Below are 72,089 nucleotides of genomic sequence, written 5' to 3'. Positions count from 1 at the left end.
TATCTGCATGAATTTCGTGAACATTGTCTTTTATTTTTCCTGGAATGTAACAGATGTAAAATTTTATTTGTGTATGTTTTAAAGAATATATGAAACTATAAACAAATGCCTGATAACTGTTGTTTGACAGGGGCATAACAAGGCAATGAACATAGACGACAGATGCACAGGACTGTGCTGGTGCTTTCCAGGGAACTAGCAAGGCAACAAATAGAACAGAGAGAGATATGCAGGACCTTGCTTCTGTTTGATAGGGACATAGCAAGGCGATGAACATAGAAGAGAGACATACAAGGTTGTACTGGTGTTTGACAGGCTCATCGTAAGGCAATGAACATAGAAGCGAGATGTACAGGGGTGTGATGCTGCTTGACAGAGTAAAGGCAATTATCAATTGCTTTATTAACCTTCCTCAAATTTGCTTCAAAATGCACCATTTGGCCACTCTTTTTTCAAACTTTTCACGGTGGGAGAACCCCCCAGAGCCCCCTGTAGGTTGTTCGGGCTCCAACAAATATTTTATGCCCCACCACTTTCAAATGTCACCAGACGCCACTGACTGATACAGATTATGACTGCAACATGGAAAACAGATCAGGGCACCTCCACGACCTCAGCACCATTACAGGTGATACTTACACATGGTAGACCTAGACAGGCTGACACTTGTCTATATAATATTCTGTTGCAGGCACGAAGCCCACAATTGACAGAACTCAGGGAATGGTCCATGAAAGCCTGGAGAGATTTGTTCAACTCCTCAACAGATTTGTTGCTGAAACGGCAACCTGGGCCTTTGTGGACTTGCCTCCAAAGAAGCGAGGTGCCCACATTTGGAGTCTCAACAAGCAGAATCGAGGGGTGATGCTGTGCTGAAATTAAAAAATGTGCCTTTACGAGCAGATAAATCAAATATTGCACCCATCCCACCTCGAGGTCACCTCTTCTACTTAGTCAAGCTGTAAAATCTTGGTGACGGGGCAACATATATAACAGTTTGTTCTGGCATGATGACTAGTGCCTTTTGATTTCCTTTTTGGGGTATTTAGAAAACTTCCATATTAAGGTCTATATTTTGCTGCTCAATTTAGGTGGTACTATATAATGGATGTCAGGTCATATCACATAAGGGTGGTTTCTTATATACCTTAGCCTGGTCTAGTTGTAGCACACCAACTTGAGGGCTGGTTCCTACTCGATAGATTAAGGTTGTTTAATACTCTTCCAATCTAACATGTCCCCTAACCCCTCATGGTTAAGATCCCAATCAACAGACGGTGTTGTCTGATCATCCTTGTGCCTTTCCATGCCACCCCATAAAGATGCCAATCCCTTGACAAGTTTGTGCACTGGGGGCATATTTACAGCAAAATGTCAGAGCATAGAGTTGCGACAAATTTGGCAGAGCCGCGCTCTGACATTTCCAAAATGAAGGGAGGTGCCGTATTTACAACAATACTGCGTACCCCTGTATTTTCCCTAGTGCTGGTGCTAAAATTAGCTGCCTAGCGCCAACCGGGAACCATTGCACCATAATGCAAGAGTTCCTGCATTGCAGGGGGTGATTGTTTATGTGCAGGAAGGTCTACCTTACTGCACATAAACAGTTCATAATGGTGATTTTTTTACTTCAATGTGTGCTGCAGAATGCAGCGCAAATAGAAGTAGCAAGTCATCATTATTTAATGATTGTTTATGTGCAGGAAGGGACATCTTCCGGCACATAAACAATAATTAATGACATTTTGCTCTTTCTAGAATGCTGCACACATAGAGAAAGCAAAAACGAGGAGAAATAAAAGTATAAAAGTATTTCTCCTTGTTTTGCCCTTCTAACGCCTGCTCTTGCATGGCATTCGTTTTTGCCGCTGCCTCAGATTTACACATCCTTGTTAATCTGGAGCAGAATCAAAAAGCAATGGGTGTTGCGGTGGAACTCCCACAGCAACACCCATTGTGCACCCCTTTCAAGCTAAGCGATGCATGTAAAGGGTCAATGTTTACATGGCAGTGTTAAGTCACAAAAAGTGGCTAAACGCCGCTTTGTAAATATGGAGAAGGGCATAGCACCGCCAAAGCCTCCCTAAAAGAGTCGTTCTGATGGCGCTATCACCTTGTAAATATACCGCAAGGTTTGAGCTCTTGGAAACATTTTCATCCAATCCATCATATTCCGTTTGGCATCCTTGGTCTGCACTGGACAGTGGTTGAAGGCATTAAGGCTATTTGAACCTGCCTCCTCATCATCAGGTTTGCCACTTTTAGTTGAGTCCTTCATGAACTCTGTGGAGTTTTTCAGTGCGGCCTGCCTTGGTCACAGGACCTTGCCCTGAAGTGTTATCAGTGGAATCTTTACCTGAGCCATGTGTTTTCTGGAGATGTCTTAGGGCGGCCTCCACAGCCTGCTGAACTGACTGCTGGACCAATGCATGCAGTGCTTGGGCAAAGCAAAGGTAACATAGGTCACAAGGTCCTCCAGCAGGCTTAATTCATCAATACTGTCAAAAACAGTAAGAGGTTTCTTCTTCACATAGGCCTCCTCAAAACTATATTCATCTCTTGAGTTTGTACTATGTTATGTTTTGTTAAAGGTACTTATTAAGCGCGTGTTCACCAAGAGGTTACATGGCGCTGAGGACAAAGGGGAGGCGGTATTGACAGGGCAGGACATTGTCTTACGCGTAAGCTTGAGAAAACAACAAGCTCTTGAGGAATTTTCTAAACTGGGCATTAGGGGACGTAGACCTCAGTTCTATGGGGAGAGAGTTCCAGAAGTGAGGGGCCAGGACCGCAAATCTAAGACCCCCGTGTTTCTTGCGTTTAAAAGCTGGAGTGGTCAGTAGGTTCAGGTAAGAGAAGCGCAGCTCCCGGGAGGGGATATAGCGCTGAATCCTCGAAGAAACAAAGACAGGACCAACGCCAGCAAGTGCTTTAAAAATAGTGCAACCCAACTTGAAGTTACAGCGCTTGGCCAGACTCTTCATTAGGGGGCTAACATGATGGTGTTTGGGTTGACGCTAGATTAGCCTGGCCGCTTGGTTTTGTACCAGCTGCAGGCGACGTAATAACTACTACTGATAACTAGTCAGGATATGTATCCTAGTGGGCATTTATAAGCCGACACTACTTGTAGTGTCTTCCATAGCCCTGGAGCATACAGATGAATTATGCTACACAGGAGCTGCAGCTAAATATGACTTTATTCCTTAGCATACACTCACGCTGCGCATTACTTCATACTTCATACTTCCCATTAACCATACCCTAATACCTCCCCACATATTAGATAGTTCCTGTTCAGAGTCCGCACAAAACCACAAGGGTCCTAGTGAATATGACATCAATATGCTACACTACTCTCTAAATGTAATGGTGATTGAAGGAGGGTTCTTATCTAATGTCAATTTAAAGTGCTATTGATGACAGTGTTAATCCCCTAAGGATTTTATTGCTCCTCAACTGGACTGGCCCAACAATTATAGCTTTAATTTCAATGTAAATAGTAATGCTTATTAGGCTTAACAATGAAAACGAGACAAGAATTTAAAATAAAACAATGATGGCTTATTCAGTTCAAAACAGAGGGTAAAAGTTAAGGATTAGACTCAGTAAATTGGTCATTTAACTCAAATAGTAGCATGATGCTCGGAATGAAACGCAGAAAATAAGCAGAGTCAGATATAGTTTAGCTCTAAGGAATAAATCAAAGTTATAAATACAAGGTCAGTCTGACATGGTGTCTCCTCCTAAAGATCAAGGAAAGTGAGCCCATAACAATCAAGAATAGGCTTCATTTATAATACAAAATACAATAAAACTCATACATGAATAAAACTGTATAGGTGTGCCACAATTTGGACCAGTCAGGTTAAAGAAAGAAAAACACATTTTCTGAAATTAGTTTTTTCCGCACTATCCCACAGATTCACATAATGTAGTTCCCACAAAATATGTACGCAAAAAATGGCTTCTGCCCTTCATCAGATTGTGAGAGACCAGATTAACTAGGTCTGTACTACCGTTGTGTTTTAGGACAGATGATAAACTAATGTTGTATTCCAAAGCCTCGCTTTTGTGATCTATTTGCCCGTGATTGGAAGAGCAGGTCGCCATCGCCAGAAACGGACCCAGAGGGCGATGATCAGACTAAACTGTATAGTAGATGCCACACCACATCTGCACCAACAGTCTCCTCCTTTGCAGCATGAGCACAACCTACATGAATTGCCTGGGAACGCATTGTTACCTAGTCGAATATTTTTAGGTCAGTGTGGAAGTATTTGTATTCTTGTTAGTTTTTGCATCAATTCGTGCTGCGGTTATTGCCGCACCAAGATTATAACCCGTTCTAACGAAATGGATTTCACTAAATAACACCGAAACTGTTAGTACAAATACAAATACATACTATACAAAGACAAAGTCTCACGAGAAGCCACTGTTGTCCTAATAGGTGAGTTCTTGAAACAATTCACTCTTAGTGGAACGTTGTGCTACAGATCTTTAAAGAAAAGATACATTGTTTTGTACTTGGGAAAATTGACATTACATCTCAAACATTGTTTTCGAGGTTTCTTGTATATGAATCGTGTGTGTACAGAGTGAGACAAACATTAAAAGAGGACTCTGCTGCAAGATGACTGCGACCAGTTGGCATTTTGAAATTGATGCCTACATTAACTAATGTTAGCATAAGCACATTTCCCTCGACATAATGTCGTTATTTTAACTACACGTTAATTTTCTTTTATCACGTTAACACTACTGTACATTTAAATATAAATCCCTATCGCAGGATAAAATGCCATAATTCCAATTTACCTGGAAAGTCAAAAAGAGACGTTAAGAAACAAAGGGCCCGATGTAGGTGGCCAATACCGGTCGGAAACGGCCGAATTCGGCCGTTTCCGACCGGTATTTGGCCTTTTGAGATGTAGGGGACCTTTTTTTCTCCGATTCGGTATTTTACTGATTCGGTAAAATTACCGAATCGGAAAAATACCGAATCGGTAAGTTTACCGATTTTAAAAAATCGGGATGTAGGTGAGACTACTTTCAGTCCCACAGGCCCTTCAGATTCGGTATTTTAACACCCAATCCAATTGGGTGTTAAAATATCGAATCCAGGTGTGCATGCACATGTGTGCATGCACACCTATGCCATGTGACAGACAGACATGCCCTTAGGGCATGTCTGTGTGCCACATGGCACACAAGCCAGTATTGGGGGTGCTAGAGGGTGTCAAAGTGACACCCCCTGCACCCTTGCAGAAATCGGTAATTACCGAATCGGTAAATACCAATTCGGTAATGCACATTGATTCCTATGGGCTTCAAGGCCCATAGGAATCAATGGGGGATACCGATTCGGTATTTACAGAATCTGTAAATACCGAATCTTACAGATTCGGTATTTACCGATTCTGAAATACCCACATCTCCCCCCCTCCAATTTACCACTTCTTAAATACCGAATCGGTATGATTCGGTATTTAAGAAGTGGTAAATTGGAGTTTACCTACATCGGGCCCAAAGACCCTGGCCTGAGGGACTGAAGGACCTGGGACGCTGCAGGAGGGTGGCCGGGACGGAGCTGGCCACGCATATCCCGAGTTAGAAGTTCCTCGGTGTATCACCGGGGTATATTTGGGCGACAGGCAGTGGCGGTGCGTCCATTGGGGGCGTTGGGGCGTTGCCCCACTAGCCATGGACGCACCTGCCAACAACAACATGATGGCATGCATAATTTATAAAAAGTCAGGAACGGGATAATATCTGAGCAGCGCGCTACCATCTCCGGCCGGGAGAAGCCCGACAGAATCGGGCAGCGCATACGGGAGTGGGCCAGTGGGCCGTGCAGGGGGCGGTGCAAGCAGAATAGCGTTGGCCAGTAACTGCGAGCGGGCCAGTCAAAATAATAAGGACTCATCATGGATTTCACATGCGCAGTGTGTACTACACTAACTGTACACACTGCGCAAGTGAAATCCAGGAGGCCTCGATATTTTGACTGGCCTGCGCATGCGTACTGTGGTCCGTCCACCCCCCCCCACCCCCACCCCATGGCACTCGGAGACTAGACAGGCATGGGACCCGGGCCCCGGTCTCATTATGGGCAAATAGCAGTCTGCTCGTGAGCCAATCCTGGCGCAGTGGCGCTGTTAACGCTGCGCCAGGATTGGCTGCTGCAGCAGGATGGTGCCACTCGTGGTGTTGGCTGCTCGACTGCGGCCCGCACTGCATGGCCCAATCATTATCTAGCAAAGTCGAGGTGATTGGCCATTACCACGCGTGGCACACCAAAACAACTAATAATGAAACTAACAACAAGTGAAAGTAGAAGTAGACTCATATAGTCATAGAGTACCACTACCAGAGTCACTACAAGGAGTCCGTCGTCGTTGTGACTCGTCGTCATCGTTCTGCTGCCCTGGCCTGGTTGACTGCTGGACTTATTAGAGTGAGTGACATTCCAACTGTGTGTGCCCCTACGGTCCGGACCTCACTGTCACCACCACCGCGACACAGCACCGCGTCCAGCGTCCACGTAAACGTATGTTTTTTAAGACTCGACTAATAACGATATTAGTCAATGGTGGTGTGACAGTACTGTGTGCGAGGGGTGCAGACTGCACCAGAGAGGCCGCTTTTGAAGCCCGCTGGGGCCTCGTGTCATCGGCTCTCTGGGATCGATATGTGAGTGATTGGTGACGGTGTTATCTTATGTGCGTTGTGCAGCCCGGGTCCGAAGGATCGACACAAAGTGAGGGTTGAAGTCTCCGTACCGCGAGTGCGCGCTGGGCTGTTGAATTATCGATGGGGCAGGGGGTGAGCCCTCAGCACAGCACACCACTGTTTCAAAATTCAACTCTCTCTCTGGTTGATGTGGAGTCGTCAGGTAGGCCCTGACACGTGGCTGATAGCAAATACAGTAATGACCACAGACACTAGGTATGGGCTAGCCGGAAAGACCCCGAGCGGTCTTCCGCATCTTTATTTATACCCCGGCGCGAGCCCGCCCCGGGGTTGTGCGTGCGTGCGTGGGGGAAAGAGTTACAATGTAGTGGAGAGCCCGAGTGGCTCTCTACATCCCTCCTTTGTTTTAGTCCTTTCAGCTTTCTGGTCCCCGGACCACGTTCAAGGAGATGTCCATGCAAAGTCTCTGAGCCGTTGGCTGGGCATCGGATTGGGTCTTAGGCTGTAGCGATGGTTCCGGGTCTCTGATGGTTCCACGACCCTAGCCGGGGTTGCCCTCGGATCGACGCTCGCCTCTGATGCCCTTGGTTGACTTGGATTGATGCCGGGGCCGGGTGACATTGGCCTCGGTTGCCGCTCTCCTCTTGACGGTCCTGGCAGAGGGCTTGGGGACCTGGGAAAGCCGGTGTCTTCTAGCGCCAGCTCTTCCGCTTCCGTTTCTTCCGCCCGCTGATATCCAGCGGCTGCTTCGGTTGCCTTCCTGAAGCACGAGATGTTTCGTGTCACGGTCTGTCCGTCCCTCGTGGCAGTGACCATTGTCCCTTGCATCTTGTCCACTCGCCACACTTCGGGTTCAAATGGCGTTCGAAATTTCCATCCGGGATGGCGATCCTTGACGACCACCGCGTCTCCTACTTGGATGTCGGGTTCTTTGGCACGGCGACGCAGGCTTGCTTTTGTGTTGGTGGTTTGCCTCCGCGCTTGGGTAGCCTCGGCGTCCCTCTCTTCCGGCATCCATGCACTTGTTGTGGGTAGGCCATCTCTGGGGGCCCGCTTGAACAGCACATGGGCTGGGGCGCACTTGGTCGTCGCGTGTGGTGTCTGTCGGTAGGCCCCTAGAAACTGGTCTAGGGCCATCTCCAGGTCTTCACCGTTGTCCACCGCTATCCGAAGGGCTCTGTTTATCGTTCGCATCAGTCTCTCCACTTCTCCGTTGGCTTGAGGCCACAGCGGGGTGATCTTTCTGTGTTTAACTCGAAGAGCCTCCAGATATGATTGGAACTCTCTCCCTTGGAAGGGAGGTCCGTTGTCGGACTTGATCTCCTCGGGAAGACCCATTGTGGCGAACACGCGGTTTAGGACCTTCTTGACTTGTGGGAAAGCTGTCGATGCGATGACTTCTACTACTGGGAATTTCGAGAAGGAGTCTACCAGTACCAGCATGTGCCTTCCGTCCGGGAAGCTGCCGAAGTCGATGCTGAGTTGGGCCCAGGGCGTCCGAGGCGCTTCCTCCGTGAGTACGGGTGCTGGAAGGGGCTCGGCCCCGGTGATCGTACAGGCATGGCAGGACTGTATCATCGCCTCTACTTGGCTGTCCATTGCTGGAAACCACACCTTGCTCCTTAGGCGGGCTTTCGTTTTCGCCATGCCTTGGTGCCCCACGTGGGCTAGGCTCAACGCTCGTTGTTGGAGGCTTTCTGGCATGAGGATGAGGTGCCCTCGCAGGATCACTCCTTCCTCCCCCACACTGAGTTCGCTGCGTATTCGCCATAGCTGCTGTCTTGCATGGCTGACTTCAGGGCGGAGACTAGCGGCGCCATCAAGGAAGCGAGCCCAGCGGTTTTCCTCGAGGGCTTGGCGTACTTTCATGAGGGTCTCATCTTCTGCAGTGGCGTCCCCAATTTCCTTGAGCGTCATGTTGTCTGGACACGCGGCCTGCGTGATCATGTGCACTATCTCTTCCACTTCCTCTCCGTCCTCGGTGGGCGGCTGTTGAGGGGTGACATCTGGGTGTCGTGACAGGTAGTCAGCGGGGTTGTGAGCCCCGGGTCGGAACACGATCTTGAATCGGTATCCCTGCAGCTGGACAGCCCACCGTTCGATCCGTGGGGGAGCCAATCTTGAGGTTCCAGCGAAGAGGGGTAGGAGAGGCTTGTGGTCCGTGACCACGGTGAATTCCTGTCCACAGAGGTAGAGATGAAAATGCTGGCAGGCCCATTTGATGGCCAGGGCCTCCCTCTCTATCTGTGCGTACCGGGTCTCTGTGTCGGTCAGCGCCTTGCTGGCATAGGCGACCGGCCTCCACTCTTCCGGACCATACTCTTGCAGGAGAACGGCTCCTAGTCCTACGGGACTAGCGTCCACAATCAGTTCGGTTCTTCTCCTTGGCTGGAAGTAGGCCATAGTGGTGTTGTCCAGAAGACCGGCCTTGACATTCTGGAACGCTTTGTTTGCAGCCGCGGTCCAGTCCCATTTCTGATCAGTTCGGGTGAGAGCTCGGAGGGGCTCCGCGATGGCAGCCAGGTTCGGAATGAACCGGCCGCAGTACGTGGCCATGCCCAGGAAACTGCGCACTTCAGTTGGATTTCGAGGCGTGCTGGCCGCTTTGATCGCCTCCGCTTTCTTTGGGTCTACTTTGAGGCCTTCCCTGGTGAACGTATATCCGAAGAAATCCACCGATTCTTGGTAGAAGGCACATTTGGCTCGGTGTAGGGTCAGCCCACTGTCAGCAAGCCTCTGCAGAGTCGCTCTTAGGTTGGTGTGATGTTCTTCGAGGGTTGACGAATATACTAGAATATCATCGCTCAGGTTGATCACGCCTGTCAGTCCTGACAGCACCTCGCGAATGGCGTTTTGAAAGACTTCAGCCGCTGATGAGACGCCGAAGCTGAGCCGGGTGTAGCGACGCAGCCCTACATGCGTCGAGAATGTGGTGATGTATCTGCTGGCTGGCTCCAACTCTAGCTGGTGGTAACCTGAGTTGAGGTCCAGCTTCGAAAACCACTTCGCCCCGTTGAGGTCGGCTATGATGTCATCCATGGTGGGGGTGATATGCCTCTCGCGCTTGACGGCGGTGTTCGGGAGTCTCATATCCACGCATAAGCGAATGGCTCCTGGCTGCTTCGGCTTGGGGGCGACTACCAATGGGGGGACGCAGGGTGTCGGTCCGGACACTTTCTCGATTACCCCCAGATCTTCGAGCTTCCGTAGCTCCTCTTCTACTTGTGGCCGGAGGTTGAACGGTACCCGCCTATGTCTGAGTGCGACGGGCTTGACGGCAGTGTCTATGTGGAGTTTGAACTTCCGTCCCTTAAGTTTGCCGAGGCCTTTGAACAGTTCGGGGAAGTCTTTTAGCATGAAGTCCGCATGTGCCTGGTGCACTTGGTTGGCAAAGAAGACCAGGCCGAGGTCTTCCGCGGTGTGGCAACTCAGGAGGGTGCCTTTCTTGCCCTCCGTGATGTGGAACTTGGTTTCTGTCGAGTATTCTCCATTGACTACGGTGGTTTGGATAACCCCTCGAAGAGGTAGCGGTTCTGTACCTCCATAAGTGTAAATTCTTGTCATAGACGGTGTCAATGTCGGTTTTGGGGACATTTTGTCATATTGCTCTGAGTCCATGACGTTGACAGACGCTCCTGTATCTATCAGCGCGTTGACGCTCGTCCCGTCGACGGTGATGGAGCACATGGGGGGAGGCCTTCGTTTCGTAGACGCTCGGCTGACATAGGAGATGACGTAGACCTCGTCATCCTCGTCGTCCTCGTATCTGGGTCGTCTATCTTGTGCCTCGGTGTCAGGCGGGGGTCGCTCGTGGTCAAGTGACAACTGTTGGATCCTCTGCGTCACCGCTCGGGCACGTGGGCCTGCTGACCTGAATTTTCCCCCCCGGCAGACAGCGGCGAAATGGTTTAGGCGCCCGCACTTGAGGCATGTCTTGCCTCTGGCACCGCACGTGGCGGTAGCGGGATGGTCTTCGCCGCAGTAGCCACAGCGGTTGCTCCGTGGCGGGCCTTGCCTCTGCCTTACCGGCGGGAATCGCCTGTGGATTGCATCTACCCGCTCTTCCTTGATGGTCGGGGTCCGCGCTGTTGATGGGGTGATGACCGGGGTGCGCAACGCCACCTCCATCTCTTCTGCCCGTGCATCGGACAGTTCATGTGACCTGGCCAGGATGAGTATCTCGTCTAGCGATATTCCTGGTTGCCTGAGGATTAGTTTTCTTAGCAGCTTAGATTTGCATCCGACGATGATTTGATCCCTGATTTCCTCCCTGGGGTCGGTGAACGGGCACGTGCTCGCCAGTCGACGGAGTCGAGCATAGTACATGTCGACAGATTCAGAGTCAGTTTGCCAGGCACGCTTGAACTTGAACTTTTCAAAGTCATTGTTCAGCTGGGGGTCGAAATGGGCGTTGAGGGCCGCCACAGCGGCATCGTAGTCATGCTCGGGCCCGGTATTAGGGAGCGATTCGAACAGGTCGTAGATTTCCTGCCCCCCGTAGAGGATGAGAAGTGACCTCTTTACTGTCCCGTCTGTTTCCCTAGTTCCTTTGAAGTACAAATTAAGGCGCCCGACCCACGCTCTCCATCGGAGTGCAGCGGTCGCTGGGTCCGAGGTTTCGCTGAAAGGCGGGATGGGCGCCGCGCCGGCATGCAGGTGAGTGGGAAGCGCAGGTGCAGGGGGTCCTGCTGGGACTTGGGCTCCTCCTTGTGCTTGGGCCTGTGGGAGGGCTGCAGGCGCTACTGGTGGCGGCTGGACCGCCGGCGGTGGGGGCTGAACAGCCCCATCTTGGGGGGCTCCCGTCGCGTTTTGGCTCATGGTGACGCTCTATGCGTGATTGCCTGGTGCTTTCCGGTGTCAACGTGGTGTCGGGGCGCCACGTGGTGGAGTGCCCTGATGATTTGTTTTGAGGTGCGTGGGCCGAGATGCAGGCGGGGCGCCTGGGATAGCTGGTGTAGGCAGGTTGGCTTAGCCAAGGCTTGATTGTGGCCGTATAGTGTCTTCCCCCTTAAACTCAGGTTTGAGCGTCTCGTAAATGCCAGCCGATGATGCACAAGAAGCAGTATGCGCGTGGAGGCGCTGCAGAGGAAGTCCAACTGCCGGTACTAGAATTGCTGCTGCCAATGATTGATTGAGGCGTGTGTAGCGTAGGCGGGCGTAGCGCCAGCAGGCCGAGAGAGAGGCCTCGCGAGCACACGAGGCAGAGGCGCCGCTCGCGTGTCTTCTCCAGGGGGCGGAGGTCGCGGCCACGTGGTGCAGCAGCGGGGCCTCGTCAGGCGCAGGCGTCTCTCCTCCACGCCGGCCGGCGAATGGAGGAAGCGCGAGGGTCGCGCAGGCGGGGCCGAGGAACACTCACCCGCAGGAGGACACTGCAGCGCACCGGCTCCGCGAGTCCCGCCAGCTGAAGGCGCTCCCTCACGGGAGACGCGTGGGCGGGTCTCGGGCGTGGGCTGAACCGGCACAATGGAGCGGGTGGGCACCGCAGCTGGAGACTGGCCACGCAGCGAGCAGGCAGCGGCAGGCACACGTGGGAAGATAACCGGCCTCGTCGCCAGTGTGGAGTCGTCAGGTAGGCCCTGACACGTGGCTGATAGCAAATACAGTAATGACCACAGACACTAGGTATGGGCTAGCCGGAAAGACCCCGAGCGGTCTTCCGCATCTTTATTTATACCCCGGCGCGAGCCCGCCCCGGGGTTGTGCGTGCGTGCGTGGGGGAAAGAGTTACAATGTAGTGGAGAGCCCGAGTGGCTCTCTACAGTTGAGACTGAGAGCAGTACTGGTTGAGAGGCTTCACCCACCCGAGCAGTAGTACCTGCATGTTACAGCCGCCCCCTGCGCTTGCCTACAGTTAGCATCAGCATGTGTTGTGCACATTGTTCGTTTTTGTTAACAGATCCTGACCCAGACACAGACTACTGCCGTCGGTTTCATCTTTGGTTTTCCCTACAGTAACACAATACACATACACTGCACAACACATGCTGATGCCAAATCTTCGTTGTGGCTACTGTGGTCCCGATTCGGTATTCTATTGTAGTGCCCAGTTATGCTGTTAGCAGCAGTGTGTGTGAGTGTCAGTGCCGTGACTGGTGGCCGGTCTGACTCTTAACAACACAAAGTCGGACTTGGACGCGCCGCTGTGAGCGCTTCTCACTCAGCCTGGTCAGCCATGACAGCCAAGCACGGCAGGGACCGTCCGGGATGAGTGGGGCCCGGCCTGGGCCTGCCAGCCTGAGGTCCGACTCCGAGGGTGAGAACTTGAAGGTCTGATGTCCGGGGGTTAGAGTAGAGGGCTGCACACTTATGGGAAATGAGGATGCTTTAGTTAGTTTATTTATTTATTTGTGCGTTTTTATATAGCGCGGCCTCTACCCGAAGGTGTCAATCAGTCAGAGCGCTTCACAATAGGAACAGAACAGACAACAGAGAACATTACAAGTGAACAAAATACAAAAGCAAAGCAAACGTTACATTAAATGAAGCATGACAATCAACAAAATACAAGAGGTAGGCAGGTAGCAAGTGACAATCGTGAACCAACAAAATACAAGAGGTAGCAAACGGTGCATTACAGGGGGAAAAAGTGACATGTGCAGGATACAAAAGCGTACAAAGTAAACATGTCAGAGGTATATAATACTGCAATATATGGAGGGTACTCGAGCATAAGAACAAACGTTACATAGGCAACGGTGGCACTAGTGCATACAGACATGTTGGCTGGGGGTTGGCCAACTTCCATCTCAATTTAAAATATTACACTGCACAGGATGTATTATACATACAATAGGCAGAGCAGCAGACATACGATACCTACTGCGTTGTGGTCAGAGGGGTACTTTCTTTTACATATTGTTGAGCTATCTAAAGCTGAACCCCTTCTGGCAAGGAGTGACGTCGTCCCTGGCAGTGGCCGCTGCCTTACCCTTGCCACTAACTGCTTCAAGGTATAGATGGGGATCCATCTGGACGGACTCAGGTCACGTCATACACTAAGCTCCTGATCAGCTTGGGCAATATTGTTGCCATGGGAGATATTACAAAACACTGGGGCAGTCCACCTTGCCCGGGGCTGGCAGAATCACAAGAAGAGATAGAATTGTGCAGGGTCAGGGAAAGAATGATATACGAGTGCTGGGGTTATATGCATAAATATGAGAAAATCTGGGGGAACTGGGTAGGGACTGAGCTTGGCATAGGTCAGAGGAGGAGGGTTGATTGAGGGACAGAGGGGATCAGATGGGGGGGGGTGCAGGTTGAGTGATTGTGTTGCTATCAGCTTGTGAGAGAGAGAAGGGGAGGACCCAGGTTTCCGTTGTGCTATGATGACTGCGGAGTTTGTTTGTTAGGATATTTAATGTTTGTTGTTCTGGCTTGCAAAAAATTAATAAAACATTTTGGGGAAAGAAAGACATACTAGTGTTTTGAAAGACTTACGAAGTACATCAAGAACATATGCACCACATAATTTGTCTTGTGAACCCACATATTATGAGTTTAAGGAATACACTCAGTACATCAAGTTTATATTGAATACCTCTAGTCTTTCTATGGAGCGCCTAAGAAAATGTCAGCTATTTTGAACTGACCTTCACCTACTAATGGTCAGGAGACTAAAATGTTCCTTGTATCCACAATTTTCTAATCATCAATTCATCACAAATTTTGCTGAGATAACTTGCAACATTACGCTTGTTTTAAAAATCTAAATTATGAAGAAAGAAAAAGATCTTAATATGTGTAAGCAATTGTTTACTTAAGTACCAAAATGACGTCATCCTGACACTTCAAATAAATGTATTGCTGAAAGAGACACTTCTCAGTATTTTCGTTATCCCATGTTTTGTCAGAATCTGAACAGAACTACTGAGTATTTGAAGCCATGATCCTGGTGGGAAATATCTGTGGCTTGTGACTAAAAAAAACATTTAAAAACGGAACCAATTATTAACAAGCATTAGGAATGCATTAGGGCTCTGGTTTGTTTTAAGTTAGAGATAATGGCATTGTAAATGGAAATGTGTTTTAGGCACTCTGCACTACCACTCTGCACAACCAATCCGCACTCTGCACTCTCAATCTGCACTCTGCACTCTGCACTCTCAATCTGCACTCTGCACTCTGCACTCTCAATCTGCACTACCACTCTGCACTCTCAATCTGCACTCTGCACTCTGCACTCTCAATCTGCACTACCACTCTGCACTCTCAATCTGCACTACCACTCTGCACTCTGCACTACCACTCTGCACTACCACTCTGCACTCTGCACTACCACTCTGCACTCTGCACTACCACTCTGCACTACCACTCTGCACTACCCCTCTGCACTACCCCTCTGCACTACCCCTCTGCACTACCCCTTTGCACTACCCCTCTGCACTCTGCACTACCACTCTGCACTACCAAACTGCACTCTGCACATAACGTCGTCACCCGAAGGCCATCTCCTGCTCCCAACCATCGTTGTTCACAATGTTACTATCCTTCACCACAGCACAGAGCAGAACAGCGCCTTCCCTCATAGACTGACATACAGCATGGTGCCCAGTAGGACTGCGCCAGATTTATATTTAGCTGGTGTCGCAGCCGCCCAAACTCACACTGTGAACCCGAAGTAGGGCATGAAAAGCGCACTCTTTACCTCTTACTGAACTCGCCACCCGTAACCCTCAAATGTTCACAATAAGCCTGAAAGTTAAAATCTTTTTAAATGCATAATTTTTGGAATGAGTGAATGTTCAATATCATCCGAAATTGCACTTTCCCACTTATTTTTATCGCAGCTAAGAGTGACAGTGAAATATACAGCTGGTACCGTGTTCTTCCCTCGTTATTCCACTAACCATGTCAGCCGCTTAAATAAACAAACTGGCAAGCCAGCCCGAAGCACCCACCACGTCGACCCTGAAGTATCACCTCACAGGGCTATCAGTGCTCTAAAACAAACTCGCTTTACATTCCGTGTTCAAACAAGGACGTGCAAGCTGGCTGAAAACTGTAAACCTTTTATTCCAAACAAACATTTTACATTTCGGTAAAAGCATTTCAGCTATTCAAACATTTAAATTAGCCGAGTAAACCCGAGATGAAAGCAGCAACAAAATAATGCATGGCGCGCGCCCACCAAAACGCACTGCAGAATGGTGAACGCGCCCACAGCATCTGGATTCCATTACAGCACCTCCCTGACAGCTCCTAATTGATATTTATGGACGGCCGTGCTCGTAACCACACAGAAAATGCCACAAATGGCGGACGAAAATTACATTTAGCCTATCGTGTCAAGGCTACTAAAAGGACAGCACAGCGAAGACGAATCACTATGCAGATGCCATAACACAAGCACGCGCACTAAGGAATATATCTGGCCCGAGCCCTAAAGAAACTTTTTTTTTTCTTCTTTAACATAAGAGCTCGAAGCTCCGCCCCACTTCGTGATGACGTAGGCCGAGCCCTAAAAAGTACAGCTTTAGCAAAATCGCCAAGTAGTAATACTCATTCTGCCAGATATGCGTTTTTCTTTGTGTAATAGGATTTCCCTATCACCTATATTCCTGATTCAAAGAGAGTGTTGGTGGATTCTTTGTCTCCCCGTTAACCTGTATCATCATTTATTTTTAACCAGCCAGTAATTATTCATCATCAGTGAGTTGCTGGTGCAGTTTAGACTTTTGTAGATAAAGTCAAGATGGCTCAATAAGAGATAGATCGACAGTTACTGGAAGACTTTATTTTAAAGACTCCCCTTGTTGGATGATTTACCAACAAGCCATTTTTTTCAACAATGCAATTGAAACTGGATGTTACTAAAATGTGTCATAACCTACACATTTCTGATCATGGGGAAATACACATTTCTTTGACTTTAGGTTGCTATCTTTTTGGTAGCCATTTGTTCATTGTCACATTCAAGAATATGCTCTTGCCTGTCCTATTTGCTCCAACCTAATTTTCCATGTTCTAAAGCGTTAAGATAGTTACAGCTGTCACCACCAGTAGCTCCTGAAACTTGCCATATGATTTCTACAGAATTTATAATAGATCTTCAACTTAAGAAGGATATATTGTGATAGTGGTTACTCTAGACACAGTTTCAAAGATGGCTCAAGTTTCTTCTTTTCTATGGTTAAGAGGTCCGGGGTGAGAGGGCTGCAGAGTGTGAGGGTCTGTGTTCCAGGATGAGTGGGCCTTGATCTTCGGTTTGAGGGCTTGAGCCCAGAGGCCTGGATACAGCAGGCAGCAGAGTGTGAGGTCCTGGGGTACAGCAGTGTGAGGGTCCATGGCCCTGGGGTGACAGAGGGTCAGCGGTGGGGGGTACTCACCAGGAAGCAGGCTTCGAGGCCTGGTTGTGCTCGTGCCCCGTGAATATTGAAACCTCAATATTGAGGACAGGATTTCGATTATAATGTTGACAGGTACGCTTAGATTTCCTATCCCTAGCTCCACACATACTTAGGCGCTACATATATCTTCGGGGCACGTAGACTGGCACTGCTGTGCTCCCTTACACCTGTGCGCCTTTTAATATTCCCAGTATTCTCGTCCCAGGATGTTGGCGGTGTGATATCAGGGGTTCAATCCTAGGGGTGGGGGGCAGCTGTCACTGGTGCAGCAGGTGCAGTGGCACAGGGGCTCACGGTGTCAAGGCCCCTACCCTACACTCCACATATGACTGTGTCCTTATCTTCTATGTAAAGCACAGCCTGTGTGAACGAGGATTTGTGCCTTTTGACCTGTGTGTGTTAGTATGTCAGTAGTAATTGTGTGGTCCATTGTTAGGGCAATTCCACATCCTATAAACAATGTTTTGGTCCACCGTCTAAAGCATTTGAATTTTCCAGCACTATTACATGTGGCTTGTAAATATATTTGGGCAGCCGCTATTCGAATTTGTCAGCCATAACAGCGGGTAGCAGCCAGTATTTTCATTGGCATAGCCTACAGGTCGCGCCTTTGGGACCTTATAATTGTTTAGCCATGCAACACTTGTTGTTGCAATAAGGATATTGTTAATGTTTTTCCTAGAGAGAGATCAGACTTTTGTGTAATGGAAGTTTTGACTCATGGAAAGGTAGCAGAGAAGGTTAATGTGCCTGCTGCAAAGAACATATACCTGATGCAGATCACAAAATGCTGTAAATAGGTCAGTGAGTCACTGCATTTCTCAGATAAATCATTTTGTCACATGCAGTTCGTAAGTAAAAATCCTAACATACAACAGTGAACTATTGAAAACTGCAAGGTTAAAATTGTACCATTATGCCCCCCCCCCCTAGTCTTTGTTTGATTACCCTAATGTCTCAAAAATAAATTGATATATTTTTATTTCCAGCACCTGGTAAAGCCTGACAACCTGAACCTCTCCCTAATCTGTGAGGTTCTCAGCATTGTATCTTGAAGTCTGTGATGAAGCTCTGTTGTTATACTGAATAAGCAGCTACCTAGTATGTTATATGACAGCTCTTTAATAATGTAATCCCTGCACTTTCACAATTGCTTTATTAACCTTCCTTCTTTCTCAGATTTGCTTGGAAATGCACCATTTTTCCACAATTTTTTCAAAATTTTCGCTCGCTACGGTACAGTATGATTATCAGTTTCCGCCCCACCATTTTCAAATGTCACCAGCCGCCACTGGCGACAGGCGCTCTGCTAATTGGGGTGGTGGGTAGTTTGAAACCCACGGAGCAGGGGGCAGGCAGGGGGGGTTTTGTTTTTGCAGAGGTGAGTGGGATGGTTGGGGTCAGTACAGGGAGGAGAACAGGGGACTTTTGGATGTACATGTTACCGTTTGCACTGTTAGAGCCTTTGGGGGGGGAACAAGGGTGGGTGATGGCCGCTGGGGGGGATCCGGGGAGGGACGGGGAGTTGGGGGTTTGCTATGGTCGTACAGAGTGACTGCCTATGATGTCCTTAATGGTTCAGTGGTGCTGAGTAGAAACGGCTTACAAAGCAATGGCTTTGGCTAGGCAATGGGAAAAGAGCTTAAAAATCATGAGCTGGAATGTAAATGGGCTTGGGGACAGACTTAAGCGCACTATAGTCCTCCAACTCATTAAACGACACCAACCGGACATAGTAATGCTGCAAGAAACTCACCTACTGGGTAACACGTGCCACGCTCTCAACAGGTGGGGCTACACTCTCACTTCACACTCTGGCTTCACCTCAGGTTCCAGAGGGGTGGGGATCCTTTTGCGCCGCTCCTTGCCCCTCCACATTGACAGTACTAAATCAGACCCACAGGGCCGCTTCACGGTGGTCACAGGAAGATCGGAGGGTTACACGCTGAACCTGCTTTCGGCCTACATCCCGCCGGGCTTGCAAGCTCAAGCATTTGCGGACCTGGGCAAATTGCTGCTCTCCCTTCCCGAAGGTCAGTTGGTCTTGGGCGGAGACTTCAATTCAGTAGTGTCAGGCATCCTTGATAGACAGCCCTCCAGAGACCTACCCCAAGGGCAACAGTGGTTAGCTGACTTTCTTGAGGCCTTTGGACTTACTGACGTTTGGCGTCACCTGCATCCCACGAATAGCCAATTCACCTTCTTCTCTGGGCCGCATCACACCTTCTCACGCATTGACTACATCCTCACCGTCCTGCAACACCACACTATAGTACGAGAGGCCACACTATTAACCCAGGGCATTTCGGACCATTCGCCAGTAACTTCACACATCACGTTTGGATCCAGGATGGAGGGATGTGTGGCGCCAATAAACCCCTGGCACCTTAAAAACGAAGACACGCGGGGGAAACTTGACACCTCTATCGCCCACTATTTTGAAGAGAATTTGGGATCAGTAGACTCCCCTGTCACGGTATGGGAGGCATTTAAAACGGTGGTACGGGGGGAGGCGCTGTCGGCCATTTCAGGTAAACGACGGGAACAGCGATGTCAGGTCACTGCAGTTGAGGCGGACCTTGCGGAACTAAAGGCGGAAGCACTCGAAAGAGTGGCCAGGATGGCCAGACATAAGTGGCAGGTCAAGTTGGCAGACTACAGAGAGCTGGTCTCCCAGGAGGCCCAGGCGGTGGCCAGACATAGGATGGGTAGGCTGTACGACCAGGGAGACAAAGCCGGAAAGCTCATCGCCTGGTTAGATAAAAAGCAGCAGGCCAGGAAGATAGTCCTGTTAATCCATACGCAATCCAGAGTAATCCTTACAGAGCCTCTGGATATAGTGGATGAGTTTGCTAGACACTACAAACAGGTCTATACGAAGGTGTCTGACCGTCCAGAGGAAGACTCTATAGCCCTCCTTGCAGATATCCGAATACCGTGTCTATCTGATGATGATCGAGAGACCATTGACAGCCCACTCACAGAGACCGAAAGACAGCGCGCGATAATGGAACTCCGGCCAGGGAAAGCATTGGGTCCCAACGGCCTCCCGATAGAATTGTACAAGATTAAACCTGATACTATTAGTAAGCATCTTAAAGCCATGTTTGAGACCAGTAGAAAGGAAGGAATACTGCCGCGCGACCAGCGCATTGCCACTATAGTGGCAATCCCAAAGGAGGGGAAACCCGTTGAATCCTGTGCCTCATACAGGCCAATCTCCCTCCTCAACGCCGAGCCAAAGATACTGGCAAAAACACTCGCCAATAGACTTAAACCAGTACTGAGTACACTGGTGCATCCTGACCAATCAGGCTTTATGCCACACCGAAATACGGCCCTCAACATCCGACGATTACACGGAGTGCTTGGGCAGTGCCATAAACAGAAGGAGGACGTGGTGGTGATCTCCCTGGACGCCACTATGGCGTTTGACACCCTAGAATGGCCGTACATGTTCGCTGTCCTGCGTAAGCTGGGCTTCGGGCCCCAGTTTACGTCGTGGGTTCGTCTCCTTTATTCGGAACCGCTGGCACAGGTCCTGGTGAATAACAAAGTGTCAGAGGTCTTCACTTTAGAGTGGGGAACTAGACAGGGCTGCCCTCTATCCCCCCTCCTGTTCGCCCTCTCCCTGGAATCGTTGGCTGCCTGGATCAGACACGACGTATACCTTCGCGGCATAGAGTGGGCGGAGGGATGGGAAGATAAAATATCCCTATACGCTGACGATATTCTTCTATACCTCTCCAAGCCACGACGGTCGATCCTTGCAGCACTCGATATCTTTGCTAGCTTTGGTCGTAATTCCGGCTTCAGAGTCAACTGGAGCAAATCGTATCTTTACGTCCTCAGAGGGAGTCCCCCGAGGCTTCCCGGCACGTGCCTCATCACAGTCGCTGAGGAAGGCTTCAAATACCTGGGAGTGTTCATCTCCACGGACAAGGCCCTATCCTACGAGCGTAATCTTCAACCTCCCCTTCGGCGTCTCCAACGAGAGGCCAAGTCCTGGCAGGACCTGCCATTGTCATTGTTAGGCCGAGCTGACTTATTCAAAATGATGGCGCTGCCTAGGTTCCTCTATGCCCTCCAGAATTACCCGGACCTGGTGCCGAACTCCTACTTCACAGCAATTGAGGCGGCTCAGCGTACCCTCCTTTGGGCGGGCGCCCCTCGTATTGCCTTGTCAAAACTCACACGGGGGTGGTATGATGGCGGCATAGCCCTCCCCGACATCCGTAAGTACTACTGGGCGGCCCACCTCTCGGCAATTAATCAGGGGACCTATGGGGATGGCAATGATCCGGCCTATGGGATGGACAGATGGCAACTCCCCGGGGGGAACTATGAAATTGCACTATATTCTAAAATGGGTAAACATCAATTCACTGGGCCTACACGACACTCGATACAGATATGGCACATAGCCCAGAAAACACTAGGCTGGTCCGGGGTCCTCACCATGGCTACACCACTCTGGGCTTCGGAAACGTTAGGCAACTTGGGTCGTACTAAAGGGTTCCGGAATTGGGACCTCATTGGGATCTCCCAAATAAAAGACGTCTGGGGCCCTAAAGGTGTTCACACATTCGCTCACATGCAGGCAACATACGAACTGGCACACACTGAATACTTCAGATACCTGCAGGTGCGACACTCACTTCAGACAAACATTCCACCTGGCACCACACTGCCCCAATGCTCCCCTCTTGAAGACAGACTGTTAGATGGCCTTATGCCAGAACATGCTATATCTCCCACGTACAAAAAATTGCTCAATAACTCCCCAGACCTACTCCTTCCCTTAAGAGAGAAATGGACTGCTGATGGGTTGGAAATTGATGAGGAGGAATGGTCCTATGCTCTTGGCTCTCCCCGCGAGGTGGCAATATCAGCCCGACTGCGCCTAATCCAACTGAAAATACTACACAGAATTTATATTTCATGTACGAGGCTGCAGATGATGGGAAGAGGTGGGGACGGACTCTGCAGAAGGAGGTGTGCTGCAGAGGGTACCTTCTTTCATATCCTTTGGGGTGTCAAAACGTACAAATGTACTGGGGGAGAGTGGTGCGGTGCATGCAGGAGGTGTGGGAGGTGGAAATTCGACCTGAGGCCAAAAGATGTCTGCTCAACATTTGGGAACCAACTGACTTACCACACAAAGGGAGGATTTGGGTAACGCTTGGGCTGATGGTGGCGAAACGGAACATTGCTAGGCTGTGCGGTGATCCCAGCCCGCCGAAACTGAGAGACTGGAAATGTGACATGGACTGGTGCATGCTGCAGGAGAAGACAGTATATGTCACACGAGGCTGTCCTCGCAAATGGGTGGAAATATGGTCCAGGTGGAACGAGTACAGGGGGAACATATGTGAGCCTCCTCTAACCACGCAGTCTAGCTCATTGGAAATATAAGGCAGACCATTGCTACCTGACTCCATGCACGCAAATGCACTTGGGTACCATACAAGCACCGTAACTGCTCTTAACCTGGCAGCCATGTAAATTGTCGACCAAGTTAAAGGGGGGTTTGTTTTCTGTTTGTTCCTCTTTGGGAACATTTTATACACTTTGCCCTTATCATACGTGCTAAACTGTAAAATGTGACCTTCCTAATCCGCATTATCCTTCGGGATCTCATAAATTTGCACTCTGCGACGCCGCTGTACCCCCGGGCTGACGGCAATGGGCTGTGTCTTTGTTCTACGACACTAAAAGGGTTTTTTACTGTTTGCCGGCCCGAAGGGTTGTAGGCGAGGAATGTTTGATTTGATCCGCTGAATAAAGGTCTTTAAAAAAAAAAAACAAAGACCCCTGGATCGTTAGGCACAGTAAGAAATTAAAAGCAGTATGATGTCTAGGTGTAGATTTCAGTTGCATTTGAACAGCATGCCACAGCTGAAGGAATGTACAAAATGGCCGGTGCGCTCCTGTTGGCACAGCTGACACAAAGAAAGGACTTTTTGCATATGCGCTGGCAGAGTGATCTAGAGTAGCACAGAAAGGGTCTAGGACACCCAATTCATGCCCCTCACTCAGACTATTCTTCCCCGGATGCAAAAGACTGCAGAAGAGGGTGCACGCCTCCATCAAACTCCAAAGAATGACAGCTTGAGCAGTTATGCACCAAAGACAGACTTGCTGAGGGTCTGCTGACCCCCACAGCATGCAGATGGAGAAACTAATAAAGCAGCCACCCAAAACAATGTGTAACAGAATGAATACAATGCAATCCACTAGTGCCATGGATAAAGTCATCTTCTGTGCACTAAGGTCTCCTCGTATTGGCCCGTCCACGAATAAAACTCATTTTGTGTGAAGTTCCAAACTCCCCTGCTAATAGTCTCTCAAATAATATCCATTGGGTGACTTCAAAGAAAGATCTTGCAGTGCACAGAGGTCACTTCTTCCTGCCCTGGCTCCAGTCTCACTACAGGGGGGTACGCGGCCCTTTGTGTGTGGGCAGAACACATCCTATTCGAGTGTAAGTGTGAGGCTGTGTCCAGTTCCTCACTCCCACACCACCATGAAGATGCATGAAGTCACATCCAAGTTCCCTTTTTTGTGTCCTCACATGCAATTTAAGAGACAAATTACTCAAGCTGTCAGGAGAAATGGCAGAAGAGGGGAAGAGAAACAAATCTGAAATCCTCTGCCTGGTCCAAAAACCTCACACAGCCTTATTCTTCGGAGATTCTTGTTGGCCCTGGTGCTGTCTCTTTTGAAATGGCCAAATTTAAATGCATAATCATTAAACATAGTTATACCTAACCTTCTGTGAAGTTCTTATGTAATTCAAATCATGTTTTGTACCCATTATCCCATAACACCCACATCTCTACTTTCTACCAGAAACAGCAGCTGCAGTTCTGGTTATTCACCAGTTGAGTAGATATTACACAATCTCTAAAGTTTAGAGCACTGGGTAGCACCCATTTCAAACAGATCTCACTGTGTGCAATAGAATTAGGACAAACAGCAGGGATGCCTGCTTCTTTTATAGTTTTGACAGTGACCCCTCACCATCTGTGACAAGAAAAATCATCAGTGCACGGCTTACCTTTGTTTACGTTCCCATTACCTTTGATGTTGTCTTACCCACTTCCTGCTTGCAAACCTGGATTCGAGGAGCAGTGCCAAAACATTTGGGCACCCTCTGCCTTTTCTAGACCACACTTAGGACAGATCTTCACACCTCGACCACCTAGGTTGGATAACGTCTTTGGAGTCCAATATACCCTGTGCACTGTGAAGAGATGATTTTTTCTGAGAGGTGTAGATTTAACCGAAGCTCCATTATTATTTAATCTTTACACCGCCGATTTACCTAAAGAACTGGCAGGCGCAGCCTTGGTCGCCCCAAAATTGGGTGGGACATGTCTACAGATAATGCAATATGCTGACAATATCATTATTATGGACCATACAAAAATTGGACTACAACGATCGCTCATTGCCCTTAATATGTACAATATAAAGAACCATCTTCTGATGAACGAATCAAAAACCAAAGTTATGACCTTTGGGAAATACAAAAAAAAGAAAAATCTTTCTTGGCGAGCAGGTGGACTACAACCTGTACCAGCTATAACTACTTAGGAGTTTGGTTCAACGAAAAATCAAATCAAGCATCTCACCTTAGACATCTAAGGCCTAAGGGCATGTGGATTATACATAGCCTGAGGCGCCTGAACCGTCATTTGCACAGCCGAGCCAATTCTAAGGGTTCTACGTGCCAAACTACTACCAGCAATGTCTTATGGCCATTTGGCCTTCCCTGGAAAAATCGATGCATTCTTAGTAAATCTACAAATAAAAGCCTACAAGAAAATATTTTCTGTTCCGCAGCACGCAAGGAGGTCGAGGCTGAGACTTGAGCTGGGCCTGGCAAGCGCAGACCTTCACTGTGTGGTAGACTTAATTCAATTTTACATTCACACTCTACGAGTTCCTGCACAATCTATGAAAGAACAATTGCAAGCTGTGTTCACGGATGAACTTTCTCCTTGGCACAAACAGTTGCATCTCGCTATTTCCACATTAAAGATCGAAGCCACCACCCTCACTAATCCAACCATCCCCCTGTCAATGTGGAAAAAAACAATAAAAAACGAAATCACTCTAGTATCATTCCAGACAGACGTTGCCGGGCTTTCTCAAAACGCATTCTTCACAGCTTTGAATGATTTGTATATCAAGGGGAAACCTCAACCGTATTACAACTACTCTCTTCACTCTCAGACTCGTAATAAAATACTGTACATGAGGCTGTTAGCTCTACCAATTTTTAATTTTAATCCGCTGTGGGCCCGGTGGAATGAGCAGTCTGCATGCAGGCTCTGCAACTATCTACATGAGTCCTGGCTTCACCTGCTATGTTGCTGTCCACACTTTGCCATAGATCGTCTCCACCTACTGGCTCTAGTTTTTCGGGAAAAGACATTGAGACACTGCAGGGAAGCATCGTATTTGTGTTTTAGCCACAACCCAGACCAGGCTCTAGCAAGAGCAGGGAAGTTTGTTAACATTATTTTAACCGCACTGCATAATGCTTAGCATTAAGAAACTGATTAGGACTTTTATATTTTAAATTTTATATTTCATTATGCATTGATACGTTGTATATTATGGTTTTAATTAACTGTATAATAAAGAGAATCCTCTGCCAGATCCAAAAGCCTCACACAGCCTTATTCTTCGGAGATTCTTGTTGGCCCTGGTGCTGTCTCTTTTGAAATGGCCATATTTAAATGCATAATCATTAAACATAGTTATACCTAACCTTCTGTGAAGTTCTTATGTAATTCAAAGCCTGTTTTGTACCCATTATCCCATAACACCCACATCTCTACTTTCTACCAGAAACAGCAGCTGCAGTTCTGGTTATTCACCCATTGAGTAGATATTACACAATCTCTAAAGTTTAGAGCACTGGGTAGCACCCAGTTCAAACAGATCTCCCTGTGTGCAATAGAATTAGGACAAACAGCAGGGATGCCTGCTTCTTTTATAGTTTTAACAGTGACCCCTCACCATCTGTGACAAGAAAAATCATCAGTGCACGGCTTACCTTTGTTTCCGTTCCCATTACCTTTGATGTTGTCTTACCCACTTCCTGCTTGCAAACCTGGATTCGAGGAGCAGTGCCAAAACATTTGGGCACATTCTGCCTTTTCTAGACCACACTTATGACAGGTCTTCACACCTCGACCACCTAGGTTGGATAACGTCTTTGGAGTCCCATATACCCTGTGCACTGTAAAGAGACGATTTTTCCTGGAGTTGTAGATTTAACTGAAGTCCAAAGAATAGACATCGATATTTGTCATAAAGCTTTTAAATCCAGTATCAGCAGGTTCCTCTTCCTGGTCTCGGCTGGCAAGGTGAAAACTTCCCAGCTTGCGCTATCATCATGTACCATTTAGAGACTTCTGTCTTTTGAAATAGGCTTCCTCGTAGTTTTTCCTCCCATTCTCGGTTTCTTTTTCCATCTTTACCTAGTCCACGTGCCCAGCTGCCAACTACTAGTACTTAATTTCAATAAGTTGCCTTTTGTGATTTCGATCAAGGATTCTCAGGGTACTAAGGAGTTTACTGTTATAACTTGACCCCACTTGTTCATACCTGCCTCTATTAAGGGGCCTGCCAGCTTGTCCCTTAGACATTCTGGTGTCCCCAGCGATTTCCATTTTGGGGCTAAATCACTGTAATACAGTATTCCTAGTGTCTTTCCATCTTGATACCATAACTTGCAGGCTGCATCAAGCGTCTTAAGTTTAACGTTTTTAAAGAATTTAGAATGTCCTAATTTGAAGGGAAAATGATCACCCATTTGGTGTAGATTTTTCGTCAGGGCATTAAGAAGAGGAGAAAGGGAAAGGTTTGTCGAATAGTAAGGGTCTGATGTTCCTTAGCTGAAAAGCCCCGCACTACAGTTGGTATTCCTGGATAGCAATATCCCCTTCTCTCTTGTTCCTACAGAGTTTCTTCCATGCAATCCTAACCCTCGTAGATGACCATTTAAAGCTGGTAACCTCCCCAAGACTAAAGGTATTACAGGCAGAAAAAAAGGGATACACAATATTATACACATTAGAGGGTTACACAGCAATGGATAGAAATACATGCAGTGGTCTTCTCGTGACAAGTAGTTATGACCTCATCTGACATTGTTGCAACCAATGGGTCCGTTGGCGTGTGAAGTGGAGTTTGAGTGTATTTCGCCAGGGTCTTCAACTCCATGATCGGAGGGTGCGTGTCAGTAGAGGCATGTGTGAGTGTTGTCGCCGTGCGTGTCGTCGTAGAACTGTAAACCCGTGATAGGTGCTGATGATGGAAAACAAAAAAGCTCTGCTCTCGGAACTACCGGTCTATATTTAAAAGAAAAACGTGTAACCATAGGGAAAACTTTTCCTAGTGTGGCATGTGGCGAAGGACGTGTGGGGCTCGCCGGTCGGGGTCAGCGGGCGCGGTGCACGGAGGGCACCAAGATCCACGAGGGAAATGGCCAATCGGGGCGGGGGGGGGGCAGGCCGCGTGATTGACCTGCAAGAGGGGCCTACTGTCGATCTGCTTCGCTTTGCGCGTGGGGGGAGCCAGTGCCTGGTAATTGAGTGGGGTGTCATGGGGAGGCCTGGGTTCGAGGGGGGGATGGATCTGGTATGACTTCTGGGGTCGTCTCATGTTTGAAATGTATGAGTAACTGTGCCCATTCTAGAGACATGGGGTTCTTTCGCATTCCCCTGACTTCCTCGTCTCGCAATAGCTCCTCCTCTGTCGTCCCCCATTTATTCACCGCACCTATCCAGGCTGCTTCCGGGGGCCTGAGGGGGCCCTCCAGTGCATGGCGATAGCCCTCTTTGCCAGTAGAGGGACAAAGGAGGCGAACTTCCATTGCAGTTTCTCCGATTTCTTTCTGTTGTACGTACCCAACGCACAAACTTCCCAAGAGTCTACTTGTGGTAGGTTGACTAACGTAGGAAGGGTCTGGTGTATCGAGGTCCAGTATTGGCTTATGGAGGGGCAGTCCCAGAATATGTGTTTAAAATGTGCTGCTGGGAGGTTACAATGCGGGCAAAGGAATGATGTGTCCGGGTTGTATCGTTGAAGTTTATCTGGCGTGAGGTAGGCTCGGTGAAGAATATTAAATTGTATGTTCTTACTTTTTTGGTGTTTTCCAGGGCGCGTTTTCATACCGCGTCATGGAACACCCTACCCACGTCCTCTTCCTGTAGTCTGTTGTAGGGTGTCTAGGGTGACGTTTGTCAGTTCTCTAATGGCTTTATAGTGCCATGTTACTAAGTGCCTGCCGGATCCCATGCTTAGTATTGTATGGAGCACCGGGTGTGTGGGTGGTTCCCCTTCTCGGAGGTCTCAGAACGGTTGTGTGCTCTCTAGGAACTGCCTGTGCAGGAGGAATTGGCCTCGCGGGAGGTCGTACCATTCGACCATCTGGTCGTAGGTGCGCAGTTGTCTGTCCTGGATCAACTCCGATATCTCCGTGACATCATGGTCGGACCAGGTTTGTAAACTCCTGGGGGTGAAGTGGTGTTCCCCTCTAGGGAGACCCACCAGCGGTAGTAGGGGGGAATAAAGCGGCCTGTCCTTGGTGAGCCGGTAAATGTGCATCATACACTTACGTGCTATAGATACCTGGAGCGGGTGGGTGTGGGACGGTTTGGATCCCGGCAATAGCATGCGTCTGACGACCGGGAGAGGTATCTTGCCGGTGTCTGTCGTAGTTTCCACTACATGGCGTTCCGCCGTCCAGTGAGATAGCCACTGAAGTTGCGCCGCCAGGAAGTATGATTCGAAAGACAGGGCACCTAGGCCGCCCTCTGTAGTGGGTAACTGTAGTTTTTGGAGCGCTACTCTGCGCCGGCCATTTCCCCATATGACCTTGGTGAGCAACGTGTCTAGTTCCCGGAAAAAGGATCTGGGTGGTATCACCGGAAGTTTGCCGAAGTGATAAAGTAGTCTGGGTACCATTATCATTTTTGCCAGGGCTACCCAGCCGATAGGTGCCAGGGGCAGAGTTGTCCAGAAGGCCACTGCCGACCTTAAACCGGCTAGCACCTTGCAGTATAGTCGCACGCCAAGGTATCGAGGAGCCGCTCCATCCCACTGGAGCGAATGTGTGCCTAACGTCACCATGTGCGGTGCTAGATGGGGGCTGAGTGGGTAGACGGTCGATTTCTCTCAGTTAACCTTGAGTCCTGAGATGGTGCCAAAGGCTTGCAGAGTGTCCCATATTGGGGTGAGATCTCCAGTCACGTCGCGGACGTAGACCAGTAGGTCGTCTGCGTATAGGGAGACGCAGTGTGTCGTCTCCGCTATCGATATCCCCCAGGCGTCAAACTCTCCTCACAGTCGTATAGCTCATGGTTTGACCGCTAACGCGAACAACAGGGAGGAGAGCAAGCATCCCTGCCTGGTGCCCCGTTCGATTGGGAAGGGGTTTGATATTAGTTTACAGATTCGCACCCTAGAGGTGAGTTCCCTGTATAGGAACCGCGTGTATGCCAGCAAGGTCGGGCCATAATTCAGTGACTGGAGGACCGCGAATAGGTGTGACCACAACAGTGTGTCAAACGCCTTTTCTAGATCGAATATCAAGCCTGCAGCCCGAGGGCACCTGTTGCATGCACAGTCCTGGATGTGGAAGAGCCTCCTCAAATTGTGCGAGGTATTGAGCCTGGGTACGAACCCACATTGGTCATGGTGGACCAGTGTGGGTATGAGTGGGCTGTAACGGTCCGCTAATATTTTTCCGAGGATTTTACAATCCGCCTTGAGGAGTGTGATAGGTCTGTACGAGGAAGGGTGCATGGGGTCCCTGTGGGGTTTTAAAAACGTCACCATGATAGATTCCCGGAACGTTGCAGGTAGGATCCCTGTTGACAGGTCCTCCTCATATGTGAGTGCGAGATGGGGCACTAGCTGTGTCTTGAATTTGCTATAATACTCCAACGGGAGCCCGTCCATCCCCGGCGATTTCTTTCGAGCGAGGGACCCTATGGCACACTTTATCTCTGACGCTGTAATTTTTCTGTCTAATTCCCTTTGATCTTCTGGTGTTATGGCTGGAAGTCTGTGTATACCTAGGAATTGTTGTAGTGCGTCATGTGGCGCTTGCGCGGGGTTGCGGTATATCCTTGTGTCGTAGGTGCGGAATGTGCTAAGGATACCCACTTGAGAGTAGTGGAGCCTGCCTGTTTCATCAATCAGCTTCGTGATGGTCTTCGAAGTTGTGTCTTGTTTGGCCATCCATGCTAGGAGGGCACCCGCCCTACTACCCTCCTTGTGCACGCGGGTTGCGTATTTACGAAAGTTATATTTCCGTAGGTCCCAGAGCGTTTCCGCGTAGGTCAGTTTCCCTGCTCCTATTTGTTCTGGGGTGGGCCTATCCTGGTCCAAAACTCGGGTTAATCCTGCCAGTGTCTTTTCCGCATCACTTAATGCCCTTTCTAGTGTCCTCCTCACCCCCACTATCTGCTGGATACAGTGTCCGCGTGCAGTGACCTTGTACGCGTCCCATTCTACGCCTCTGGTGGAAGCAGAGCCTGCGTTGTGTTGGAAGTGTGCACTGACGAACTCCCTGTGTGTGTGGCAAAAGGCCTGATCGGTGAGGCACTCCTGGGTGAGCCGCCACGTGGGAACCGGGGGTGGGGTGATCACCAGCGCAGGGTCACCACGTGTGTGTCGTGGTCCAACACAGTGCGCCTGAGATAGTCGGTGTGTTGTATTTTTTGTAAAAGTGTGGAGGAGCATAGGAATCTGTCTAGGCGCTCCCTAAGATCCTAAGGGAAAGAGTGAAAGGAGTATAATCTCCACGCATCTATCAGTGCCCAGCGACCCACCCAATTACGGAAACTTTCGGTTTGCCTGTGTGCTGGGGAACTTCGTGGGGGGGGGGGGGGGGGGGGGGGATCTGTCAAAGAGAAAATCCAGTACACAGTTGTAGTCCCCTCCTTATAGCCAAGGAATTGCAGTATAGTGGGCCAGGATTCCAGTCAGCCCCTCCCAGTATCTGTCCTGCTCTGTGTTTGGGGCATAGAGGCTACCAAGTAGTATTGGCTGTCCTTCAATGAGGCCGCTGATAAAGGCGTATCGTCCGTCACTGTCTACCAGTCGGGTTTGTTTCTTGAAGGGCACTCCAGGTCTGATCCACACTAACTCACCTCTTGCGAAGGCGGAGTATTTCGTGGCACATATGATTCCTCGCCATTTACGGTGAAGTCGGCCTACCTCTTGGTCCGTCAGGTGAGTCTCTTGTAGGAGGGCCACCTGTGCCTGTTGTCGTTTAATGTAGGCGTAGATGGAATATTGTTTAGAGGTGGTGTGCATCCCCCTGACATTTAATGTTATGACTTTAAGGTCCGATTGTGGTGTTGTGGTTGTCATGATACTGTGGTGTCATGTGAGGGGCACGTGGGCCACCCCCTCCCCGGGGGAAAGACCCCCCACCTCCCGCCGACCCAAAGCCTCCTGCCCCGACCCCACATCCCCGCGTCTGCCGATTGCATTGTGACTAGGAAAATAATAACATACAAAGGGAATACGTTTTAACCTTGGGAAACGTTCCCAACTAGGGGGACCTATCGCGTGAGGCAATACATCCAAACTGCAAGAACATGTAAGTTCGTGAGTCCGTTGATGCGTAGTGGTGGCTCGGTTCCCTCTCAGGTGCCGCCGGCTCCACCATCAAGAAGTGAGTGACTGAGAAAGTGGTTCCGCTGGTGTCTAGGGCTCATCCGGGCATGTCCGAAGCAGCGTGACGCCAATCCACCTGCGCCCGGGGTCCGGCCGTCAGACCCGACCTCACTTTCACAGTCCCGGGAAGCTCGGGACCAGAGGGGGGGAGCAGCGTGGGTCGAGCCATTGTGGTGGGTAAACCTCCGTACATTTGTCATTTTTTACAGTAGCAAGTCTGAGGTTTGGGGTGTCACCCTCGGGGGTGTTTGGGACCATTCTCGGGAGGCCCGAGCATCGCTGGTTTCTTCCTCTGAGCTGAACAAGTGCGGTCCGTTTTCCAAGTCCGATGTCTCCTCAGGCAGGTCGAGAGCGGCCACAGCTTTGAGTGCTTTTCTACGTTCCACTATAATCTGGGCGAGGTCTGGGGAGCCTTTTCTCGGTGGGGCGCTGAATTGTGTCAGAGTGACTTTACGGCTCTGTCCCCGCGGCGGCCGTCTAGCTGGATTGTTCTGTGAGCTCGCCGGTGTCGGGTGGCGTGTAGTGTGCTGCTCCGTCAAGGTGTCTGCTGCTTTTGGGCCAGTAAAGAAGTGTGTGGTGCCCTCGTGAATTACCTTCAGTTTGGCCAGGAATAAGAAGGCATATTGAATGTTCTTTTGTTGAAGCGTCCGCTTCGCCGCTAATAGGGGGCTCTCTGCTGTTGCACTGCCCGGGAGTAGTCAGGGAAGAGCATGACTTGCTTGTCCTCGGTTTGTATGCGCCCGTGTGCTCTGGCCGCTCGAAGAATTGCGTCCCTATCTTTGAAGTGGAGGAGTTTCAGCAGAAACGGTCTTGGGGGTAGGCCCGGTTTTGGCCTGCGTGCTGGGACTCGGTGAGCCCGTTCCACTGAGAAGAAGGGGGTCAAGTCCGTGGATGGCGTGAATGTTGTGATCCAATCGGTGATGAATTGTATGGTGTCAGTACCCTCTGCCCCTTCCGGTAAATTCATGATGCAGATGTTGCTCCTACGGGAGCGCCCTTCCAAGTCGTCCGTCTTGTACTCCAAGATTTTGAGTCTGGATTGGAGGTCAGCAATGTCGCAGTGGTGTTGCTGCACCTGCGGGTGTAGTGTCTGTCACTCCTGCTCTCCCTGCAACACTTTGTCAGACAGTTTCCTATGGTCATCTCGGAGGAGATTTAGGTCCATGGATAAAGAGTCACATTTTTGTTCCATTGCCACTCTGGAATGTTCAATTGCTGCGAGCACTTGGTCGAGTTTTCTAGACTTGGAATGCATCTTGTCTTGGTCGTCCCACTGTGTTGTCTGAGTCGACGCTTGGCAGTGCGATTTCTGTAGGTCCGCGCCTGTTATGGTTGCCGCTGTTCGGCGGCCCATCGTGAGGGGTGTGGGGTTCTCCGTAGGGTGTCCCCGATGCGGCAGCCATGTGTGTGATCCGAACCTCAGGACGTTGCGGTCCGGACGACCCCCTCAGTCGTTTGACTCCCCTCCTGATGTCCGTCCTTGTGGGCCCTGCTGGTGTTGAAAAAGGTACAGGCAGAAGACCTTTTCCGAAGTTGCCCGGCGTTAGCCGCCTCTATACCCACTCAAGTTTACCAAACAAAGAGGCAGGCGCTGGAGACTGGAAGGCAGGAAACAGAAGTTTTATTCCGACGGAGCAGAACACATCAAAATCAGACAACAGGGTATCTTCTCGAGGTGCTCTACCCGCATCTCTGAGGCCTGGCCTCTTATACACAAGTTTATTGTTTTATTAGGTTAAACACATCTCTGTCATTTACTTTGATGCAAGGAAAGACATCCTTGGAATCCCCGCTTCAGGCCCGTTCCCACACATATTTACAGTTGAAGTCCCCACCCCGGTCACAACAGGTGATGATTGTCGCGCAGCTGGACATTCCGCCGATTCACGGAATGCGTGAGGTTGATCGGATCTCATGGGGTGGGGGCTTTGATCAACTCATGGATCCTTTGATGAGGGAAGCTTCCTACTGTACAGGAGGGGGGGTAATGACAGTATCCGCAGGGCCAGGTGGCGGCCTGGGAGCGAGTAAGACAAACGGGCACAAAGGAAAGGGGGTTTTATCAAAGGACCCGGAACCATGAAAGGAATGGTGGAAGGTGTCGCGCTGGGAACAGGATGAGGTTCCGAGGCAGAGCTGCGTGGGAGAGGGGTTTACGACCCAAGGTATGTGAGAGCGGGGGCTGTCAGCGTGCGGGGGGATGCTTTGCGAGGTCAGGGGAGAGAGAGAGAGAGAGAGACGCGCTGGCTATCAACGATGGGCAGAGAGGCCATAGTACTTAAAATGGCTGCCGCTTACGCGCATGAATGGGCTCGAAAAGGGGGCAAGATGGCGCCGATAATGTTGATGCTGCGACCTAAGGTTTAACAGTCCTCCCTTTTCAACATATCTAGCCAACTTGCCTATTCGATATCAATCTTCATTAAATCCCTGACCTCGGCATCATACAATGCTCCCATACGTTCATTTCTAAAGTCCACAGTTTTAGGGCAAATACAATTTGTGCATAGTGAACACAGAGGTGGCAGACATTGAATTCCTAAGCATAGACCACATATCACAACTACAGGAATCAGGATAATGGTAAACAGTCTCCAGCCCCAGTTTTTAACAGTACTCCAGAACCATCCACCAAGCGACCATTCTTCCTGTTCCTGGTGGACTTCTGAAGAGAGTCTGTGGAGATGTTCGATGGCCTTGTACACTGAGGGTGAATTGTCTGGTATGAATGTACAGCAGCTGGACCCAATAATTCGGCATGCTCCACCACGGTCCGCAAGAACCACATCTAGGACAAGGCGGTTCTGGAGTGCCACCAGGCGGACCGCTTGAAGTTCGGCGGTATTGTTAGCAAGGATACCAGCTGTGATGTTCATTGTCGTCTCAACTGCCTGAGTCAGATGTCGGATGGCACGGCTGTTTGCCATCGGGCCCCAGAGCGGAACAAGTCCCTTCATAGCATCGAGGAACTGTGCTCCTGTTGAGTCGGCTCGTTTTTGTCTATGATGGTTCGCTGGAGCCACATAAGTCGGAGGAAGGATGAAGGAGATGAAACAAGTGCCCCCCCCAGCCTTTGGGGAGCCAGGTGTAAGCCTTTGTGCCACAGACGAAGTACATGTTTGGGGACGACACAAAGGAAGGTGGATCGGTGGAGTCCAAAGTTCTGGTGAAACGGCAGGCACTGCGGCCTACCAGCTGTGTCCCAAGCCCTTCTATGCACATGTGGCCTGTGACGTTGATGACTGACAGGGCCACAGTCAGAGTGGCAGCCGTTCGTTTCCGCAGGTAGGAGAAGGTGGGTCTGGTTGGATTGTTGAACACCTGCATTTCAATTTGTTCTTTAGCAGGGATGTCCATGTGGATGGAGTCGTTGGAGGTCTGTGGACAGAAGTGAGTCTTGGTTTTGTTTCTCCAGACCTCGTGGAAGAAATGCGTTACAGTTTTTCTGGAGGTGGCATTGTCCTTATAGCTTTCTTGCAGGAGGATCAGCCAAGCAAGGCAGGAGCCATGAACTGAGAAGGGTGAAGGGATGAATGGTATCGAGTGTCCAGTGGCGTGGGGTAGCAACCCACAGATCCAACAGTTGGTGGCATTGGTGGCGAGATTGTGTTGGTGAAGTAGCTGTACGAAAGAGTTGTTCCAAAACTCCTTTCGCCTCTCTCTGAGTTGGGGAGAGAGCGAAATCAGGTAATGTTCCTTCATGGTGGTAGGCTGAGCAGTGGTCAGGAATGTTTCGTGAGCAGGTGCATTTTCTTCCACAATCCAGAGCGTGGTCATGAGGAGAAAGCAGAAAAGGATCGTGATGAAAAGTGCAATTGTCTTTGAGCTGTGGAGTCTGTCTGCTTTCGGGTTTCTGTAGTGGGTATTTCCTGTTGCTTCCATCATCTTCTTATTTGGCGCTTTCATCATCTTCTTATTTGGCGCTTCCATCATCTTCAAGGTGCTCGGTAGCGGGCAGAGCCACAGACTTCGTTTAGCGTCTCTCCGGGTGACCCTTGGTGGTGTTTAGGTCACCGTTCTGAGATTTAACTTAGTCCGTGGTCTACTTAGCCGAAGCTCCCTCCTTTCGTCGCAGGAAATACCCTTCTCTGGATGGCACAGTAGGATCAGAGAATTTTGCAAGTTCAAGGGCTTCGGAATCAGGATAGCAGGCTAGTGACGGTCGGTCCTTGTTCAGGAGCTCTTCTTGGTTGTCGATGCTTTCTGTTGTGGTCAAGGTCGAGGAGACCTTCTTGCAGTGGTGCGCGTGCAGCCAGTGCCGTTTCCCCTCCACACGAAGAGCCGTCCGGGTGGTGAGCAGCACTTGCCAGGGGCCCGTCCACCTGGGTTCCAGACTTTTTGTTCGCTGAAAATTTCGGATCAGCACGAAATCTCCAGGTTGGATGGCGTGACCCGGACCCCTGGAAGCATCGGGGATGGCCTGCTGCACCTGCTGATGAATGACAGACAGAGTTTCAGTCAATTTATACAGATAATCAGACATTAGGACATCCGGGACGTCATGAATGGAAGTTGGTTTCGGTGCAGACCAGACACTCATGGGTCGACCAAAAACAACTTCGTAAGGTGTCAGGTGATGTTTGGTGGGGGTGGAACGCATCGATAGCAATGCCAGTGGGAGGGCGTCTGGCCATTTCAGACCCGTGGTAGCCACTATCTTGGCCAATTTGATCTTTAGGGTGGCATTGTGTCGCTCAACGAGACCCGCAGACTGGGGGTGGAAAACTGCGTGGAACTTCTGCTTGATGCCCAGCCCCTTTATGATGAGCTGGATGACTTCGGCTATGAAGTGGGGGCCATTGTCGCTCCATAAAATTCGACAAAGGCCGTACCGGGGGAAAAATTCCTTTAATAGTACTTTTGCAGTGGCCATAGCAGTGTTGTCACGGGTTGGGTATGCTTCCACCCACTTGCTAAATGTGCATACTACTACAAGTACATATTTCAGGCCTTGGCATCTGTCTAGCTGGATGTAGTCCATCTGCAGGACTTCAAACGGGTGAGTTGGGACCCCAAACCCTCCCCGGGGCACCACAGTTCCTTTCCCGGGGTTGTGTTGCAGGCATCTCAAGCATTGTTGGACCAGACGTTTGGCGAAGTCTGTGATTTTATCATTGTGCCAAACTCTGGAGACAAGTTCAATCATGGGGGCTGATCCTATGTGGGCAGGGGAGTGTGCCATAGTCAGTATGGGAATCAAGTATGAGTCAGGTAGCAACCATTTGTTTGTGTCCTTTGTCCGCCAGCAGCCTTCGTCATCTTTTAATCCCACCCGTGCCCATTCGGTCAATTCGTGTTGTGTGCTAGCCATTTGAATGTCTTTAATAGTGTCCCTAGCGTCAGTCCATTTTTCTGCTTGTGATCTAGTCATGTACATGCGTGTTGTCGTCCTATTTTCAGCTGTTGTTCGAGCAGTGATGTCGGCTAGTGCATTTCCCTGTCCAATAATATCCGTCACCTTCTTGTGTGCCTGGCATTTGATGACCGCAAGCCTCTTGGGGAGAAGGACGGCTTCGATCAAGGCGGAGACTAGGTCTCCATGCAAGATGGGGGTGCCGTGTGAGGTCAAGAATCCCCTTTCCCTCTAAAGGAGCCCAAAATGGTGAACCACCCCAAAGGTGTACTGGCTGTCGGTGTAAATGTTCGCCGTGGTTCCTGCTGCTAGAATGCAGGCTCGTGTCAGGGCAATCAGTTCTGCTGCCTGGGCAGATCGTTGTGTGATACGGGCTGTCTCGACTACAGTTCGAGCCGTGGTGACTGCATAGGCAGCTGAAGTGGTGCCATCGGGGAGTTTGATGCAAGAACCGTCCACCCACAGCTCTCCGTCAGGGTCAGGAAAAGCTGTGTCTCTGAGGTCAACCCTACTTCTAGTCTGTTCGTCCGTAAGAGTCACGCAGTCATGTACAGGGTGCGCATTGGGGTCGTTCTCTGGTAAGGGTAACAGAGTTGCCGGGTTCAGTGTGGTGCATCTTTTCAGGGTGATATGGGGTGCAAGCAAAGTCAGTTCGTATCCAGTCAGTCGTGCACTCGTCAGGTGTTGCGTCTTGGTTTGGTTCAGGAGGGTGTCAACTGCATGGGGTACCAGTACCGTGAGGGAATTCGAGAGTACGATCCCCTCACTCTGTCGGATAGAGATAGCAGCGGCAGCTACAGCTCGAAGGCAGGCAGGTAAGGCTCTGGCTACAGGGTCAAGAGTGGCAGAGAAGTAAGCGCATGGTCGTTGCTTTGGGCCAATGGACTGGGTTAGGACAGATAAAGCGCAGCCCTCCCTTTCGTGAGTATAAAGGGAGAAGGGCTTTGTGTAATCAGGGGTGCCTAGGACAGGGGCCGAACAAAGAGCATCTCGTAATTCCGTAAAGGAGGATTGGCATTCGGCAGTCCAAGGGAGGGGGGAAGGGACATCTTTGGCTAACAGAGAAAGCAGTGGTTTTACAATGAGACTGAAGTTTGGCAACCACTGTCGACAGAAGGAGGTGAGGCCTAGTAGGGAGCGAACCTGTTTCTGAGTCTTAGGGACAGGAGTCTCGAGAATGGTTTGGATCCGGTCGGGAGTGAGTTTCCTTCCGTCTTTGGACAAAAGGTGGCCTAAGTAAGTGACCTGGGGTTGGCAGAATTGCAACTTCTTCTTGGAGACCTTGTGGCCATTTTCTGCAAGGAAGTGCAGGAGTTGAATGGTGGCTGTGACCGCTAATGGAGTGGTGTCGGCTGCCAAAAGGATGTCATCGACGTATTGCACTAACACCACTCCATCGGGTAACTGGACTTGATCCAGCTGTCTCTTGAGGGCCTGGCTATAGATGCTAGGGCTTTCTGTGTAGCCCTGGGGTGCTCGGCAGAACCTATATGAACGGGCTTTTAGGGTGAAACCGAAGAGATATCGGCTGTCCGGGTGGATGGGGATAGAGAAAAATGCATTTTTTAGGTCAATGACAGTGAAGGTGGTGGCAGTAGAAGGAATCAAAGTTAGGATGGTGGTGATGTCTGAGACCACGGGGTACTGAGGTACAACCACTTTGTTGATCTCACGGAGGTCAATGATAAAGCGGTATGCTTTCTCATCTCCCTCTCCTTGTTTCTTGATGATGGGCAAGATAGGACTGTTGCAAAAGTTGCTAACCACTTCCTCTACCACTCCTGCGTCTATCAGTGACTGAATGATCTTTACCAATGCCTTCTCGCCCTCGGGCGATATCCGATATTGTGGAAGTTTTGGGAGTATCGCGTCCGGTCGGACAGTAATGTGTACTGGATCGATCACCATGCGCCCTACGTCCGAATCTGTCTTAGCCCACAGATACGGAGGCAGAGTGTCAAGCAGGGATGTGTCAACGTCAGTGATGGAAAACATGCGTCGGGGAGGGCAATGTCTAAGCAGAACGGGGTTGTCGTAAAGGAAAACTCGAACTCCGTCTTGGGAACATCTGATTGTCGCTCGGAAGTGTTTCAATAAGTCAAGTCCCATAATGGCGTCAGGGCTATTGGAGGAAAGCAAAAACGTGGTGTCAGTGGTGTTGTTTTCTAAGTCGAAGAGGATTGGGGCGGACAAAGGGTTAGTGGAGGGCGTTCCATCGAAACCGGTCGATGTTATGAGTGAGCCAGACAAGGGTGCCCTTGGAATCAGTCGTTTAGATAACGCACTACGTGTTGCGCCAGTGTCTACCAGAAATGGAGACTTTGTACCCAAGACCTTAGCAGTGACATAAGGGCCTTGCTGGTCAACATAGAGCTCGACTGGATCCCTCCCTTGCCCTTGGCAGTCCTATGCAAAGTCGTGGGCGTCGTCGTAGTCAGATTGCTGGCACTGGTTCTGTCTGGGTCGATCAAAAGTATTTGGTTTGCTTGTTCTATCGTTAGTCGTGTCATTTGTGGGCCCTCGCAGCTGTCCTCTATTTCTCGGGCCACTTGCTATGTCCTTGGGGTCTCTATTTCTGATTAATTCCAAAAGAACCGGGCACTGGGATTTCCAATGGCCAGTTCCTTTACAGAAAGCACACTGGTCCTCTCTAATGTCTGTACGTCCAATGTGGGGAGTCGAAGTGCGGTCCTTGGGAGGTGCAGTCTTAGGGACGTTCGTCTGATAGTTTCCCCTGTATTGGTCTCGTCCTATAGTCACCCCTTGCAGTTGTGCAATCATCACCCTCTCTTTCAAGTCTTTCTTCTTTTTCTCTGTTGCTCTATCGTTTTCATTTTTCTGATGTTCGTAATATTGGGCCATCTGGAGGATGGTCGCGGGTTTGGAGGCTGCCCAACTACTCTCGCTGGCCTGCAGTTTCTGGGAGACCTCTGGTGTCAAACCCTTAACATAATTCTGGACAAACAGATGGTGTCCGGTTGCAGTGGTCATGTCCTGGCCGCTGTAATCGGAGAACACTGTTTCAAACCGGGAGAAGTAATCCGATACATCCTCCTGGGGTTTCTGGCGACAGGCCGTTACTATCGACCAGTCCACTTTCTTTTCTGGAATCAGGGTTTTCAATTTCTGTACGATTTTATCTGGGAGGTCTAAAATGGATTTCAAAGGCTTTTGTCCAGGCTCTCGTTGTTTATCAATGCCATCGAGTTGTGACCAGGTATGTCCAAACAGCTCAAGGTGGTCGACTTTCCGGATCTGCTTCCACACATCAGCTGGTAGACATAACCCGAAAAACAGGTCGATGTCAGCCAGGGTCATAATTGTTGAACCTAGGGCTGTAGCTAACTCAGTATAGAAGGCAGTGGGGTTTTTACGTAGATCAGGCAGAGATTTCCGGAATGTCAGAATCTCCTGCCGGTCCCACGGCTGGTAGACCCAGTTGTACACTACCCTTCCCTTTGCATCTTTGTGGTTCGCATCATCGTTAGTCCCTTCACCTCGTGGAGGAACCCAGTAAGGGGCAGCCTCTCGTATCGGCATCATAGCGTTAGATTGCTTAGTTTGTGGTTCGGTCGTTACGGATGTCGTGGGTTTAGCTCCCGATTCTTGTTCAGTGAGGTGGCGGAAAACCTCAAGCGTGCGCGTAAGGAGGTCCGTCACATCACACTCATCTTTGCTTAGTCTGCTTGTTCTTGCAGAACCAACCCTTCGGGTCTCAGGGTCGCCTAACGTTGTTGTTTGCGTAGTATCTAATACAAGGAGTTCAGCCGGCACAGGGGCCGTGGGGGCCGGAGCTGTGGCGCTACTCTTGTTTGTACCTGGGGGTGGTGGGTGCTGTGCTAAGGGTTGGGAAGGGGCATATGGAGGGGGCATGTAGATGATCGGAGGACCTAACAGCAGATCATCGTTGGCTCGTTGTTTCGAGGGTAATTCAGGGTAGAGCGTGGAGGACGTTCTAACCGGACACTGGCTTGATGTTTCCATTTCTAGTTTCTGTTTGGCTTCCTCTCTTTCCTTTATCTCTTCTTCTAGTTTCTGAGCAGCTAGGTGGGCTGCTTTTCGCAGCTCTTTTCCCAACCTACTCTCAGTTCTCTTTTTACGTTGTTCAGTTTCTTTGCGCCACATGCCGAAACTATCAAGCATAGTGGGCGTTGTCTTGTTTTTACCAAGGGCTGTTTCTAGCGCGTTTATTTTACCATCATCGAAGGATCCTATCAGTGGCCACTGACTTTCTCGATCCTTTTTCGTATATTTATGCCACAGCTTGCTATAGGCTATAGCGATCAATCCATGCTTCATGAACATGTCCTTATTAGGGGTGCCTTCCAGTGGAGCCGGATGGTTCACCTCTAATAAGCGGTCCGGGCTAAACAGGCTACCAATCAGTGGGGAGAAGACAGGCATGACGGATCACAATGGGGACAAAAGTCAGCACTACCTATCTTATCACTGCGTGCAAAGACTAGACAGAATATTTCTATTCTACGTTGTTTGCAGGCGGTGAATACCTCAAGAACCAATATCAAACAGTCAATGTTCGGTCAATCAAACGATCAGTGGGGAGAATAAATAGGCACGCAAAGGTCTGCGTTCCCTACCCTTTCACTATCTGCAGAGAGGAAACCTTTTCTTTCCTGTTTGCAGACAGAGAATCTCCAGAAAACAATCCGCGAACAATAGTTCGGGTTCAATCAATTAATCAGTGGGGGAGAAAGATAGGCACGACGGCTGCGTTACCTATCCTTCACTGCTTGCAAAGAGAGAGCCTGTTGTTTCTTCGTTTGCAGACAGCGAATCTCCAAACAAATCAACAAAGAGTAATACTAGTATTTTCCAAACAATCAAACAATCATTTCGCAATTCGTCGTGTTTACACGACCTTACCCGGACCGCATGGACAGTTTCTTGTCTTCCGAATCCAGCGCCCGATCGTCCTCTATTCTTCGTGATCCTCGTGGCACTCCTGATGGTTCCCAGTCAGGACCGTAGATCACTCAAGAGAGGTCTGTTCGGAACCAGTGAAGTTCGGATGATCGGCTGTCAGACGAGGGTCTATCGGACAGGTGCGCTCCCGATCGTTGCAATCGTTCACTCTGTCGTCAGGACCTCTCCCACTGGATCCACTGGTCGCTGATGGGCCCCACGTTTGGGACGCCAATTGTTGAAAAAGGTACAGGCAGAAGACCTTTTCCGAAGTTGCCCGGCGTTAGCCGCCTCTATACCCACTCATGTTTACCAAACAAAGAGGCAGGCGCTGGAGACTGGAAGGCAGGAAACAGAAGTTTTATTCAGACGGAGCAGAACACATCAAAATCAGACAACAGGGTATCTTCTCGAGGTGCTCTACCCGCATCTCTGAGGCCTGGCCTCTTATACACAAGTTTATTGTTTTATTAGGTTAAACACATCTCTGTCATTTACTTTGATGCAAGGAAAGACATCCTTGGAATCCCCGCTTCAGGCCCGTTCCCACACATATTTACAGTTGAAGTCCCCACCCCGGTCACAACAGGTGATGATTGTCGCGCAGCTGGACATTCCGCCGATTGACGGAATGCATGAGGTTGATCGGATCTCATGGGGTGGGGGCTTTGATCTACTCATGGATCCTTTGATGAGGGAAGCTTCCTACTGTACAGGAGGGGGGGTAATGACAGTATCCGCAGGGCCAGGTGGCGGCCTGGGAACGAGTAAGACAAACGGGCACAAAGGAAAGGGGATTTTATCAAAGGACCCGGAACCATGAAAGGAATGGTGGAAGGTGTCGCGCTGGGAACAGGATGAGGTTCCGAGGCAGAGCTGCGTGGGAGAGGGGTTTACGACCCAAGGTATGTGAGAGCGGGGGCTGTCAGCGTGCGGGGGGATGCTTTGCGAGGTCAGGGGAGAGAGAGAGAGAGAGAGACGCGCTGGCTATCAACGATGGGCAGAGAGGCCATAGTACTTAAAATGGCTGCCGCTTACGCGCATGAATGGGCTCGAAAAGGGGGCAAGATGGCGCCGATAATGTTGATGCTGCGACCTAAGGTGTAACACTGGAGGCGGAAGAGGGGCAACCTGGCTGTGGACTTCGCGTTGCCGGGAAATGGTGGTGATCTGGCACCGTGGGCGGTGAGCTAGCAGTGGTGGCGGCGGGTAGCCCCAGGTTCACAATGAGGGAGGTTGCTGTGCCCCAGTCTCTCATTCCCCCCGTGGCCCGCTGTCTTCTGTTGGGTATCTCCCTGTGTGGGCCCAGCTGTCCGGTGGTTGTTGAGCTGGGGGTCGTGTCCTCGCCTCACCAGAGCACTAGGCGGGATCCATGCTGATGCCTGTGTCCCCAGCAACCAGGTAGTAAGGGGGGCGAGGGGCTTTCCCAGTGGGAGATGGGTCTCCTCCGGATACGGAGGCCGACTAGGTCTTTCGGATCCCTCCTACTGTGTGGGCGTATGGTGTCCACTCACCACCCCCGTCCTTCTGCCCTCTCACCTGCTGCACGGCTGTGTGTGGTCCGCCGGGGGGTCCACCGCTATCGCTGGCCCGGGGGGAGGTGTTGTGTCTATCTCCCAGGCCGGGATCGCACTCTGTTGACGGTGAGGGGGCCGTCAGTCAGCGCAGACCTTCAGGTCTCTGTCCCTGATGTACGACTGGGGGCTGCAGGGGCCCTCGCTGGGGCGGGCAGCCCGCGTTGCACTGGTGACGGCATGGGGTGATGAGCCCGCTCAGCGGGGGGGTGGGCCTCCCCCGAATGCAGTCTGCCCGTGCTCTGCTCCCCTCACTCGCAATGCTGGTTCTCAGCGGCACCACCGCTCACCATCGGTGTGGCTCTCCGTCAGCGGCCGCTGTCCTGCCGATGTCTCGCCGGAGGTTTCCGGCCGCTTTGTTCACAGGCAGCGCAACACTCTAGTTCCTCCGCTCCATGGCCGACATCTTGCCCAGGCGCGCCCGGGGAATATATTGCGGCGCCGTGGGTATGCTCCAGGTCTTTTTCCCGGGTTGCAGGACCCCCCCCCCCCGGCCGGCCTACGGAGGTTCCGCCGGCTATCTCCGCCCGGTGAGTCATTTTTACACCATGGAGAGTCCCGTAGTAAGCCCTTGATGTGGGCCGGCAGCAGGAGCCCTAAGAAGAAAGGTCTGCCATCTTAGGCGGCTTAGGCACACTCCCCCCCCCCCACTTGCTGTTGGGTTCTTATATAGTGAATTGGTTGCTCTCAAAAATTCCCTGCCAAATTCGTGTTGCTGAATTACATGATGAAGGAAAGGTTAACTCACCCTATCAAAGCCCTTGACGGCATCAAAGGTCAGTACCATTAAGGCAATTTTTACCTTTGTGGCTATATCTATTGCATCAAATCATGGGTTGAATCATGGAGATGCCTTCTGTTAATAAAACCCTTTTGGACTTCCTGGACTAAGGTACTGATCACCTACTCCAGTCTCTTGGTTGCTTGGGTACTTATTCGGTTTAATGATTATGCTGATAGTGGACTTGTCCCAGGAGGGCGACAAAACTTGTCCTTCAGAAAAAGCAGCATTCAGTAACTCAGTTAAAACAGGGATTAACTCTTCTTCCAAGACCGAATGCAGCTCATTGGTAAGCCATCCAGGCCGGCAGCTTTTGCTCTCTTTTTAGTTTAGTAATTGCCTCCAGCACCATCACCATGTTAATCCCTAAATGTAACTTTTCCTTTAGTTCTGTTTACAGAGTCGGGTATTGGTTTCTCTGAAATAATTCCAGAAGCCCCTGCATATAGATTTTGGAAGAAATTTACAAAGGCCTGCTCTATGTCTGATTCTGCCATATATCTTTTACCAGTTTCCTTTATTTCTATCACTTTCATTATGTTCTTAGCCTGTTCCGCCTTCGTTTTCAAGGCCAGTAACTTGCCACAACCTTATCCGTATTCATAATGGGCTAATTTGCGTGCCTCATATTTATTCCACACAGTAGCTTTCAAATAGTTTGCCAGATCAGCACTTGCATTCTTAAGGCGACCGTTTACCGTCACCTACTCTTGAGAAGTATGGTTATTTCCTACCTCCCACAGTAGCTTCTGTATTATAGATTCTAGATCTTTAAGTTTAGTTTGAGTTTCCTTATGTTTATGTGCTGCATAACTAATTATTCTTTCTCTGATAAAACCCTGTATGTGTCACAAATATTATGTTGAGGGACTGGATTATGTTGATCTGAAAGACATCTATCATATGTTTTTTTATCTGACCTACTACCTCTAGATCCAAGAGTAGTGTTCTATTCAGACTCCATCTGGGGGAGGCTAGCCTTTTATCAAAAAAAAGTTTTAGTCTCAATGCTGAGTGGTCTGAAAAATGTTCTGGCACATGTTCCGCTTTTTTTGTTTTTAAAATATTTTTCTTATTCTACTGACCCAGGATCCCTTTGTATGTGTCTGTCTGCAGGAATACACAAGGTTCTGCTGTCACCCAACCCAGCCACTGACCAGAGACAGGCTGCAGTACACGGCTAAAAGCAGGAAAATGTAAAACTTTCTAAACTAGGCAGAATATTAACATCAAATCCAACTTTACCAGTAAAATGGATTTATCGTTACCATTCAAGGTACTAAACATGACATATCTACCTTTGCTCAATTAGGTATCACAGCTTATTAAATGAAATAAGGAACCCCAAGTATTAACCTACGAGAGGGGTAGGCCTTTCAGTAGTGAAGAACGAATTTGGGAGTTTTTCACTACCAGGACATTTAAAACTTAAAATGGGCTACCTAGGGCCTACCTTAGGGGTGACTTATATGCAATAAAGGGGAGTTTAAGGCTTGGCAAGGGGTTTTAAATGTCAATCCAAAATGGAGACATTGCAGTGTAAACTGCATACACAGGCTCCGTTAGAGCAGGCCTGAGACATGTTTTAAACGGCTACGTAAGAGGGTGGCACAATCTTTGTTCCAGGCCCACTAGCAGCATTTAATTTGAAAGCCCTGGGCACATATAGTGCATGGTCCTTGGGACTTATAGGTAAATTAAATATGCCAATTGTGGATAAGCCAATGTTACCATGTGTTAAGCAGACAGCACATGCACTTTAGCACTTGTTAGCAGTGATAAAGTGTGAAGAGTCTTAAAGCCAACAAAAAAAATCCTGAAAAAAGAGGAGGAGAAAGGCAAATGGTATGGGCTGACCCTGCAGAGACGGCCATTTCCATCAGTCAGTTTGTAAAATTCGGAATCGGAGTGGATCACAATTCGACCTACCTAATTAATATTCCTTAGATTGATGCAATCACAGGGATGTCAGTAATATTGCATTTAATAAATACACTTTTAAAACTGTTCCTCCTGTTTTGGAGATGGGCTACCACACCAACAAAGAGGCTGGTAACTTTTCAATGGTTTGCGACTGGAATTACAGTCGCAGACCGCTGATCGATAAGGCACAGATTCAGTAGTTGGAAGGGCCACCTAGATTATACCCCTCCCAAATACCTAATTGGTTTCCAGTCTCAATCCACTTTTAGGATTTTGTGAATTTTTACCAATCTCAGATTCAGAGAGTTTGCAACTGCAAGAAAGGTTAGTACATCTGAGCCACAGTTCACAAATATAGGTATCTTTTTTAAGGTCTTTCAGCTTACCATTTGTCTTAGTCTTTATCTGTTTAGATTGCACTCTAAAGTGGTATTTACAAACTCTTGCTCAGGTACTTGGTATGTACTCATGCGCCATCCTATATTTACCAAGATATGAGGTCAATTTATTGAAAATCTTTATCCATCTGGCTTCTAAGGCAAATGAGGAGTACAAATGGTACACTTACAGGAGAGCAAAGGGGTGCATTCGCTTTCTCTTCTGGCTCTTTCCCTCTCTTGAACCCTTTTTTCAGCTCATCCTCTTTGGTTATTAATAACTTCCTCCCACTGCTCTCTTTATGCTTCCTGGATGATTAATGTCATACACTCACACACCATGTAGACAGATAGATTTTTGTGTTTACCGCAGTAGAAGCGCTGACTCGCCTGGTGGTGCCTAGGTTGTTCCTGTAGTGTCCTACCTAGCCCTGTAGCATGTAACAGATCATACCACACATTGAGCTCTGTAGTGTCCGTCTATATTTTTCAAACTGAAACTGTTAACTTAACGCACTGCATCACCAATTTTCTTAACCACACCTAGCTACACCTATCAGATTCGGTAATACTTGTGAGGAGTCTGCTGAGGGCCACTAGAGACTTCATGCACATAAACATAGGACACAACATCTCCACCTATGGTACATAAATGCTCGCACCAGCCTTCCGTATCTAGTCATATGAGATAGAGGAGGGACACCTTCATCTGGCATCTCTGGAGAAGAGTTGGTTGCTTGACTTGGGCACTCGGGTGTACTTGTCTCACTCACAAGGTCTGGTGCTGCCGAACATTGAGGCAAAGGTTTAAACTTGATGAGTCCCTGGTTATGGATTTTCCAGGTCGTTGTTACCATATGTCCTTTGCTTGTCACAACTTTTAGTGATTCAGCATCAAACGGAGTGTCCTACTTTTCTGTCAGATTTTGCCTAAAAAGAACTTGGTCTCTTTCCTGAAAAGCGTATCTTGAGCATGTCAGCGCTTATTGCTGTAGACCTTTATTTTGCATTTGTGAGAGGTGCCAGTGAAATGAAGCTCATCAGGGTCAATTGACTGGGGGTGGTCCACTGAGGTATCTTCGTTCCAAGATCTCTCTTGAACAGCAGGGTGGAAGGATTTTCTCCTCTTGTGTAATGAGGAGTGAATCGGTATCATGAAGGGCTGGGAACAAAGCAGAAAAAAGTTTTATGCCTTCCTGCGCAATACATTGATCCACCCTTTTCAAAGTACTCATAGGTTGTTCAACAATACCATTTGTCTGTGGCCGGAGAGGTGTACTTTTCTGATGTTTGCTGTTCGCAAGATTAAGAAAGACTTTGAACTCTCTGCTATTGAAGGCTGGACAGGTGTCAGATTTGAGAATGGAGGTATCCCAGGGAGCCCAGACATGGGTCCCGGGCTCACTGTGCCACTGGAATGAAGCTATCCTGGCTGAAGAGGGGTGAAACCCCGAAACCGGTCCTAGGATGCTTGTTTCCGGTCCAGGGAGGACCTAGCTTGGTAGTTCGGGCTGGGCTATTCCCATGAGGCATAGGGTCAAGACTGATTTGTATATGGCCAGTTCTCAACTGGGGTGGCATGGTGAGCAAAAGAATGATGGATTTAACCCAGATCTCTTGACTGGGGGTGAATGTTTTGATTTGTTCTGCATTCCGTCCATCAATTGTGTGTCTTTTGCTTTCTCGCCCTAAGTGCGCCACGTATGCCCAGACGTGGGTTCCGTGCTCACTGTGCCACTGGAATCAAGCTATCCTGGCTGAAGAGGGGTGAAACCCCAAAAATGGTTCTAGGATGCTTGTTTCCGGTCCAGGAAGGACCTGACTTAGCAGTTTGGGCTGCACTGTTCCCATGAGGCACAGGGTCAGGACAAATTTGCATATGGCCAGGTCTAAACTGGGGTGGCACTGTGAGCAAAAGAATGATGAATTTAACCCAGATCTCTAGACTGGGGGTGAATGTTTTGGATCGTTCTGCATTCCGTCCATCAATTGTGTGTCTTTTGCTTTCTTGCCCTAGGTGAACCGGGTATGCCCAGATGTGGGTTCTGGGCTCGCTGTGATACTGGAATCAAGCTATCCTGGCTGACGAGGGGTGAATCACCGGAAACGGTCCTAGGATGCTTGTTTCCGGTCCAGGGAGGACCTGGCTTGGCACTTCGGGCTGGACTGTTCCCATGAGGCACAGGGTCAAGACTGATTTGCACATGGCCAGGTCTGAACTGGGGTGGCATGGTGAGCAAAAGAATGATGGATTTAACCCAGATCTCTTGACTGGGGGTGAATGTTTTGATCCGTTCTGCATTCCGTCCATCAATTGTTTGTCTTTTGCTTTCTCACCCTAAGTGCGCCAGGTATACCCAGACGTGGGTCCTGGGCTCACTGTGCCACTGGAATCAAGCTATTCTGGCTGAAGAGGGGTGAAACCCTGAAACCGATCCTAGGATGCTTGTTTCTGGTCTAGCGAGGACCTGGCTTGGCAGTTCGGACTGGACTGTTCCCATGAGACACAGGGTCAAGACTGATTTGCATATGGCCAGGTCTAAGCTGGGGTGGCATAGTGAGCAAAAGAATTATGGATTTAACCCAGATCTCTTGACTAGGGGTGAAAGTTCTGATTCGTTCTGCATTACGTCCATCAATTGTGTGTCTTTTACTTTCTCACCCTAAGTGTGCCGGTACGCTGAGACGTGGGTTCCGGGCTCACTGTGCCACTGGAATCAAGCTATCCTGGCTGAAGAGGGGTGAAACCCCAAAACTGGTTCTCGGATGCTTGTTTCCGGTCCAGGGAGGACCTGATTTGGCAGTTCGGGCTGGACTGTTCCCATGAGGCACAGGGTAAGGACTGATTTGCATATGGCCAGGTCTAAACTGGTGTGGCACTGTGAGCAAAAGAATGATGAATTTAACCCAGATCTTTTGACTGGGGGTGAATGTTTTGATTTGTTCTGCATTCCGTCCATCAATTGTGTGTCTTTTGCTTTCTTGCCCTAAGTGAACCGGGTATGCACAGATGTGGGTTCCGGGCTCTCTGTGCCACTGGAATCAAGCTGTCCTGGCTGACGAGGGGTGAAACCCTGAAACCGGCCCTAGGATGCTTGTTTCCGGTCCAGGGAGGACCTAATTTGGCAGTTCGGGCTGGACTGTTCCCATGAGGCACAGGGTAAGGACTGATTTGCATATGGCCAGGTCTAAACTGGGGTGGCACTGTGAGCTAAAGAATGATGGATTTAACCCAGATCTCTTGACAGGGGGTGAATGTTTTGCTTCGTTCTGCATTCCGTCCATCAAATGTGTGTCTTTTGCTTTCTCGCCCTAACTGCGGGTATGCCCAGACGTGGGTCCTGGGCTCACTGTGACACTGGAATCAAGCTATCCAGGCTGAAGAGGGGTGAAACCCTGAAACCGGTCCTAGGATGCTAGTTTCCGGTACCGGAAGGACCTGGCTTGGCAGTTCGGGCTGGACTTTTCCCATGAGGCACAGGGTCAAGACTGATTTGCATATGGCCAGGTCTAAACTGGATTGGCATGGTGAGCAAAAGGATGACGGATTTAACCCAGATCTCTTGACTGGGGATGAAAGTTCTGATTTGTTCTGCAATCCGTCCATCAATTGTGTGTCTTTTGCTTTCTCGCCCTAAGTGCGCTGGGAATGCCCAGACGTGGGTCCCGGCTCACTGTGCCACTGAAATCAAGCTATTCTGGCTGAAGAGGGGTGAAACCCTGAAACCGGTCCTAGGATGCTTGTTTCGGGTCTGGGGAGGACCTGGCTTGGCAGTTCAGGCTGGACTGTTCCCATGAGGCACAGGGTCAAGACTGATTTGCATATGGCCAGGTCTAAACTGGGGTGGCATGGTGAATAAAAGAATGATGGATTTAACCCAGATCTCTTGACTGGGGGTGAAAGTTCTGATTCGTTCTGCATTACGTCCATCAATTGTGTGACTTTTTCTTTCTCACCCTAAGTGTGCCGAGTATGCCCAGACGTGGGTTCCGGGCTCACTGTGCCACTGGAATCAAGCTATCCTGGCTGAAGAGGGGTGACACCCCGAAACCGGTCCTAGGATGCTTGTTTCCAGTCCAGGGATGAGCTGGCTTGGCAGTTCGGGCTGGACTGTTCCCATGAGGCACAGGGTCAGGACTGATTTGCATATGGCCAGGTCTAAACTGGGGTGGCATGGTGAGTAAAAGAATGATAAATTTAACCCCGATCTCTTGACTGGCAATGAATGTTTTGATTCATTCCTCATTCCGTCCATCAATTGTTTGTCTTTTGGTTTCTCGCCCTAAGTGCGCCGGGTATGCCCAGACGTGGGTCCCAGCCTCACTGAGCCACTGGAATCAAGCTATCCTAGCTGAAGAGGGGGAAACCCCGAAACTGGTCCTAGGATGCTTGTTTCCGGCCCAGGGAGGACCTGGCTTGGCAGTTCCGGCTGGACTGTTCCCATGAGGCACAGGGTCAAGACTGATTTGCATATGGCCAGGTCTAAACTGGGGTGGCATGGTGAGCAAAAGAATGATAGATTTAACCCATATCTCTTGACTGGCGATGAATGTTTTGATTTGTTCTACATTCCGTCTATCAATTGTGTGTCTTTTGCTTTTTCGCCCTAAGTGCGCCGGGTATGCCCAGACGTGGGTCCCGAGCTCTCTGTGCCACTGGAATCAAGCTTTTTTTCAAACAACAGTGGTCCCAAGCATAGGAGAATTTCAAAACAATTTAATAAAATATAGACAGAGTCAATCTATATTTAGAGAGACATGTCCAGCCGGACAGCGGTCTTTCAGAGATTTTACTCAAAGTTCATGTATTCAAATCACACAGAGTACCTTCCAACGGTCAGCCAGTGTGGAACACAAGCCCGTGCCCAGCACTTACAGACCGGGTACATAGGGTTGATGTAAACAGCAAAGAAGGGCTTTATAAGGCAAAGCAAGTTACTCTACCAACAATCCAATTGTACAGAGTATCACAACTGAGCACTTTACAACACATAGTAATCACAGTTTAGTTTCAGTGCTTGAAAAGTCGACGGCGTTTCGGACCCTTAGTGAGTCACAGGGTCCATCATCAGGACAATTACAATGAAAAGCCTTAAAGTGATTTAGCCTCTAAATGCCGAGGTAACGACCTCGAAGAATAGAGGTCGGATAAGTAGGATAATTGAGCAAACAACGTCCACCCACAATCGGGCGGCGGGAACCGCGATACTGGATAGTATTCGTTGGATGCCAGGGGACCGGGTAGACGGTAAAGAATCTCACTCCTGGCGTGCTCCAAACTGGAATCAAGCTATCTTGTCTGAAACCGGTCCTAGGATGCTTGTTTCTGGTCCAGGGAGGACCTGTCGTGGCAGTTTGGGCTAGACTGTTCACATGAGGCACAGAGTCAAGACTGATTTGCATATGGCCAGGTCTAAATTGGGGTGGCTTGGTGAGCAAAAGAATGATGGATTTAACCCAGAACTCTTGACCGGGGGCGAATGTTTTGATTTATTTTGCATTCCATCAATCGTGTGTCATAAGAATTAATGGCACTTTCTGATGTGTGCTTCACTGGTTTAATTTCTCAAGTTAAAGGGTAGTTGCAACAGAAGGAATTATCACTGCTTCGACTGATAATCCTTCCTATGTGCTATGAACAGGACCACAAATTGTGTAATCCTGCAGCATGTACTGCTTAATTATGCCCACAGTGGCGGTTTCTTTAACCTTCTAGCCAATTCATCCACCCCTTCCTTACTGCATCCCTCTATTGGCACTACAACCTCATCCATCGACCCACAGCCTACACAGCCATTCATTCACCCATCAGCATATTTGCCCATTCATCCATTCATCCTCCCCAACACTCATTTATTCACTCCCCCATCCATCCATCCACATCACCAATTATCCATCCTTACCTACACTCCTGCATGCATGCATCCACCAATCCACCCATCCACAAATGGGAAATGACTGATTTCTGAACAATGAATGTATAAAAATTAAGGTGTTCCAAGTCAGTGATATCGTTTTTGTTTATGTTTCACATGTTTTACCTAATCTTGTATTTCCTAAGAGTGCCCACTATTTCCAGGATGCTGTATTTCTAAATTTTGTTGTATAGCATATTTTGTGTACAGTGCATACTTTGAACTGAGTTGTGTTCAGGCATCTTAACAGGCCACCATTGAGAGCTTTAGAGCAAAGGCTGAAGCCTGTGTTAATTTCTCACAGTGCCTGTCAGTGGGTCAAAAAGGTGTTCAGAAAACTTGGCCATCCAACCCCTGGCCTCTCTGCTGAACAATCGACTCAAATGTCACTTATTTAAGATGTGATTGTGATTTTGTGCAACTGTGTGTGAAGGAGGTACACAGTTGCCAAAATATTGAGAAAACAATTGTAAAGGAGAATACAGTGCTTATAAGTGAGTCAGTGCGTTGTGTTTTTGGGGGTTGTAAAGTGAAGTTCTCTGATTATACTGAACAAGCTGCTACTTACGTCATTATCATATGAAATCTCTACTATTGATGCCATAACACTTTCGCAAGTGCTTTATCAACCTTCCTTCTTCCTCAAATTTGCTTGAAAATGCTTCATTTATCCTCTTTTTTTTTTTATAAAACCCCGGTAAGTTGTTCGGGCTCGCTTGCTACGCTTACTTGCCTCAGTGCAGTACCACGATAACTTTATGCCTCACTACTTTCAATTGTCACCAGCCGCCACTGCTTGTGGTATTTTCTGTATGGCTTCTTCACTCCATCACCTGTAAGGTTCTTTCAGTATTTTTTATTTTTTTATTTTTTTATTAAAGCTCAATCAAAATACAGAGACAGCATCAAGAAGCACATTGGATTAAAGAGGAACAAAAACAACCTGTGGCTATATTGCAAGTTCAGAGAAAAACAGAAACAAATATCCAAGTTCTACAACACAGTGAGGCACCACCACGCACATTAATGAGTTAAAATCATGATGGATGTTCATCATTGTCGGGGGCTCATCTTGTTCTGTGGAACGCAGATATTGCAATGGGGGCTCCCAGATGTCATTGGGCCTAGAGGAAACAGGAAGTTCCTCCGCATACAGCACTACATTTTCCCTGCAGTACACTAAATCCTTGAGCCACAGTGTGGTCGAGGCCCAGCTTTGCCCTCCAATGTCATTGCCACCCGTCTTTTTTGCGTGAAGCAAGGCTACCCCCACAAATGTACCTGTTGCCCCCTTCAGGATGGGCAACAGGCCCAGCAAACACACCTGTGAGGAGCACTGTAAGTTGATAGCAACCATTTTAGACAATTTACATATCACCCCCGCCCAGAACATCGCCACTCATCTGCAGGCCAAGGCAAGATGCCAGAAATCTGCACCGGACGTCCCGCATCTTTACAGGCATCAGTCTCTCGAAGTCCATATTTGAACAGTTTTTGCGATGTATAATAGGCCTGATGTAGGTATTTAAAATGAATTAATTTTAGGTTACCATTTGAGGTTAGAGCACTAGTCAGTTGACAGCAGAGCTCCCATTCGTGTTGTGTGAGTGGGGGGGTCTAGGTATGAGTTCTAGGTCTCTAGGCTCCTATTGTGTGGCGGGACTCTGTCATCCCTAGCAGCACAGTAGAGTTTGGTGACAAGTTTGTGTCGTGTGGGGATGATCAGCAAAGTGTGCAGGGTCTGCAGTGTCAGGGGTTCTGCAGGGAACGTAGGGTAGTGGGCCTACGTCGCTTGTCGTAGTCTGTGAAATAAAAGTATGAATAGTGGCGTTTTATTCTGGATATAGCTGAGATCATCATCTGTCAATAAAACACATACTGTGCATGAGCACATAAATAATACAGATATATGTCGGGTGCACTGAAGCCCCCCCTCCCGTAATCCAAAGTCAGGGTCCGCCAGCCCACACAAGCCTGCTTGTCCCCCCAAATCAGCCAGAGAAGCTGGGAGCGCACCGTCTAGAAGAATTGTTGGGTTAGAGATATTGGTATGGTGTTAAAAAGATAAATAAATTTGGGCAATACAACCATCTTGATGAGGGCTATACAGTCAGCCAAGGAGAGAGAAATTTCAACCACTTATCGACCTGTTGCTTCAGGGCCATGGAAGCAGCGCCATAGTTCGCCCGAATAACTTTCGGGATCACGGTGAACCCATACCCCAGGTACTTAACGGGTCCTACCGACCATAGAAGTGGAAATTTGAGTTTGTGAGGGAGAGTGCTCTCCGTCAGTGGAAACACCACATATTTGGTCCAATTATTAGTCAGTCCCGAGAACAGACCAAACTGAATGTATTCTCGCAGGACCGGCCCCATAAAGGTGAGCGATTCACGTATAAGGAGCAGCATATCATTCGCATATAAGGAGATATTTATTGGATGGTGAATAAAGCGGAGAGCCGCAGCCCTATGCCGCTGTCTAATAATGCAGGCCAGTGGCTCCAGGGTGGGCGCAACGAGGAGCGGCGACGGGGGGCACCCCTGTCTGGTCTCTCTGGCACCCATGGATCGACCTGAGCTGAGCCCAGAGCTGGCGAGCACAGATGTCGGAGACACTCAAGTGTTCTTGAGTAGGGTTAGTCCGCTGCCGTTGTACTTTAGTCCCGCCGTCGTCATGTGCCTCGTTGGGGGGGATCCCGGCTGCCCCGTTTAGGAGTTTTAGGGTCCATCGCCGAGGTGGTGGTGGTGAAGATTTTGGGCTTCCCATTTACTTCAATGCGTAAACGCGCCGGGTAGAGTATTGCATATGGTATCTGTGCAGCTATAAGAAGCTTCTTGACAGGCTGATATTCCCTTCATGCCTCCTGCACAGCCGCTGTGTAGTCAGTATAGAAAGCAAGGGTGTTGCCCTCGTGAGTGATGGTGCCCTTCTCCCGAGCCATGCGAAGGACAGTGTCCCGGTCCCTGTAGTTCAACAGCTGGGCTATTACAGGGCATGGAGGGGTACTGGGGGGAGGGTGAGCTGTCAGAGAGCGGTGTGCGCGCTCCACTATTAATACCTGAGACAAATGTTCCGCGGGGTCCCGGCTGCCCCGTTTAGGAGTTTTAGAGTCCATCGCCGAGGTGGTGGTGGTGAAGATTTTGGGCTTCCCATTTACTTCATTGCATAAACGCGCCAGGTAGAGCATTGCATATGGTATCTGTGCAGCTATAAGAAGCTTCTTGACAGGCTGATATTCCCTTCATGCCTCCTGCACAGCTGCTGTGTAGTCCGTATAGAAAGAAAGGGTGTTGCCCTTGTGAGTGATTTTGCCCTTCTCCCAGCCATGCAAAGGAAGGTGTCCCGGTCCCTGTAGTTCAACAGCCGGGCTATTACAGGGCACGGAGGGGTGCTGGGGGGAGGGCGAGCTGTCAGAGAGCGATGTGCGCGCTCCACTATTAATACCTGAGACAAATGTTCCGCCCGAAAAATGCTTGTTGGGGCTTTTCCACGTAGGTCTCCAGGCAGCCCGTGTTGGTAGAATCCGGCAGGCCAGTAATACGGACATTCTTGCGCCGGGACCTGGCCTCTAAATCTTCATTCTTGGCCTATTTGACTGCCAGCACTTTTTCCATCGATGATGCCTTGGAGGTCACTTGCTGCAGCCCATCTTCCGCGTTTGAGATACGCGTTTCTGCTTCCCCCAGGCGCAATGCATGTTTATCTAGCTTGGAGGACATGTGGTCCATCCTTAAGTTTAAGTGATTCCGGGTCTCGTGGCTCAGTGGACTAATGCGTCTTCTGCAGGGGCCTGTGTTCGAACTCATGGTCACAGGTTTTAATCCCGGTGGGTCCACTCAGTCTTTAATCCATCTGAGGTCGATAAAATGAGTATCTTTGAGTTGGGTAACAACAAACATCTGTTATTCAGTGCCAAGATACCAGTATTGGTGAACGTGCACTTTACAAATACTCGTTATGTTATGTAATAGATTGCAAACTGGCTTGTACCGTGATGAGCGTTTCTTCAATGTTTGTTAAATTATCGCTTGGTGCTTCCACCTCTGAATCAGAGGCTGCCTGCTGCTGGGCCCTACCCGTCCTTCGAGGTTCAAATGTAAGACGCGGCTGGCTCCGATCTGATTTCCCTATGTCTGCGCCGCACAGACATAACACACACAGAATAGGAGACTTTAAACACTGTAAGTGAGGACCGTCCACCTTTACACTTAAAGCTCACAATATCACAATCCGTTCGAGATGTGGGTTCATTCACCAGTCAGATACCTCTAAAAGAAGTTTCACAGCCACAGGTGTGCTCCTGCTTGTTTGGTGCATGATGCCTTATGGTCCTATTTAGGCTTTGGCAGACAGGGTATTCAATCACAAACATGGCAGATGTCCTATCTACCTTATAACAAGAGCATTATAGTCGATGGCAGATGGGACAGAGCATCATGGCTGCCAAACCTAAAATAGGTCCCTTCCTTTTATAGTAATGAAGCACAAAGGATAGCGGATATCTGTCAACATAACGGCCAAGTAACAAAAATTACAAAAAAGTGCAGTGTGCTAGAAAATAACGGGTCCTCTTGACTATTTACTGCTACAGCTATTTGTATTAAACATATAGATGCCATGACATTTAAAACCATACTGACGATACAATGGTAAGTACACTGACATTAAAATAAACTTTACATGGACATTAAAAAGAACAGGTGACAGCATTTCCAATTATTTAAAATGGTTGCAATCCAGCTCTTAATAAAATTTAGGCTAAAACATTTTCGTCTGCATACACATCAAAGGGCGGTGTGCTCCCGTAAGCAGCAAGACATCAGAGCACACAGCGGGAGTTACATTGGTAATACTTCGTCATGTCAAATTAGAGTAAACAACACTAATCAGTGAACAGGAGAAAGTGCTAACATAGTTGTCGGGAGCACGAGGTGGGGCTTTCGGTTGCCTTCTCATTACAATCCAAGTGGCCATGATATAGCTAACCACAGATCTATATATTACAGGATTATCCCTTGTAAAACAAAGTGCTAGTGCTTTCAAACACGTTTCACTCGAGAACTGCTTATAAACGGTACAAGCCGTTTAAAACTTGTTTCGTTTTTCTGCAAGGAATATGTTAATGTATGAAAACCTTTTGTTATCTCGTGCTCCCTGAAATCTAGCCTCCTATCCTATTCGACACACTCAGTGACAGGATCTGTGTTCGGTTGTTCAGTATACAGCAGACGGCAAAGTGGCATGCAGGCCAAGCCTACGGTTCCCCTGCTCCACTAGAGTGGGGCAGACCATCATGTTTCCGCCTATGCTCTACTGACCTGGGGTGGAAATCTTAAACCAAAGCCCAACAGACGGTCTGACGGTCTTTCTTTTCTGTTTGGGACCAACAGGGAAAGCCTGGTGATTCCCAAAAGAAAAATAGAAAACTCCCATGGTGTGGGGGGTCATTAATTTTACTTTCACAAAAACAAACTCCTGCTTTGAGAGATTGTTTTTGTAAAACAAAGACATTATCCTAAGTGGCTACTTGAATCAATGCAGCTGCTCAGCAAGCTTTCAGTATCTCCTGTGATGCAGTGCTTGGCCAACCCTCTTCATTGTGTGACTGAGAGGTGATGGGAGTTAGCAATTGGTCAAACACTTTTAATTAACAGTGTAACCCATTTGGCTACAATATAAGGACCAGAAATCATAAATAAAGTTAAGACAGTTTATTACAAGTCAGGTTAACGGAAATCAATCTCAATAACATGCTATAAAGGTACAGAATCACAACTTGATAATCAAACCTCCTGAAGAAGTTCAGTCACATCAGAATAAGGCAAATAAGAAGTTCAGTCAGAGCAATACAAATACCTCTTCTTATCAAGTGTCTAAGGAGTATATCATTTTTAATAATGTTCAGGCACACAGTATATCTAATCCATAGTTCTAGAGTGAATGCGGTTCAGTACAGAGTTCACATGCAACATTTTTCATTAATAATAGTAGGACACACAAGTATGAAGTGCTAAGTTCACATATATATTGCGCATAAGTGTGGAGTCAAAATTACACTGCTCCGCTGACACACACTGCATCATCACCGCTGACCCTGGCACCAAGATTATTTGTTTACCAATATGGCTGGATATAACTTCTAGACCTACTAAAGAGCTTGTAGGACAGCTAGCTAAAAGCTATAGGCAAGAACCGGTGCAGCACATAACCCATAAGAGATAATTAATCTCTGTTCCACCTTCCCACCTGACTAAATCATGGAGTATCCGCAGCTCTTGAACATTGATAGGTGATTACTCTGCCCCTGATTATCAAACAAAGACAAATTGAAGCCTTTAAAAAGCCCTAGGCCTGCGCCCCACTGACCATGGTGAAACCTGTGTTGCCAGATTGCTTTCAAATGTGCTTGATTGTGCAATATTTAGACACGGCTGATTGCAAAAAAATAGAACATGAAACCACAGTTACCTAACTATATAAAAAATAACAAAGACGTGCACCATATAAACTGGATATATTTACCTTTTCTTAAATTAATGCTTGTAAATTCATGGATTAAGCTCAAATACTACAACTGTAATGTAGCAAATGCATCATCTGTACCTCTAGAACTACAAGCTTCTATGGGACTCCAGTGCCTGGGGTCTGGGCCCCTTGCTTTTTCTGGTCCTGGCTGAGAAGTGGGGATTTCCCAAAAAGTGACCTTTTTGCCTCCAGACTAAATGCAGAGGGCCCACTATTCTTCAACTGGAGAACAGAATCAGAGGGCTCAGAGACTGACTCATTCCATCTGAACTGGGACACCAGGGAAAACTATGTTGTAACCCTTTTCATAATGATTCCAGCTCACACCAGGAGGCCATTGGCAGACTTGATGCTGAACTCTGTGATCTGCAGCATGCATACATTGTTTCCAGTGGTCCTGGGGCTTCGTGATGGTATGCCACGGCTTTTTTTCCCTGTGCTTCAATCTTCTTGTAGATCCACAGGATGTTCGTGGTAGCATCCTCTGGTCCACGATGGTGTGTTTCATTTCATGGTATGCCACTTTCAGGGATTATTAGAAAAGACAGACAGTATTACAGAAGGGAGATTCCTTCATCAAACAGAGTTCGGCAGCCGATATACATTTCAGCTACGGAGCTGCCTGGACCTCTTGCTGTTATTTGTGTCTGGAGAGGACTGAGCTTGTCCATGACCTGAATTTTGTGTCAGAGTTAGCAGAGAATTGCAGGGCACAAAGGGTGATCATTTTCTACTGTTCTGTGATATGTAGTCATTCTTCTCACGTACATTCTGTGCCACTTTCGAATCTGGCTATTCATTTCATGTATTGAAGTTAACGTTTTGCTTAAGTCTATTGGTAACATTGTCGTGAATATGTATTCTAGATGCCAAGTTGTTTGTGATCTTGTTGTCATTTCATGTGTGCAATATTTTTTTCTTGCGGTATTTGTGAGGGCAGATTTTGTTACAGAGGAGGAGTGATTTTAAAGAGTGTGCTCAGGAACACAAAGGGAGTAACAGAGGTTCACCCCACTGGATGCACTGGTAAACCACAAATATGTATTACACAGAGTCTACCTAGGAGCATAATAGGAACAACAGAGGAGCAACCGCCTGGAGGTGCTGTCAAACCACCAAGTAGTATTATCTGGCATCGGCCCAGGAGCAATCGATTGGTGGTACTGTTAAATCGCCACATACTATTATAAAGAGTTTGCCAAGGCACAACGGAGGGATAACACTTTTTGAGACAGTTAAACCACCAAGGACATATTTACAAAAAGGTGAGGCAGCATGACACCGTAAGCCCTTTGGCTGCGCCACGCTGCGGCACTTTCAGTGCACAGGAATGCGACATAGTTATAATGATATGTCGCATTCCTGTGCTCTCCCTGTGCCGGCGACACAAACAGCTGCCATGCGCCGGCACAGGTGCAAGGATGCCTGCATCATGGGGAGATTGGTTTTGTGCAGGAAGGCGCACCTTCCTGCCCAAAAACAATCACTACAGGCATTTTCCTCTTTCAATGCGCGCTGTAATATTATTATTATTATTATTATTTAGAAGCTTGTAAAGCGCTCAGCTACCCCCTGCGGGGGTGTCCCGGCGCTGTGAACATGTGACGGCCAGAGAGGTTCAGTGAAGGCTAGATCATTTTTCGAAACATAGGCTCTGATGTCAGAAATCTGAGTTCCAACGGTAGTCGGTTCCAGAGTTTGGAAGTGGCCACAGCAAAGGCCCTACCACCAGTGCGTGCAAGACGAAATCGTGGGCAAAACATAAGGCGAAGGTGATTAGATCTAAGGTCCCGCGTCGCATGAGTCATCCTAAGTCTATGCCTTAAATTTGCAGGGCCTCGTCCATTGAGAGCTCTAAAGGCAAGGACCAGAGCCTTGAACTGAATGCGGTATCTCACTGGTAGCCAGTGCAGTTTGGCCAAATAAGGTGAAATAGAGTGGCGATAGGGAATGTTACAAATAACATTAATCATTCGAAGCTTTTCAAAGCAAGATGCTGAAACTTTATTAATTTGAGTTTTGCAGGATAGAGCTGTATCAAATTGGAAGCCCAAATTACGGGCAGCTTGGACTGGTGCTGGGGGGATTAAGTTCAGACGGCCACCAAATATTGGCGGGAATAGCGGATTTCTGGTTAAAAAATAAGACCTCCGTCTTATCAGTGTTCAAATTTAGGTTGTTTGCAGACATCGAGGAGGCGATGTTTATCAGGCAATGGCGGAAATTTGCCAGAGAGCTTTCAGAGTGGCCTTTAAAAGAAAACACAAGCTGAGTGTCATCAGCGTATAAGATCACTCTGACGCCCCAGGATTCAACCACTTTCACCAGCGGCATCAGGTACACATTGAATAAAAGGGGGCTGAGAGTAGATCCCTGCGGAACCCCCATGTCAATGGTTTCTCCGTGGAGACAAAAGGTCCGAGGCAGACCTGTTGAAATCTGTCCGTCAAAAATGATTTCACCCAGGCCAGCGGGATCCCTCCAATACCCACCTCATGAAGGCGAGTCAGCAAGGTATCATGCGAGATGGTATCGAATGCTGCGGATAGGTCGAGGAGAACCAACATGTCCTCCTCTCCCCTATCCACACATTCGCGAATTGACTCAGACACTTCTAGTAAAGCTGAATCAGTACTGAAGTCTGGCCTGAATCCTGACTGGGTATCATGAAGCAGCTGGTTAGCTTCTAAATATTCGGACAGTTGCTCTTCTACCGCCTTCTCCAACACTTTTGCTGGCTTGGGGAGGAGTGAGATAGGCCGGTAGTTGCTAAAACATAGTGGGTCAGCACCAGTTTTTTTTAAAATTGGTAGCAACAGCGCATGTTTCCACAAGGAGGGAAAAAGGCCCGATTGCAGGGAGGAATTCCAGATTTCTAGCAGAGGCTTGATCAGTAGCGGAGCTATCTCGTTCAGAATCTGAGCCGGGGCTGGATGGAGCGGGGATCCTGATATACATTTCAGGAACAGGGATAAAGCATAATCTTTAGTCAGAGGTTTAAATGAGGTGAACACTTCAGCACAGGTGATATCATGATCTGAAGTTACTGCTATAAGGTTCTGATGAATTGTTGCCGTGATGTTAGCGATTTTCTCGTGAAAGAAATCAGACAGGCCTTCGCTAAGCAGTTGGCTAGGAGTGACGGGGCAGGCCAAGGCAGAGGGATTGGCGAACTCTTTAACAATGTTAAAGAGGGTCTTGGTGGAATTTTCCGCTCTTTTAATTTTTTCCGCAAAGTACTGTTTCATGGTGGTGCATTTGAGTTTATGAAATTTTTTGAGGGCTAATCTGTAAAGGGATTTGGCCGCCGGGTCATATGTCCGGCGCCATGAACGCTCCAGTTTTTTGCATCTACTTCTGTTTTCCCATAGTTCCATTGTGAACCAGGGGGCCGAAGGTTTAGATCTTAAGGAGGTAAGATTCTGCATAGGCGCAATTTGCTCGCTGGCATCAGAAAGATCTTTATTAAAAGTAGATACAACTACATTAAGATCAGCAGAAAATGGATCAGATCTACTCCTATACGTTTGCTCCAGGGCCGTGCATGTGACCTTGTGCCATTTTCTGCCCTGTTCTCTGATAGATTCCAACTTAGGCGGCCGGGGTATAGACATTACAAACGGAATCAGGTAGTGGTCAGACCACGTGAGAGGCATGGGGGAGAGAACCTTAAGGTCAGACCAATTGGAGAAAATTAAATCAAGGGTGTGTCCTGCCGAATGTGTAGGATCACTGACCCATTGGGTCAGATTCAAGCCTTGCATGGAGTCTAAGAGATTATTAGCACGTGTACAGTCACTTACATCAACATGGTGATTGAAATCCCTTAATACAGTGAAATGGGGGTGTTTGAGAGACAAATCTGCAATGGCCGCCAACAATGAGGCAACGGCAGGCTGGGGGGTACTCGGGGGCTGTATACCAAGACACCCGAAAATATGGCAGTGGAGGCATCTGAGATGGAAAAATAGAGTGCCTCTATGGGCCCTAAATTGGGAATTTTCCTGGAGGTGATTGTTAAATGATTTTGTAAAATGACAGCAATTCCACCACCGGACTTCACTCCTTTGCGGCTTATACCTATTAGGCGATAGCCCGGGGGCGTGGCAAGGGTGATGTCTGGGCTAGAAGAGTCCTTAATCCAAGTCTCTGTGAGAAAGATTAAATCCCAGGACGTCGATGAGAGCAACAGCTATATGTCACTTGAGTGACACGGCAAAGAGCGACAGTTCAATAAGCCGGCCGTGTAGGACCGTATTGGCGTAGGAGGGGCATTTGCTGGGGATCGGGGACATATTTTATTAGTGGTTAGGAAGAAGGTGCAGTTGTTACATTTAAAATGGGGGAGGCTAAGTGATGCGAGATTGCACCGAACCAGAGGGGTGCAGGCTCCCTTGTTCAAGGCCATCAGCTGGGATCTGGACCAGGCTTGCCTCTGAGTGGAAGGGAGACAAGCAGAGTGACTGGCCCTAGGCACGGAGCTGGTGCGGACGGGCGCAGACGGGCTCGCCTTTGGAGCGCCGCCGGCACGCCCGCTGCGCTCGTCCGCTGCGCTTCCGATGCCAGAGAACCATTTATGCCTGTGGGGCGGGAGGGGCCGAGCACTAGACCGCTCGCCAGCTCCTCGCCTCACTCAAGATGGCGCCCGAAGTGGTCGACCCCAAGCAGTACCTAATCGTCTGCAATGGGGGCGATAGCGCTTCGAGGAGGACAGTAGGGGTTCCGAGCAGGTAAATACAAGCGCAGAGCGCGGGAAAGTCTGATTAAATTTTTTTTAGCAGAGTCAAGCTAAAAACGAGGGCAGGTGCAAGTGCAAGTGCAAATTAAAAGTCAAGGAAAATAAATCACAGTCTCATTACACGCTAACACAGGGTCCCGGCTTCCGCCTCAAGACCTTCACATTCAGCTGTTAATCCGTGTAAAATTCGGCACGCATCGAAAGAGGAAAAAAAGTGGAGAAATGAAAACATTTGTCCTGTTTGCTATGCCACCCCTAGATGGCGTAGCAAACTGACGCATTTCCAGGTTTATGAATCCTCGTAAATTTGGAAATGTGTCTGGGTCCATGGGTGTTGCGTGGGACACCCACAGGAACACCCATGGAACGCCTCTTCACGCTGCTGCATGTAAAGGGGTCGTATTTACAAAAACAGGAAAAGCAACGCAGGGTGGCTTTTCCTGTCCTTGTAAATATGGGGCAGTGAAATGCACTGCCAGTGCGTCACAAAAAGTAACGTACTGGCAGCGCAAGGGGCTTGTACATTTCCCCCCAAAGGTATTAAGTATGGTGCTCACGCAGGATTGAGTGAGGAGAGGTTCAAGGAGGAACAGGAGAGGGGACAAGACAGGTGCGATGACCTGAGACTCCACTGTTCACAGGATCCCCAATAGACCCAAATTGTTAAGATGCCACAGAAAGATGCTCTTACTTTTCTAAATCCATCTAGTCACTCTGGCTAGATGCCCTTGTTAGAAAGGATGAAATATAGTTGGAGGAAAGGGTGGCAAGGACAGGGAAAGGTCACAACTGAGAGGAGCAATCCTGGATTACACTGTAATTCAGGCATGGCACAGATGGAGAATGGGAGAGAGGAGCAGAAAGGGCGAGAGTAGGAGAGCAACAAGAAGAAAAAGAGGAACTGAGAGAGATTCTTAACTCGAAACCGACAGAGGCAATGCTATTGACGTTGCCTGGCACCAAGTGGAACAAAGGATGCCTTATCACAGGCAAACTGAAAGCCAGGAAGCACACCAAAGCTCTTTGTTGTTCCATGCATGGCTGGAATGCCTCCAAATGTCTAAACCGCATTTACCTTAGAAGGCTTTATTTTGAGGTCACAGAGCAGTTTGGAAAAAGAATTACAATCTGTGGCCTGATGCTTCTCTCTCATAAAACTCTGAAATCAGATTCCCAGTCCCAATGCCTGCTGTGGGCTTAGTATTTTGAAGTGTCAAAACCATTAGTTATGGAAATAAATTACATAAACATGTGATCTCAGTAAACAGAATTAAGATCTTTTCCATCATCAACAAATGCTTCAGCCATATCTGGTTCTGAGTGTTCAGTCTGATCCACAATTTGGACAGGTTGCCACCAGTGTTATTTGCAGGAATACATCAAGGCTGAGTCTTTTGCACTAATCCAGAGATCAAGGCCTGTATACTGGATATTTAGATCCAAATGTATCAGACATAAGAGTCTATACGTGCTACATAGTCCTTATCCAGTTTGATGATTACCTCAATGGTTGCTTTCCTCACAGACCTTCACGAGACACCTATCTCACACACGTTACTAAATATATTGAGAAGTTATGGGAAGTGTTGCTGTATATACCATTTAGCAAAACTCCAAGGGGAGCCCATCACCGCTGAGAACCTTGCCAATTCTTGGGCCTTAATCGTTTGTCTGACTTCCCATTCGATTAACTGTCCTTCAAGAAGCAGCTTATCCATTTCTCAAAAGCATCACAGGCTTATGTGATTCAGCGTGTTGGTCATTTGTTCCATGTCAACCATCAGTGACACTCATATAGCTTCTTGTGAATGGCAATAAGACCTCATTGATTCTGTGGTCATGTTTTTAATCAATAACAAATAATTCTTGATTTAAATGTACTTTAGTTAGCATAACCAGGCTTCAGTTGGCATGACTAGGCCAAAGTCAGTCTGCAATGACATTCATTTTACAGTGACAGAAGAAAATGTGCTTTTAGAATTACATGAGTAAGTTTCCTATATGCATGTTTTTCTTCTGTATTTTTTCATTTCGGAAAATGAGCAAATCAGAATTCATTTTGTGGTGATGTTCACTTAAGCTGAAATATATTGATTTGTAATCCTCGAGAAGGAAACCATGTGCAGCACATTCCTGTAGTTTCAACAAATTCAAAGCTCTTTGCCTTAGTCTGTTCTAATCAGTTGTACTGTCTATTGTTTTTAGTTCTTTCACAAACGTCATGTTATTTCCCTAATTTCCTATGTATGGCTCATTATACTTATGCATGAAAGTAGGTGCTCCTATGGGCTTTTTTTAATGTTTCATATATTTTTTTTAAACTATTGGTTTCTTTGAAAGTAACTTTATTAGTACAACCGTATGATGTCAGATCTCACCACATCAAGTGTGTGCTTTCACTGCCTGAAACGTATAGAAAAAACCTTTTGGGGAGATGTGCCAGACTTTTTGCCTACTTCCACAAAATGAGACTCTATGTTAGTCTGTCTATACCCAGACTTTTATTGTATTTTGAACTGTGCAGACTCTGCGATAGTCCATGTATTGATTTATACATAGACTTTCCTTGACTTTTGAACTGAGCAGATTTATGTTAGTCCTGTTGCTGAAGTATACTCTGGCTCTGACTATTTACTTGCTATTTTATAGGTTGACCTTATGTTCAATACTCTGTCATTTGCATTATTTGATGCATTAGTCATTTTGTTTTGAATTGGACTAAGTGCTACATTTTCTCTCCTTTAATGATTCTTAAAAATGAACAAACCTTTATGTTTTTGCCTTTGAATTTGGTCCTGTGAAGGTTTCCTTAATTTGCATGGGGCAATTGGCTTATGAGACTCACATGGCCCCTGTACTGCGTCTCAACCTGTTTAATTTATATATAGCGAAGACAGCTGTCTTGGCTACATATATATATATATATATATATGTGTGATGCTTTTAAGAAAAGAAAAGAAAGAGAAGATTTTTATACAGTTCACATATGTGATTTAGACATTTTCTGTTGATTTCTAATATGGTGCACCTCTGCGCTTTGCAGTACCGAGACACACGTTTTCTACATCACACACCTTTTTGTGCTATATTTGTGTTTCAGGGATTGGTACAAATCTGGTCTGATCAGACACTCCCACTAGACTCTTTTTGTGATTTGAGTACTATGTATGCACTCACAGACACCAGCGGGCCCAACATCAGTACCATTCACTGTGATAATGCCTACTGTAACTCTGTGACTAAACCTCTGCAACTCCCCAAAAGGACTACCGGACCTGCGCTTTCCTTAACTCTTGGAGCCTCAGGAAACTGCCCCACACACATAACTGGTCCCAAATCCAAGAAGGTAAGAGTGCATCCACACTAGGTAGTGTGGGCTTGGTTATAGCCCTCACACTTTGGAATTGTTAACATTAAAACATTGGTCAGACCTTCTAGCTGCTCAATATGTCACTGCAATGGTCTGGGTATTGTCCCCTTCACATTGACAAAGTACTGAGAAATGGATTTGTGTACCTCTCATAGCCTGTAGAGTCCAAAGGCTCCTTGTTGATCCGTGTGTTTATGCTCTTAGATACATGCAAAACAACAAGAACCCGGCATACAGTGCAGCTCATGCAAGCTGTCTTTGTTTGGCATTCACGCTTCAGCACAGCCATGCCTTATCTGTTCAGCTCATTTGAAAGGTTTAATGAATAACACGGTTAGCATGGTCACAAGTGCCACGTCATCAGAATCCTACGTTGCATTTTCATCACATTAAGTCTGAGTTGACATTTTACAGACCATCATTTCCATCTTTGTGATGTGCTTATGGAAAATGAGTCATGATGATGGTTCACAACATGTTTACACCCAGTCCCTACAAGTCAAGGAGCGGTGGGTCCAGCTCCTGCAGGGGGGTCTGTCAGGAGCCAGTATAGCTGTTGTGTACTCTGCTGGTGAGATCATGAGGCTTCAGGGAGAAAACAAGCCTTTCTGCATTGTGTGGGAGCTTCAACAGAAAGTTTGGCACACTCTCTTGTGGATTCAAAATGTAGGGGGGAGGGGGCAGCCCAGTCCTTGAGGTTTTGATGCCTCTGTATCATTTTGACAGCCCTTGACATCCTCTGATGTAGACTCGCACAGACATCTCATTGTGAGATATACCCTCCTTTATTTACTTTAGAGAGACCTCATCCCGGACCACCCTATTTGTGCTCCTCTTAATCTTTTTTTTGCAGATCATTACTTTTCCTCTTATAGGGGCAGACCCTGCAGACTCACGTTTGTTTTTATCACGCTTGAAGCATCACCACATTGCAGAGACCACAGGATGAAAAAGCCTAAGTTCTCACATTGTCCGCTTACTGTATTTTGAGGGCATATTGACTTGATTGTAAGTGAGAAGGAAACACCACGAGATACGTTGAAACTACACTACTGCTGGCCATAATATGGGGAAAGGGGCTGACCCAGTGTGTGAAAGGAGCCAAACCAAGCCCTTCGCTCACTCCAGTGCTATTGTCATATTGCTGAGGATGAGACACCTGGTCACCATCTTACTTTGCCTGTCGACCACACCCATAGTCACAACACCCCACATCTAATGCCACCACGGAATGCAGTTTGAAAGAAAGGGGTGGTTGGGCCCAGTGGGAAAGAGGGTAGGTCGGGCCACAATATAATGTAAAAATGGGAATTTTACCTAAACCTCCAATGTGGATTCAGACAATGAATGCTGACTGAAGGATAAACACAACTTTACTAGTTTATCCTGACATTGATTTATGTCATTTATTTTTTACTCAATCATCAGATTGTTTTTTTTTTTTTGTATATGCAGAACAAAGATCGTTATCAACTTCATATATTGCCATATATTTTGACAAGATGAAAAAACAAATCAATAGTATTTACAGTGAAAAACACAATAGTGAACATGTACTTATACATACAACAACAATGTGCTCGTGATTATGCTAAAACATGGAACAATTGATCACGGACTTCGAAAGAATCACAATGGTCAGTACAAAACATGCGGTGTAAAGAGCTTATCAAAATAACACCCCAATTCCTGAAACAATATAAATCTATTCAAATCAGGAAAAAATGCCAATTCCTGCACAAATCACACTGGCATTAAATGTCATTAGGGGGAGGAATGCCGACGCGTTTCGAATCCCGCTAACTGATTCACAGGATTCTCACCAGGGCGGTGTGAGTCGGGTCCATGGGAACTATTTACAAAAAGGAAACAGAAGGGGTTGTTTTAGCAAAAGGGGTCCTCAATCCAAAAGGATGTTTAAAATATTCGCATCAGTGAGATGCGGCATACCTTGTATGATTCTTGCCCAAGGATGCGCTTGCTTTGTAGTATCGTGTATGCCGTGGGTATCAACTGCAATAGAGTGGACACTGGGTCAGACTTGATTCCCGAAAAGAGCAGAATGTTGCTCGCATAGGTTAGTATGCGGGAAAAGAAAAAGCTCTACCTTCACTCTCCGTGCTCCGGCGGCGTGTCTGCCGTTGTCCGGATGAATCGTTTGAATTCCGACCGTATCACATCTCTGAAAAATCATTATTTACTATGAATAAGAGTTTTGTATGTCCGCCAGGCTGTTGAGGCTGATATACATAAAAAACTCGGACTTACTTATGTAAAGGCCGGCTGGGTGCGGGAAATAATGTGGCTCCGGTTTCGGAGGGTTTCTTTCTGTGGGAATCAAAAAGGCGAGGGAGAATCACTCCGCTGATCTAGTTTTACAAAGATGAGTGGAAGTGGACCTGCTCTGATTCGGAGGCTTACCGTTAAACTTCACGGTTGTAACCACTCGTCAATTTCACTGAATCACGGCACTCGAGGATTGTAGGTGTCCGCCGAAGTGCCGGCTAGTTTGAAGAGTGTGTCATGTGATTCGGGTGTGGCCAATCAAGACTTTAGTGGCCACAAGTTAGTTGAAGTGTCTTCTGGGAATTGTAGGCTGTGAACAGGCCTGTGTATCTCACGCCCTATTGATTTCACTTAGACAGTTAGTAGGCTGTGAACAGGCCTGTGTTTCTCACGCCCTATTGATTTTACTTAGACAGTTAAGGCCTTTGTTGACACTATCGAATTTCAAAATGAGGTATGCCTCCTTTCGCAATAACATAATATCCACGTTAGGCTGATGTTTGGAATCAATCCAGACCAATGTTGTCCATTTAAAATAATTTTCACTATGATTATTGTTCACAAAATGTTCAACCATTGGTGCGGACAGAACTTTTTTCTTTATTCGCGAACGGTGTTGGGTGATGCTTACATTGATTGATTGACTTGTCTTGCCAATGTACACTCTATTGCACGGACAGACCACAGCATAGACCACATTTTTGGTCTTGCAATTAGTAAATGCATTGTGTTTCCATTTAACCCGATCATGGATAAAAACATTGCCTTCCAGTGTTGATGAACAAGACACGCAATTGCCACATTTGTGGTGCCCACATATAGGTTTCAAATTCCACTGTGCTATGAGGTCACTTTTTTGTTTGGGAATGTAGCTGTCTGCTTTTATTAGCTGTTGCCCTATGCTGGTATTTTTCCGCATGGCGAAGATTGGTTTTTGTAGGGGGTGCTCTAGCATTTCCAATAGATGCCAGTTTTTTAAGATGATACGTTTGAACTGATTTGTGTGTTGGCTGAAAGTTGTTACGCACACCAACTTGTCTAGTTCGCTTTTTTCTTTTACCTGGAGGAGAGTCTCTCTCGGGGTAAATCTGGCCCTATTTTTTGAATGTTTTAGTAACTTTTTCGGGTAACCCCGTTTCGCCATCTCACTGCAGAATGCAGGGCATAGGAGCCCATATTCTTAATCCAAGGTAAACCAGAGGGGTTAGGGTGAACCCCCTCCCTCCCGTGCTCACTTTCCTCACACTCTACAGCAAGTGACTCTCCACTATTCTGCTGCCATTTACATTACAGTAGGCTGTAGGGGAGGGGTGGTTACAAGTTATGGTGGCATCAGCAGGGACCGTAGGGTTTCAAGAACTAACTTCTGATGAACTACAAATTCTGCGGTCCACGCCCTGCCCCACCAAGTCCAAATATCAAGTCCCTGCCTGCACAGACTCGGTAAGGGAGCTGTGCTGAGCGTCATAAAATTGTGCCCCCCCTTGTGCGAAGCAAGTTTCGCCATTATCAAATACCTTTGAAACTGCAGGGGCCAATATGCTTTCATAGTTAATGGAGTCGCCTATAAGTATCTCCACTAGCAAACCATAAGGCTTAACTTTAAGAAAACGGATAGCACCAAGTGTGAAGGAACAATGAAGCCGACCGGGGTTGCAACTTAGGCCCAGTTGATTTTTCGTGTACTACTGACTTATCTGTTATGAAAGTCCCTTTCTGGAGCTGGTGAGATAGTAAGAACTGTTTAGGGCGATAGGGCATCCTTTTAGGTGTAGCGTGATGCCATGCAGGAAGGTCCCCAAAATTCCTGTGGTAACAAAAGTGACCTGAAGTTTACCTTTTGGTTATGCACCTGATTATTAACTAGGGCGCTGCTATCTTGTGTCATAGAGGGAGCCTCAATATACCAAAGGTGCAGCCATCACACTCCATGTGCAGTCATCATGTGACAAACAGTCATCATGTATCAAAATGAAACCTCCTATGCCATGGGCTGCCTTAAACTCCCAACCACAACCTCGGATGCCCAAGAACAGTCCAAATATTACCAGACAAAATCCTAATAGGTTTACGAATGGACTTAAATGCTCAACACAACCCTACTATGGATAGGTATGTGTACATTACCACTACAGATTCCCAGCACCATGCCAAATGCACATGAACAGCACCAATCACAAGCAGAACCATTACATGTCCAACAGCTTCCAACTTCCAGGCACAGCCACCACATGCTCTGGTGTAGCCAAGTATGCTCAAGGCTGACATACCTCAAATGCTCAACTTTATCCTGTGTGCCCAGTGCAGCCTCATGAATTAATGAATGAAAGGAGTTTTGTATAGCGCAACGTTCTCTCCAGGGAGCATCTTGGCGCTTTTAGGACCTCAGGAGAAGGATTGACAGGTGGGAGGTGGAGGGGGAGAGAGAGGGAGAGTAGCATGAGGTTGGTAGAAAGGATCATATTAGTGATAGTATTAGATGGTCTGGAGTACCAAAGATCCAAGTTTTTAGAAGCTTCCTAAAAGTGGGTTCGTTGTGGGTGTGCCTTAGTTGAGTAGGCAGG

Source organism: Lissotriton vulgaris, chromosome 4_1 (assembly GCF_964263255.1).
Source record: "Lissotriton vulgaris chromosome 4_1, aLisVul1.2, whole genome shotgun sequence".
Taxonomy (NCBI): domain Eukaryota; kingdom Metazoa; phylum Chordata; class Amphibia; order Caudata; family Salamandridae; genus Lissotriton; species Lissotriton vulgaris.
This window is presented reverse-complemented; position numbering follows the sequence as displayed.